Source organism: Leptosomus discolor, chromosome 11 (assembly GCF_034619465.1).
Source record: "Leptosomus discolor isolate bLepDis1 chromosome 11, bLepDis1.hap2, whole genome shotgun sequence".
Classification (NCBI taxonomy): Eukaryota; Metazoa; Chordata; class Aves; order Leptosomiformes; family Leptosomidae; genus Leptosomus; species Leptosomus discolor.
The window spans coordinates 1635421-1696368 of NC_141401.1; the positions used below are offsets into that span (position 1 = coordinate 1635421).

The following is a 60948-nucleotide window of genomic DNA, read 5'->3' on the forward strand; positions in this document are numbered from 1 at the left end:
GGAAACTTTGCTCCGCGCAGGCACCCGGCCCTCCCTCTCCTTCCCTCTCCTCTCCTCTCCTGGATCGTCCTCGCCTCCGTCTCCCGCTCCATCCCGCTCGGTCCCTGCCTTCTTGCCTCCCCGTCCCCCTCTCCATCGCCTTCTCCAGACCTCCACGCGTCCTCGAATCCTCGGTGCTTCTGTCCGATCTGCAGGCAGCTCGCCAACACAGCCCCACGTTACCACCGGCTCTCATCATCTTGGGAAACCAAGAGAAAATCCACCCGGAGCCGCCCTCAACGAGCCTTTTCGCAGCTCTGAACCAGCCTGTTCCTGTTGGCCCTTCGCAAACGGCTCCCGTGGGGTCTCAGCAGGAGGACAGGGGGTGATAGAGCACGTTTGGGCGATACAGCTGGAAACACGGCACAAACTTCTGCTCAGGTACAGGGCGGTGGCTCCCGAGCCCTCTCCTGCTCCACACCAGTTGTCATTTATCGTCTCTCCTGTCTTACCCTCACACCCGGTTTTGTCAGCAGGGCTGTGGCCGCAGATCGCTGCTTCTGCTGCCCCATCACATTTAAAACGCAGCTGATCCCAGCTGTTGCACGTTATTCTTTTAATTCCCTTTATTTTACGCTTCTCGCGCCATTAAGCGGCCTGACCTCGGGAAGCACGTGCCCTGCCAAACCCGATAAAAGAGCTCGTATTCACCCGGCGCTTCAGCCCTTATTTACCGGCCATCAGGAACACACGGGGAAGTGTCTTTTCCATACTGCAACCTTTATTCCTTTTCGAACAAATCCTACTTGTGCGGCACTGAACTGTGACTAAACCGGGGAGGAGGTTGCCATGGGGATGTCAGAACCAGAAACCAGGTTGTAAACCACTCCTGCTTTACTACTCCGGCTGCTGTCACGGGTGCTCCGGGCAGTAAACACGCAGGGAGATGCTTTGTACGCTAAGCGGCAGAGTTTCGCTTCATCACCTGCGCCGAGGGAGCCGATCCCAGCTGGAAAGCTCCCTTGCTCTACCTGCTTTCTTGGGGATTGGGAAGTTCGCCAGGGTTTGGATGAAAATCCCCCCGTTAGGGTTCCGGGGGAACTGGGAGGTTCGCCGGGGTTTGGATGAAAATCCCTCTGTTACGGCTCCGGGGGAACTGGGAAGTTCGCCGGGGTTTGGATGAAAATCCCTCTGTTACGGCTCCGGGGGAACTGGGAAGTTTGCCGGGGTTTGGATGAAAATGCCCCCGTTATAGCTCCGGGGGAACTGGGAAGTTCGCCGGGGTTTGGATGAGAATGGCTCTGGGGGAACCGCAGACACGGCTCAGGTCTTGGATGGAGACGTCGCCCAGGGACTAAGGCTCGTGCTGAACACGGACCCGGCGCCGGGAGCATCCCCAGCCTCGCCTCTCCCACCCGCCCATCCCCGTGAGGTGCGCCCCGCTGGTCGGCCCGCGCGGAGAAACGAGGGGGAAGGCAGCGACGCCCGGCCGAACGCCCAGGAAAGCCCCACAGTGGCCCTGCTGGCAGCCCCGCTCCCGCCGGGCTCAGCCTCACGCCGGAAAGTTATCAGGGAACGCAAAATGCATCACGCAAAAAGCATCTCCTCGGGTCTTTCCCCCACTTCTTACTTCCCTAACCCCCGTACGGCTTTAATCTGCAACGGTACCGCGGGAAGCCACTCTTCAGCCCACAAAACCAGACAGAACTATTTATCCCAAGAGCTGAGAAACAGGGGCTGCAGAGCCTGCGGGCTACTGAGCTCCACCGCACGGTAACACCATTTCTAGGGGGTTACTCTCCCCGTGTCCCAGCGCAGCAGTATTTCTCCTCAACCGTGTGTATTTTACACGACGTCGCGGCTTTCCCAGCCGGGAGCCAGCAGAAACCAAGCCCCAATTCTGAACCGAGCTAAAACTGCCAATTCACAACCCAGATAAATTTTAAACGGTGGCAATCCAAGGTCATGGAACTGTTTACTAGGGAAAGGGGGGAGTAAAATATAAATCATCTTCAAGTACGCGCTGGATCTCACAGACACAAGCCCCCTTTATGCTCAGAGCATTTCCATTACACAAACATACTCCACCTAAAATAAGAGAGACCTTAAATTTGCTAATATGACTTAATAAATCGTGGCCAGGCTGCTACAAAAAGAACACAATATATTCTATCCAGCCATCGGACACTGCACAGAGCAGGATCCTGGATTATTTACCCCCTCGGAGCCGGCGCAGGTACCAGCGCGTGAGTCTGTTTTATTGCAGTTCTTGTCTTAAATTCCTCACGCGAGCTCAGGAAAACGAGCCGGGCGAGTCAATCTCTCAAGAAAAGCACGTCTGTTCGCTCTGCCTGCAGAGATTCCCCTCTCAGGCTTTCAAAGCTGACCGCAACCCCAGAATTTTCCGTACCGCGCCAGCAGGACGAGGGCAGCCCAAGCCACGCGAGGAGCCCGAAGACGAGGCCGCAGCTCTGCGAAAACCTGAAGCAGGCTTCGAGAACACCTCGAGCCCAGCGCAGGCTCTTTCCAGTTCAATCCCCAACTAAAACGACTTTTTTAGTCCAACTACACCTCTGTAAAACTTCGCAGGACGGTGCCTCGACCGCCCGGCGCTGCGAGACCAACATCCAGGTACGAGCACGCCCCGCGCCCTCGGGATCGGCAAAGCGCCCACGGCACGAGCCGACGGGAGAAGCGCAGCCGCAGGCAGGGAGAGCGGAGCCGGCGTTTCTCGCGGCGTCACCCCAACACCACCGATATTTGGTATTTTTCTGAAAGCTTCAACACCTGGACTCGCACCACGACGTTGAAACCCACAACTCTCTTTGGATCGGGAGCAACGGGGCTCCCTCGCCTTCACGGCCCCAAACCAGCCGCTAGCTAAAAAGGGGCCAACTTCTATTCTTTACCTCAATTTCGAAGCTGTCCTGGTTTGGACAGGATCTGGCTCGTGATTTGGGAGTTTTTGATGCCGGGAACTCGGAGGTAACTCCCCTGTCGCGGTTTGGGGGCCTCTTGCTGCTCCCAAAGAGGCGGCGAGGGCGGCACCGCCGGCGGAGGAGCTGCCGTGTCCTGCCCTGGTGAGACCCGGCGGCTCCCGACAACCCCCTGCAGCAGCTCAAGCTCAGCACAACCGTTACCCGAACCTCGGCTGGGCGGCAAATTTTGGAAGGAGAACGGGGATCGCGGAGTGTATCCGTGAATCCGCTCAGCGCCGAGCTGAGACACTCACAAAGGAAACGGGCGCAGGAGAAAGAAAACGTTTACAGCTTCAAGGATTAGGTTTGAGAAATTAAATCGCCTTTAAATGGGGAGCAATTTCTACATCTTTAAGTACTATCCAAAAATTTCCGAGGAAATAAAAATCTAAGGAACTGCTCACCAGAATTTAGTTTTCTCTCCTGTCAAATATACGCACAAAAGCATCACGATTTAAGTGCTGTGCTCCACTGTTTTTTTCTTAGAACTAAGTTAAACTTACCTTATCCCTTTATAATTCCACAAACTGTAATCTACAATACTTTAAAAATACTTTAAAATACTCAAACTAAGCACAATTACAACAAAATCACAACTGGCCAATACGTATCAATCGAAAGAATCCTCCTCAAAAAAAAAATCTCAGTTCCTTTTCCTTTAAAAAAAATGAAGTTAATTTTTTATTTACCAACTATCAAAGTATTGGCATTAAGGCAAGAAATGATGTCTGTTTTCGCAAATTATGCAACTTAGAACTACAAACTTAGATCTACAAATATGCTCAGATATTACACAAACATTTCTACAAAGCAGAAAACTTAAAGATGTTTAAATTATATTAAAAATGACCAAAAAAAAATAAAATCTTTCTTTCAAGAACAGACTGCCGTAACATTCTTAACGCTTAAACTCACCTTAAATACTTGAACTCGCCTTAAAACCAGACACTGGAGACAGCTTTCATTTTGTTTATTCAAAAATCCAGTGCTCTCCAGCCAGCGGAGGACCCAGTCGGAACGATTTCGCCCCAAACCGCGGTGCCCCGGAGACACGCACCCTTTTAAAGCTTTAAGCTACGGCAGCCCCGGTAGAGCTTTTCTGGCAAAGAACGAAAGGATTTCAACCCAACCACCAGGGAGCAGCTGGTTGTGAGTTTCTGTAGTTACCTGGTTATTTCAGAATTACTTCGGAAGGGCCCACGGGCTCTGCCTGAACACTGAGGGGCAGAAGAGAGCGGGGGGCTCCTCAGAGGCACGTCCCCAGGTCCCCCACGGGCAAAGGCGAACCCTGGGCCGAGTGCCGGTGGGGGAACGCCCAGACAGGGGCTCCCCTGCGAGACACGGAACACGGCCGGGCGTGCAGCAGATCGCAGCTCACCTCAGCACTGTCTTTTGGAAGTAAGGAGGAGGTGTAAGTCATGGAATCACGGTCTGGGTGGGAAGGGACCTCAAAGACCATCCAGTTCCAACCCCTCACCATGGGCAGGGACACCAGGTCGCTCCCAGCCCCATCCAGCCTGGCCTTGGCACTGCCAGGGAGGGGGCAGCCCCGCCTGTGCCGGGGCCTCACCGCCCTCGCCGTAAATTTATATCAAGTCCATTCCCAGCCCATCATGTTTAACCCCGCAGCCAGACAGGGTTCAGGGGGCTCTGGCTACGAGCACCCCACCGACCACAAGCAGCCTGCGGTGCTGAGGGCTGCACCGCGGGAGGCACCGAGCTCCCGAACCTCCACCCAGCGTGCTCTAAAGCACAGGAAGGTTTTGGCAAATCAGGGTCTTCTGAAGCACCAAGCTACTGAAAAAAAAAAAACCCCAAACCACCAGACAAAGTGTTTTGAAACCAGACAAACCTGACCTACAGGCTGGGGAGGAAGGGCAGGCGGCACCCCCGGGTCAGCCGGGTATGACGCCGCCGTGATGCAGCTCGATTAGGATTCGGCTGCACCCGCAGGGACACGCGGCGGATGCGACGCCACCGTTCCCCGCCTCGGCGACCCAACGGGGCTCTCCCGGTGCGGCCACGCGTCACGCTCCCACGGAGAAGGTCACACGCCTCGCCGACGGTCGCTGATGTCGTGGGGGTTGGTTCCCGTTTCGCATCCAAGCTCCGCAAACCCAGAAGCGAATCCTTGCTCGGGCCTCGCGGAAAGTCTCGCAAGGTGCTCACGGCAACAGCCGCGAGCGCGTTACGGCCACGGACTGGTGCCACAAGAACGCTGTACGGCAGCGGACCGAGGGCAGTGGGGGTTTTTAACCACCTCTCTCTACCAACACACCCCTGCATCAGCCTGTAGCGATACAAGCACGTGAAAATAAGGCATCTGCTCCGAAAGCACCCGGCTCTCCAAAATTCTGCACCTAAAATTGTCTAAAGAGTCTTAATCTTTCCCAACGCTGCCTGCTCTCCCTTGGTAAGTGAAAACCTCGTACTCCACGTGAAGCAGCAAGGTCCCCTTGTGTGACCTGACTGTTACACAGACGGCGACACCTCCCGAGACCGCTGCCTCGAGCTGGTGAGAGTATTAGCAGAGCCAGAGAATTTTAAAGCTTCAAACTGATTCCATGCACAAACCCCCGTGGTTCAGAGCACTGCATTCACTACTCGGTATTTTTCTGCCTCAAAGTTCCAGTGACCCACTGAAGGAACATGAATTATTAACTTTGAACAAGCAACATCAATAATAATAAACAAAAAATCAAAGCTGTCAATAGTGCATAAACAAACTGCATACTGCCAATCCGCTAGTTTCTAAGTAAAAACTTTCACAACTACGCCCCGCAATCAGAAAGTCCGTTTGTTCATGTACATTCTAGGTGGAAAAGCAGAGAATTTCACTGCAATTGCTCCTTCAAGAGAAGGCAAATGAGATCTCGGATTCCTTATCCGGCCGATTCCAAAACTTTCCCACGACAGTTCAGTTCCGACCCCACCGACTTCAGTTTTCACCTTCACTACTAAGGTTGTCCACCCTTCGGAAGCCCCGTCACACAACAGTCGGGATCTACACTGCTGCTTTCTGCTATCTCCATGTCGCATTTTTACTTCTTCGCACCACTTCTGCACACCGGAAAGGTTTAAAGCCAACAGCCTGCTGCTTTTAATTTTCACCAGGCAGAAGAAGAAATGTTTTAAGACAACATTTTTAACTGATACGCCAAATTCATGAAATAATGACTATACTAGAAAGGTTAGGAATAGATTTTAAAATGAAATGTAAAATACTATTATTTTCTTTACTTGCTATTAAAATACCAAGAATGTGCACGTTGTACTGCTCGGAATATAAGCCTTGTATCATCACGGTACGAACCCATTTTTAATGGAAAGAGCAATGAAGAAGTACGTCATGGATACTGAACTAAAAGACACACAGGTGAACACGTTTAGTTTAAAAAACATCTTTGTGTAAAAAACCTGAAAGCTCCCATTTTCAGCTTTCAGCCCCTGCAGAAGACTACGTTTCAAGAAAGAACAATATTTGACAGAAGCCTTCTAAGAATTTCATTAAAACCGAAAGAAACTCCAAACAAACAGTAGGAAAACAGAAATAACATAGAGCTCCACAAATCTGGCAACCAGCAGCAGAAGATGTAAATACTGCACGGTTCTATTTTTGAGCAAGAACATATTTTCCGATGATGAACTGAAAATTGGAGCACGTCCACAAAACAAAAAAATTGAGAAACTGTCGGAGCCCATTTATTGTTGTGCCTTTAGTGTAGAACATCGTGCGACTTCCAAAAAGACGAGTGACTCGACTTGTCGTCCCTTCCCTGCACATATGAAACTCAGCAACATTTGGAAAAGCCCACTGAGCGTTACCCTGTATTTCACTACGGTCCAATTTATCATTGTCACGTAACAGATGTGAGTCAAAACATTTTAAAACGGCAACTTTTAACTACTGGATAAATACAGTTCTATCTGGTTTGGGTGGCTGACAAAACTGAGAATCGATCTGTTAAACCTCAAGGGAAGACCATGACAATATTCCACATATTAGTACTTAAGTATTTTTGAGTGTGTTTGCACCATTCTTAAAAGCTGGAATATTTTTCTCAACATAACTATCAACATACATATTTAATTGGCAACTAAAACCATAGAGCAGCTTATTTGCCAAAGATCTGATGTTCCTGGTTCCAGTGGAGGCCTCTCCTAGGCCTAGTGGACAGAGCAATGGAGACAGAGGAAGCGTTGCAAAAATTCTCCAGTTGTTCTTACAAATTCTCTGCTGCTTTTCCAGCGCTTGAGCACCTGCTGTCCAGATTCCAGGCAATTCAACGTGCCCACTGAGCTGCGGTTTGTTTAAGGCCCTCAGGAGCACTCCACTGCCGTCGGTAACGTCTCCCTCGCTCCCAGGATGACTTTGCCTAGAGCTTGATGTGCCACCTTAGACTCAGGCAACCTTTCCATCATTTTGCTGGTAGGTTCCGGGTTTTCAAACTTAACTGTGATATTTAACGTTCCTTTTTTTAAAACATCCTTCAAAGATCTCACTAAATCCATTTATTAACTGATCAAGAGTCTCATTTTTCTTCTTTGTAGCAGCAGTTTGAAGTATTAAGGCTAGCTCTTTCAGCGCTGCTGTCAGCTGAGTAGACTCATAAACACATAAACCAGAAATATCTGGGTCAGTTTGGAGCATCAGACCTGACGGCGTTGTAGATGGAGTAGGTTTTCTTGTCATTGCAACGGGTTTTTTTTACTTTTCAGCACGTTTCCTGTACGCTTTTAACCAAGGAGCATCAATGGTATCATTCAGAGGGGGTGTAACGTGGGCACGTGTCACGTTACTGGCTGCAGAACGTCCACGAGGCTCTTCAGGGTCTCCTCTCCTTCAGCTGCCTCTGTCCCAGAGGGAGGTGCTTCAGGTGCTGCAAAAGGGGATTAAACAGCTTGTCAGTTCACGTGAGAATCAGACGCCCCTTCGCTACGCTCACCTTTCGGTCAACGTCACAAATAGCACAAACTGGAGTACAAAGCAAAGCCAGAATAATTGTAATTTTCGTATTTACAGCAAATCCATTCGTTTTGCCACCCCCGATGGTAACCCTGCTTTCCCGAATGGATGAATAACGCAGCGAATTCTCCAGTTCACTCCGTCTCTGCAGTGAAATGGAGGAGTTTTTTCCATTTTTCCACTCTCGAGTGGAAGCCACAGCTTTCCTGCCCTAAGGAGCCCGGGAGATGGGCACGAGGTGCCTTCCCGAAGAGCTGCCCAGGTTGACAAAGGTGCCGTGGCTCGGCACACGGCTGAACCGGGGGTCGCTGCTGGGTGAGGGAGAAGTTCTCACCGCGGACGACGGCACCGACTGCGTCTCCAGCTGAAACCTCAGCAGACGAGGACGGAGGATGCACCCTCACCTGTCCAACACAAACCCAAACTTTAATCACATCAGGACTTCCAGCTCATTGAAGTGATAAGACTCATTGTCATATTACTGCACTGAATTTTTTTAGGTTCAAATTAAGACAAACTAAAAATCTGGGGTGGAAGGAGGCAACTTTAATCAAAACATTATGCCTAGAGAGGCCTGGAAACTCAAAGTTAAGGCTACTATTTTTAGTGAAGAAGCAACCAAACCAGGCCAAGAAACACACACACACACACGCACACACACAGTATATTCATGACTCTATCCTTTACAATACTCACAACTCATAAATTTGCTTCTCCTCCCTATGCACCACGTGGGGGAGAAGAGAGGCTTCTGCACGTTTAAAAATGCCAAAATGCAACTTGCGAATGAACGCTTTGAACCGAACGTTTTAATTTACGCCTTGCTTTCCTACTTTCTTTCTTGGAAAGAAATGACAGCAGGTAGATTCTGAGGAGCTCCCCGGTCTGCAGGCTGAAGTGCCAGCCACAGATGTACCAGCTTCCACACGCACAAACCTTTGAATACCAATTAATGTACGTTCGGGCCTAAAAGCCTCATAAGAGGCCAGTGGCCCTACAGGGACACAGCATATTCTGTGACCACGAGACTTGGCATTTCTGAGCAGTACAGCACAGCTAGGTACAACCTTTGAAGAGCACTGCAGCGCTATGAGAAAGCGCCCCACATTCTTTAAAATGACTTGCACCTCCAAAGCGAAGTTTCTCCACCCAGAGCTCTCCGAAACTACTGAACAAAGTTGGTCGTCACTAATAGCTACAATAAAATGCCATAAAATTTACAGCACAAACTTCTGATAAACACGAAGCCCCAAACCAACATGTTATTCCTGCGTCATCGTTAAAAACACTGGAACAGCGCGACACGTCAAAACTACGTGACGTATTACAGAAAGCGCCACTTGGCGAAATTAATCCTCTTCACTAGGAATAAATAAGCATCTTTAGGAAAGGTTCCACCTCGCAGATTTTAAAACTAAATTCATGCAAGTCTTTCCACATTGGGAAACTCTTAGGATTCCCCTTGGTCTCCCTTGACATCGCTCCCATAGAAATCACCAGGAAGGCTTCCTGATAGTTTTAAGAGCAGAAGAATTTGGCTTATCATATGCAGGTTAATTTTTAGTCATTAATGTTGTTCATCTGAATTATGAAATTGGAAAACTTCCTGCTCTTGAAAGCGGCGCACGGAAGGCTCTGTAAAACCTGGCTGGGTAGAGAACTGAGCCTGTGAGGAAAGCTCTTTGTCATCAAAAGTCAAATTTATTTCCTTTCGTGAAAGTAGCCCCAAAACAGCGAGTAATTAATGAGCAATAAATACACCCGTGTTCCAAAGTCCCCTCGTTAAAGTTACCTTCACACGTTCCGCATTCCTGAAGTTACGCTGCGACGCTAAAAGAAAGAAAAAAATGGCAGAAACCCCATCAGTCCCTCAGCACAACCACAAACAACGGGATCTCAATTTGATACATAGGCTCAAATTTGCTGTTCTCTGTCCTTTATAATCTTCTGCTTTGGATAGAAGTTGCCATGTCATAAGCAGCTCTGGTAGAGGAACGCTGCACAGCTCCGCGGGGAAAGAGCAGAAGGGAGAGGTCTCTCTTTCACAGCTCCGTTTCCTTTTTTTTTTTAGCAACGAGCCCTCTGAAACTTGTACAGATTTTTTTCCGGAGCACAGATTCCCTTGCAAAGCTGGAATTTGCTTCAGAGGATCAGAACCTCTAAAAACAGAGAGAAAATGCATTCTTTTCCCACCAGCATCTTAACGAAGGTATTTATCAAAGCAGCCTACAGAGCGACTCCGGACAGCCTGAGCACCCCCGCTGAAATGCCGCAGAGCCTCCTTACTGACCTCCTCGGGAGCACGACACATCTCCTTTCCCCTCGTGATCCCCCAGGTCCCTTCACAGAAGTTCAGAGGTTTATTTGGGGGGGGAGGATGGACTCCCACCTGACGCGATCAGTTCACCCGAACGATGTCGGAGCGAGTTCGCCGTAACGCCGGTCGCAATTTGCCCGTAGGGCGCTGCAGGAGCCCAGCAAATCTTACAGGTCCCTCCCGAGCAATACGAGAGAGCCGCTTTGGAAAGAATACACGAAAGGTAATAAAAAAATGAGATCTGATCTTCTACTGCCAGACAGAGGAGCTGTGCAAGTTTCCACCTCGGCTATTAACTAACTCGCCCAGCAGAACAGGACCAGGGAAACACCAGCAGGCGCTGGGACGGCCGCTTCTGTGGTGGGGCCGTTCCAGCGGCTACGTTACCATCAAGATCACTGAAAAACTGCGCTTCAGTAAGTCCCCAAAATTAAAAAGGCACACAAAGGGAAAAACGTCAAAGGCGACAGCGAGCCTTGAAGCTGCGTTGCAGGAATCGTTCAACCTAAAATACTTCAAATTGCTTCCTAATGCTACGTTTTTCTGAGAGACAGACAGTGTAAAATAATAAGGATTTCGCAGTCAAAGCCTTCACGGTTAATCAGGAACCAGAAGCTGGGAAACAGCTGCAAACAAACCCAACCGTTACAAAACCAAATTAAAATGTTACACAAACATTTACTTGCTAAAAAGGGAGTGGGATTTTTTTTTTTTTCCTGAAAGAATGCAAATAAACTTCTGGCCTTCTCCTGTCTTTCATGAGGCTTCACAACACCTCAACATGGACGTAATAAATAAGACCCTCTTAACTTTATCAGCTAAAACTTTATCTACAGAGCAGCATCCACACAAGAAATCACATTGGGAGCGAGGCCGAAATCACGAAAGGAAATAAATCTGACCTTTGATGACAAAGAGCTTTCCTCACAGGCTCAGTTCTCTACCCAGCCAGGTTTTACAGAGCCTTCCGTGCGCCGCTTTCAAGAGCGGGAAGTTTTCCAATTTCATAATTCAGATGAACAACCTTAATGACTAAAAATTAACCTGAGAACCCGGGGGGGGGGAGGGAAAATTACAGCTATGCTCCTACTCAAGCAATGGGAGAATTTGAAAATCTTAGTGATCTCAAAGGGTTTACAGCAGAGAAAGTATGCCGATTAATCCATTTTGCCTGTGGAATTACAAAAAAAAACCCCCATCCCCAAAGCCACACTGCAATCCAGAAGATGGAAAGCCTCTCTGGCTCCAACGCTGCGATTTGCCATCTCTGGAGGACAGATGTAAATTGGAAAGAGAGGAAGAGGACCCGGGCTGTCAAGAAAAATATTGATTTGTACTCAGTTGTCTTCGTTAAAATTTCCTCCAGGCCTCCCCAGAATAGCAAGTCGCGCAGGAGCAGAAGGCGCAGCGGCTGCGCCCTGACAGGGCGTCCTCCCGCCCGCCAGAAAAGGCCTCCACCCACGGGAAGGGCAGTCACCGTCCCACCACAGATGCTAACGGACTAAACGCTGCCGGCCGGGAGCTCCAAAGGCATCAGAGGGACTGATCTCTTAAGCGCGTAAAGAAAAAAGGTATTTCCCCTCCTCCCTATCAACAGAAAACACTCCTAAACGCTACAGTCGAGTAAACTGCCAGCAGAGTAGAAATATTATAAACTTTGGTGGCATCTGCAAGTACCTCCTGCTCTTTCCAAACGCTCCTTATGCCTCAGTTAGCAAGAGCCCCACAACTTCTACCACGCTGGGACCGGTATTTGTAAACAAGGAAGGATTTCAGGTAAGGGATGCCCTTTAACAGGTTTATCTTCCACTGCCTTCCAGCAGGAAGAGTGTTTTAACAGTTTATGCAGGTAGAATTTTGCGGAGGCAATTTGAAAGTTTTATTGCTATACAGGAGGCAAAGCCTAGTATTATTTTTATTTCTGTAAAATTTTCCTATAATGGCTAAAAGTTTAAAATATACATCCCACAAAAGGGACGCAGAAGACTGCGTGAAAAGGCCGTGGTTTATTCTAGTTCATTCACTCCGAGCAAGAACGTCAAGTTTTTTAGTCTTTTCTAACCAGCCATTGTTCAGCAAACAATCAAAGGGAAAAAGGTGGTTTATGCAGCGTGACAAACACGAGAGGACGAGTGCGGGGCCAGTGGCTCATCACTTCGGCTCTGCCTCGCTTGGTGGCAGGAAAGCTCAAGCATTCACAGCAGATTGCTACTTGGAGCGCTGCAGAAGAGCTATTTCGGCTTGCCTCTTCCCTACATCGGCGAACATTACGTTCCTTCAGGCCCCTCATGATGAGATGGAGCAACAACCCTTAACCTGTAACTGGCAGGACAGAAGTACCTTTTGATAAGCACAAGAAGCTACGTGGCTTCCAGGCACCTACAACCACCTTTGAAAAAGAAGTATTAGGAAACACTAAAATGAATATATTTAATGCCATTAGCTTCACCAGTGGAATGCTAATCCCTTAACTTTTTTTTTTTTGGTATTTATCATTTTAATTCGGTGAGGAATCGCACATGTAGCTGAGCAGGTCAGCACCCCGTTATGGATAACTCTAACCCTTCTGATCTGTTTTGACGTGCTCGGCACGACGAATAAAGCACGGCACAAACCACGGCGGATCCAGGGAAGTCAAACAGCCGCGCGAGCCCAGGGCCAGCTACGCAGCCCAGCAGCGGCCGCCCGCAGAAGGGCCCTCTGGAAAACCTCCAACCAGCAGGATTTTGGGTTAAAAAAAAAAAAAAGAGGAAACACACACTGCCCCCCCCCCCCCCCCCCCAGGTCAGGGCAGTTCGGTGCTGGGAAACACATCGGTCCCTCCCTGCCAGGCCCTGGCCCCAGTGCCACCAGCAGCACCAGCACTGCCCAGCGCACCCCCGCCACGGCAGCTGTGCCCGACGGCCCCGGTCCTGCTCCCACGGGGCCTCCCCTTCCCAACTCGGCCATCCCAGGCTGGGAACTGGGGAACAAACGGCCTCTCCCGGCGGCCGGCCTCCTGCAGGGTCCGTCGGGCCGGGGATGCAGGCGGGGGTCAGCCATACGCTGCAAAACCATGGAAGTGTTGGTGCTCTGGGGGTTCTCTGCTGTCACAAGCGACACACCATCAAACTGAGCTGTTTTTAGGATGCAGGGTCCAACTATGAGATTACTACAACCACAGTTTGCTGCAACGAGGGCAGAGGAACCCACGGCAGGCAGGCAGGGGGCACGGCCGGCAATAAACAACCGCTTCCACCCCACCATCGGTGCCTGCCGCCGCAGTGCCCTTCTGAAACACCCCAGGGCAACCACCTCCCAGCCACGAGGTACCTTTTACTGTGCTTTTGCAGGGCCTTTGGTCAAGGGGTCGAAATAACCCCGCTACCGACAGGTTGCCGTGTCCCGCAGGGTGTGCTCGGGGTGTGACGGGCGAGAAGGGGGGGACCCAGCGCCGCCCCTATCCTGCAGCCCCTGCCCTGGATGAAACCATCCAGGTCCCAGCTCTCCAAAGAAACCAGCTGAGCTGCGGAGCACAGGACTGAGGAGGGAGCGCAGATGCAGAAAAGGTCCCCGCGCGCACCCACGCCTGACCCCTCGCCCAGGGGACTGATGGTCACGTTAGGCGGTTACACCGTGATTTACTTCTCTCTTGACTGTATGTAAAAGAATCAAATGATATTGCTCGTCATTAGCCGCTGCTTTTAAAGTGATTGTTCTGGCTAACATTTCCTTTAGGAAATCAGAGGGTGAATTAGAGGTGGCTGCAACCTATATCAAATTGAGAATGATTTAAGGCAGCAATAATCCAGCTATTAGCCCTTATCCACAGCTGCTTGCTAAGGCAGATCCCGGAAGAATTTTGAACTAGAAAGGGGTAGTGAGAAGAGTCCAGGATTGCGTGATCCTGCTATTGCTAGCAATATTCCCCTGCTTAAACAAGGTAACGCATCTGAAATGGCTCAGTAAGACACCGGTACTGAATGGTTACACAAGAGAACCCATCTGAAATATGAGGAATAAATTCCTTCTCATTTAAACACGTCAGAGGAACAGGCTTCACACAGAGTGCCCTGGAGCATTTTTCCTTACAGACCACCGACACCACGTTACCACCTTTCTGGGAGGGACGGCGTCGGTACGCCCTGGTAAAAATGTCTCCGCTCTTCCCATGGTCTTTGCCAGGAAGCCACACCACTCTGTCCAACTTCACCGGCATTTTTCATCGCCTGTGGCACAGCACAAGGGACAGCAATAGGAAAGGGCAGAAATACAAGAAAATAGCGTGTAGCCCTTGATAGGAAGTGGAAATAAACACGCCGTCACGAAAACAAGTCGCTATTCACGACAGACATTAGAATTTCACTATGGCAATGGGAGAGAAGGCATCCAAAAGGTGTTAAAATTAAGCTTTCTACTTGATGAGTCCCACCAAGTCTGGTCCAGAGGAGCGAGAACAGCACAGGAACAGCCGTTCTCCGTGCAGCGACGACTGCAGTGGGGTCCTTCAGCAGAGAACGCCGGGCTTGCGCTGCCGGAGGAGAAATGGACTGCGAGCATTTATATTTAACGAACAGTGGGAATAAAATCTGGGAGACATTAGCAACAACTGACAGAAGCAAGCAGGCTGCGGGTACGGGAAAGGATGGAATCTGCACTGAAACCTGGCTGTGCAGTCGCAGTGACTGAACGCTCGGCTTCTCCCACTGTGGAGCTATTTCTGGGCTTGGAAAGAAATCCTCTAGAGGGAGTCAGAAAATTGTTTAAAGGATTTTTTTTTTTTTTCCCTTCCCTTTCAGTCTGATAGTATCAAAAGACCAAGGGACTGTGAGCCATTCCACAAAGAAAAATCGTAATTAAAGAACTTTGCTTCGCTAAATGAGGAATATTCAGAGCGCAGCAGAGGCAAAAGGCTGACAGAGCAAACGTCGACACCCAGAGAGACACGGGCGCTGGTGCAGCAAACCGCGGACCAAAGGGGAACCTGCCTCTCCAGGGAACTTCAAAGAAAGACATTTTCACCTGTCAAAGAGATTTTGGGAACTAAAATCCAGGCGAGCCAGAAGAGCTTTAGGGATGAAAGGCTGGCAGTGACAGCGCCAGGGTGAGAGCGGCCGGAGCAAAGCGAGGGTGCGGGAGGCGGAGGGTCGGCCCGCCAAGGTCGAGGGCTGTCAGCCGGAGCTGTGTGCATCAGCACTTCCCAGTTCCTGCTCCAGCCACCAGATACAGAAGGATCGTAAATATTTCATGAGATAGCAGTATGGCCAGCATAGCATCGCTGTTTGCTCAGGGAAGTATTTTAAATATTTTTAAATTGGAAAGTTGTTTTAGGCCCTTTACAAATTACAGCCGTTGTAAATCACTGGGGGGGAAATGCAGTTTTGGTGTGTTTTTTTTTCCCCAAAAGTTATGAACAATTTCATTATATCCAGAATTTATGATCCACAGTTTGACAGGATGCTTTTAACCCATTACAAAATTTATGGTTGTGATTTCAGTAACACTCTGTAGCTGTTTATCTATGTGAGCAGTCCCACAAAAATCAATGGAAATGCATGTGTGAAAACGGGATTTCTGTTCCAGGAAAACGCTAGATTTTTGGTTTGGTTTGGGAGAAAAAAAAAAAAAAAACAAATTGGATGAAAAGTTGATCTTGCAAAACTTAACAAAATGGAAAACACATGGGAAAAGGAAAGTTTACGTTTAGAGCTTCAGAACAAATTTACCAGAACATTTCTTTCACTTTGATGTCTGCACTTCCAAACAGAGGAGAAAACAGACGGGCCCAGCTACCCGTCTGCAGCACCCGAGGCACCAGGGTGGTCCTGTGCTGGGAGCAGGGGAAAGGGCTGGCACCAGCAGCCGTCACGTCCCCCCCGCGAGCACCCAAAGGGAAGGAAACACCTCGGAGCCGCTGGGAGCGAACAGCAATTCCCCACGGCCAGCAGATCCGTTCCAAAAGCGGCACCTGGCTGGAACAGCCGAAATAAGAACCACCTCAAAATACCGAAAATAGTAACACCTGAAGCCTGAAAGTCCAACAAGACCCTTTGTGCTATCAAATACAAAGCGAGGTGGGAAAGGCAAACCAAAACACACTTTCAATTTGTAAAGATTTTACATTTTTTCGCCCAAAACATTACTGAAACATCAAACACACTCATTTATTAAAAAAAAAAAAAAGAGGCTTTGATATGAAACTTCTATCCAAACGTTTCTGCCCATTCCAGTTTAGTCCCTGAACCAAATCAGCGAGAACCTGATCCCCAGAGGTTCCTCTACCAGCAAAGCAGTCAGGGTGAAGCCGGTACCCACACCAGCCAAAAGCCTGGATTTTTTACTGCATTCCTCTCAAAATAAGATTTCTTTTTGTTGAGCGAGTTGGCAGCTGGGGCTCTGGCCTACCCTTCAGCTCAGTTAAAATATAGCTAATTTGGAAATGTAGGCTCATCCCTTTACAACAAGCCTCACTCGGAGGTAAATCAGGGCTGACACCGCTGTCGGGCGGCAGCAGCAGACGGAGCGCAGCAGCACTCCCAAGGGCTGGAGATGGCAGCACTTACGCGGGGTTTATAGAAGGGGAAAACGGAAGGAAAAGGCAAACTTGGGATATTTAATGCTGGCGACGCCGCACCAGGGGCCGCAGGTTGTCACAGCCCTTCTGCCCGCAGGCAGAGGTAACCTGAGGGACCGCACCGTTGCGGCGGGACTCCCACCCTCTTGTTCCTCCCCGTAGGCGCCCGGAGAGCGCCCCAACTCCACGCAGCTGTCCCCCCTGCACCCCCCGAAGCCCCCGGCGGCAGAAGGGGAGCTTTCTTGGAGCGCATGGTTTGCAGGAGCAGAACCTGACTCAGAAACGACTTCCCAGGAACAATCTCTGCGTCTCCCTCCATGGCTTTTCGACCTCTACCTGGGGAATGCTCAGCCACCAGAAGCGATGAGCCAGACAAAGGAACCGCCGGGTCCTTCTCTGCCACAGCTCAGGACACACCGCGCTGGCAGCAGGGAGCTCCTCTGGGAAGAGCCAGGCTCCGAGCCCCCGCGCTCACCCACCAAAGGTGCCCTTCCCGGTCACGGCCAGTCAAGCCAGCCCCAGCAATACTGATTCTGCACATTATTCTGACTTCTTTGACCATGGTACACTTGACAACCTCTGGATTGCTGCCAAACATGCTTCTTCCTTGAAATCTATAGCCTCCTATGCCCTCAAACAAACAAACAGAAAACCCCCAACCAACCAAAAAACACCCCACCACCCCCACCAAAACACCAACAAAACCTACACCCACTTTTTGCTAAAGCGTCTTGTTCCGACTCCTCAGTTTCCTCTGGTTTAAGGACAAGGATATTCTGATGTATCTTACAAAGCACATCCCACCTTTGTGATACTGTATTGTCAGCAACAGCAGGGGTTTGTCTATGGACAGACTCTGTACCAACACAACCAACTGCACGTGTTTGGCAACACACACGGTTAATTCGTAAAACTTGCTAGTATCAGTGTAATTATATTAGTGTAAACTTACTGATATAGTTCATGAAATCACTTAACTACTATGCCTAAATGCATGCATAATTGTGCTTAAACCAGCTCTAATTTGACAAACATATGCCTGACATTTTTAAAGTGCTTGTAAAGAGTATGTTCAAATGAACCCCTTAGAGATCTCAAATCTAAATTAGGAATCTGAGATAACAGGAACACAGAGATGGCATTAAGTTCCAGAAGATATGTTCAGGCCTCAAGTCGAACAATTTGCCTATACTCAAAATTTCTTGCAGCTCCGCTTGCTATTTGGCCTTACGAAGTATTCCGTGTTGATAAACAGAAGAATGTGTTAGGGAACAACCGGCACGTAGAAGCTGTTAGGAAATGGGTTTACTGGGACATAGGGGGAGTTGACAGGCAGTCAGTCACCCCCAAGAGCTGTTGCACCTCTGCCAGACTCCCCCCTGGTCGTTCTACCCAACCATTAATTCTCTTTTCTCCCCTGGCTACGTGACCACGCTGGTGACTGCTCCTGACAAAGCCGCTCGTGTCTCTGAATCCCTCGCCAATCTACGCCAAAGGAACAACGGTACAAAATCCACTCTTGGCGAGCCTGCTTTGGCCAAGGCAGAGAAAGTGGAAGAATGGAGTAAGGGTTTCATTAAGTGGGACAGATGAGAGGACGGAGAAATGGCCGGTACCTGGCAGGGCTGACAAAGCCAAGGTTTTCCTGAATAACGTGCTTGTTCTACGCTCAAAAAGCGTGCTGTAGCCGACACGTATCTTGCAGCCCTTTTCTTCTCAAAAAAAACCAACCCTGACTTAACTTCCTGGAGTTAGGAACCCCCCCAGTCACCTCACGGTGGTCAGACAGGCTGGGAAAAACATTAGACAGAACACCCGCTCTTGAAAGTGAGCTTTGAACTCAGGAAAGCAAAAAGCCAGTGAGGTCCTGGGCTCGCTACCGGTGTGGGCCATTCCGGGCTGCCCAGAACTCCCCCAGGACTCGTCCTAGAGCAAGTCAAGCGCAGGGCCACAACGATGATTCAGGGACTGGGGCATCTTTCATACAAGGAGAGGCCAAGAGAGCTGGGACTCAAGCCTGGAGAAGGCTCAGGGAGATGTTCCCAGGTGTATGAACACCCGATGGGAGGGAACGGGGGCGAGGGAGCCAGACTGCTCTCAGCAGTGCCCCCCGACAAGAGGCAACGGGCAAAATTAAAAAAATAATGGAAGCGTCATCTCAACACAAGCGCTTCTTTTGTTCGTTCTGGTTTTCGCTGGGTGGGTGGTCAGACGCTGGAGCAGGTTGCTCAGAGAGGAGGTTCAGTCTCCAAACCTGACTTGACAGTCCCGGAAAACCTGCTTCAGCAGGGGGGTTGGACTAGTTGATCTCAAGAGGTCCCTTCCAACTGAAACAATTCGGTGATACGAGGCCCATCGGGGAGTTTCATGCAATTCAGAAACTCCACTGAGAAAAAAAAAAAACTAAAAAATAATTATAAAAAACCTCAAACCATTATGAAGTTCCTGGGCATCACTCGGGTAAAAATAACCCCAGGGGGGACAAACACCTTCGGGTCAGCAGTGCTGGCTCCGTTAGAGAAGCCCCAGTGGTTTATCCGTCAATACCGCATTGGCTAGCTATGGACTCGCAGCTGGAGAGGAGGCAGCAGCGAATGCACATAAAAGTTGTGGAGCCTCAAAACAAGATCTGCGACACAGAAAAGTCACCCTGGGCATCGTCAACTTCTCCTATTGCAGATCTACAGCACTTCTCGGGGGGGGGGCAGCTGGCTGATCCCCAAACTGGCAATTGTTGCATGAACTTAAAAAAAAAAAAAAAAAAAATCAAAAAGCAGCTCGTTCTTCTACATCCCTCCCTGTCTCAGTGCCACCAGGTGTAGGTCTGTCACCCGTCCTCACACGAGCCTGCAGCAGCCGGCGTGAGGAACGCAGGGCAGATGCACGTCTCCTCCCTCTTTGCTAGCGCCTGTCTCTGCTTCGGCGGGGGGAAGGTACCATCAAGGAAACTCACAGTGTAAACCAGGCGTTGGAGATGAAGCCCCAAATTTCAATCACCCCTGACAACTCGTACAACACCCAACACAGTAACTGCCAGACACGTGGCGCACACCACCACAGCGACCCACGAGGTGGCTTACCGGAATGGTGACTACCATCACCAGGCTCCTTGGCTCCACCACAATTCAGAAGAGCTTAACCAGAAGGTAGCTACACGCCACAAGCACTCTGCTCTCTCAACAGGGGCCGAAATGCAAAATGCTTCAAGCAAATACCGAGACCCTCAGATGGGTTTCAAACGTGGATGCACTCTGGGGAACTCCTGAACAGAGATTTTTTATTTTTTTTTTTTGGTACCCTCAGGAATGAGGATCGTAAATACCTGGAAGTCTTTGGACAACAAAGAACAGGCAAGCACAACTAAAGGGAAAGTCAGTCTGCTCAGAGAAAATATTCCAACTGGATTCATTTGGGGGAAATACTAAAAAAGGGTGTTTGGGGGTTGGTGGTTTTTTTTTCCAGGTTGTGAATTTTCTTTACATACCCTAAGAACAAAAGGAGAAGTGTAACTAGTCTCATTTTGTTTAAAAGGAAAAAAAAAAATGTTCCTGCCTGCTGCGATCTTACCTTGGATGCCGAGGTTTTCTCTCCCGTGGGGCACATAGTCAGAATCTGAGAGAGAGGGTAGCAAAATTTGCTCTGCAAAGGAAATTGCTTTACTACAGGTAGCTTAAAATTATCTGGTTTCTATTTATGTTCATTAACTCGAATACCTGGGGAGAAGTAATGTTGGCTGAGAGTTCAAATCCTTGCCTTTTCAAGCAAGGGTTTCCAGAGCCGGCAGTCCCCCATGCCTGGGTTATCCACAGTCTCCCAACAGAAAAAAAAAAAAAAAAGTAAGCCACATTTGTGAAAAGACAAAGAGGACTCCTTGCCACCCTGGTTTTTAGGCATCACAGAAAGTATTCTTTTTTAAAACGGCATTACAAACCACTTCTCCCCAGTCCGCTAAACAGCACAAGCCAGAACAGCAGCTTTTTGAGAAATATCCATAGAAATCACAGATCAAAAAGGAATGGGAGAACTGGAAATCATGAAGAAAAATATTTTAGAAGGAACAAACAAAATTCAAAAGTTTTCTACTTACCTGATTTCCCAGCCACAAGCTGTCGTCGCTCCCCAACCCCCCCACCCCCCCAATTCTAAGCTCTGCATCTTAACCAGCTAAAAGCTATTAAATAGTCAGAGAATTAGCTTTGGACCCATGTGTATATTAGAACATCTGAAGGGAAATTAGGCAAATAATCGCTTTTTATTCAGAAGCCTAACTCAATTTTAATATTAGAAGAGTACTACTTACTTCCAGTCCCACCAGTTTTCCCAGAATCTCCACCCCATTAAACTTGCTTGGCAAGATATTGACTGACAACACATCTCCCCAATGAAACGCAAGTTAGGAATCACTTGATCATCGGCATTCTTTGGCAGGCTGTTCCCCAGAGGGTGTCACAGCCTGCTGAGGAACTCAGGAGCTGATTAATGCTTCATTAGGTCTTACATACCCCTGATCTATCCCGGTAACCCCTTTTGGGGACACGAGGCCACAAAGTCACATCTGGAGAACCCTTGATGTTCCGCCTAGGTTGCTCCATCGCTCTGTTCCTTCTTTTTGCTCCTGTTTGAGAGCTATGGCGAGTCGCTCCTGTCGTTCTCAGATCTTTTGCATCTAGTACCTGCCAAAGGTCAGCAACAGGGGAATAGTAAACTTCGCAGAGGCGATTCTAAATACTGCTGCTTCTGGATTTTCTAACAATGATATTACAAAATAGCCAGGCCAGTTACTTCTGCTGAGGAACAACACATCTGCAAATCACAGGGCACTGGTAAAAAGACATTTCAGTACGAAAGCCTTAGGAACACATTTATATAAAATGATGTTAAATTTCGAGACAGCCAGGAACACCCTTCTTTGATGCAAATTTCACAGCATATAAATCCCTCCTGGTCCAAACTCATGACACTAAGGATTTTACCTTCTTAATTACTTCTACTTCTTAAAATCACAGCTAGCAAACTTACTCTGTGGTCTATACACGTAGCCCATAGACAAAAGACAAAATAAAGTCTGCTTTGGGATATATATTTACTAAATGTGTGAGAGATTAACAAACTCTGCTTCTAGAAATCAGAGATGCAGAATTCCAGAGCCAGAAACGTAAGATAAGACCCTGGAAACTGCAGTGGATATGGCCAGAAAAATGTTAATGCTAACAAAGCGCTGCTGTAACACATTTTTTGTTGGGCCACAAGTTAAAAGCACTTTAACACAGATGACATTCACCAGACAGTCACAGTCAGCCCCACAAAGAGAAGACTATTTTGTTGTTGTTTTTGGAATATCTGACTATGGACTTTAGGCAACGGTTTCATTTCAGTGCGAGGTTACGGCCACGCTGACAGCCAAGTCACGGATACTTACCTTGAAACAAAAATAAATGGGAAGGTTAAAAACATCGTGGCACTACATGGCTGCTGTCTGAAAGACAGGCTCTTGTCTAGATACACACTTAATGTCCATTCTTCTACCTTGAAAGAAAGGCTAAAATGGATTCACTGCTCTTGAGGAACAAATAAGAAGCAGGTCTGCTCATCACATCAAAAACAACTTCAGAAGGCAAGCTAGTGGTTAACCCCAAACCAGCCCTTTCCATCAGCTTCGCCAGAAAAGCAACTGGCTCCTGCTCTGCTACTCAGGGGGTATTCCCTGCAATTTCACCTACGGAACAAAAAGACAACTGGACCTCCCTAACCAGCAGGTAGTGGGATCCACCTCCCTCATGTGAGCGCTTTCCCAGTGTCAATCTCGCAACAGCAGCACCTTTTCCTTACCTCAAGGTTTGGTTCTGGTGAAGCCTGCCTGGCGGAGAGCAGGCGAGCAGGAGGGGCAACGGCAGGGCTGCCCACCTGCAGGCCCTTCTGAGCAGCGGGATTCCACGGGTTTGCACACCCACAACTCCATCCCGATGGTTTTACTTGGTCTGCCTCCCCCGTCAGCTGTTTACGGCTGTTTGAGGGGCTGAAGGGGGTGGCGGGGTTAATTCACAGCCTGGTTCCGAAGACTCCTCAATACGTTATTGTGCTCCCTGACCGTCACTTCTCACGAGCCTACTGCATCTGAAGATGGCATGGTCCAGGTTTGGTCGTGCTGATACCAAGGATACAGGCCCTGCTCCTTCTGCTCCACTTCCCCTCAGCGCAGCTCGTTCCTGTCCTTGTCAAGACCTGGAAATCCTCAAACGCAACTGGTCTCCTGCTGAAGTGATGGGACCTGTCAAAATGCAAACTTGGGCTTTTCCTCACCCTGTTGTCTTCTACTCTCCGTGCAGGATGGAAATCCCTAGAAGGTACTGGTAACGGCTAGCAACATTAGGATTACCCTACTGAAAAGAACTAAGCTGGACAGTAAACTACAACTCACTGAGAGGAGGGGCACCCTGGAAAATGACAGCATCCTGCAGGGATCCAGACTGGAGGTGATCAAAGAATCACCAAAGAAACTATAAAACCACGGAAGGGCAGGACAGATCCACCTAATCCCTGCGGTGAGGTGGACTTGCCTGTATCAAAACCTCAATAAAACGTGAAGGATCTGAACCCGACTAAACAGAGGGACTGCCACGGACATCAAAGAGGACAGCGACACTGAGGGTCTCGAGAGCGTTTCTTCTCCCATTTTAACCCTTCACCCAGCAATTAAAAGCGATGGCTTTCTGGAGGTGTGACCGACTGTGCGGTACATCTGCGGGTTTCCACCCTCAGCTAGGCCTCAAGTTGGCTGCAAGGTGATTCTGTCAAAACAGGATTAGGCCACGAGAAGACGTGGCCAGAACGGAATAAAGGAGATGGTTCTCGACAGAGAAAAATATATGTGTGCATCTAATTAAGAGTTAAGGGGAGTGCCTACACCTATTAATTAAAACACTTAATGAGCTTAATGTACAGGACTCAGTAATAGAACCTCTTGGCAGGAATCTAAAGGATAACCCTCTAAAGAAAAAAAAAGGGGGGGGGGGGGAGGGCAAAACATGCTCTCCATAGGTACTTCTACACTCCTGTCCCACCTTTGCTTTTTTTGGGCGGAGTTTAGCTATTTCTGGAGCGTACAACATTGCTCTATGATTATCAAGTGAATTTGTGATAGAAGCAGCCCTTTGTAGAAAAGAAATAAAAATTCAAGTAGTACCTCCCTTTGCCAAAATTAATTTCCTACCCCTAGCTTTAAGTCCCACCCATGCTTCCCTTGTTGTTCCCCTTGCACACAGTAAATACTGCAGAGTATTTACAGAAGGCAGGTGGAAAGCTGGAACAAGCTGAAGATTAAATCAAGGGGAAGGTATTTTGCTGGTGTCTGTGAAAACCAGAAGTTGGCGAGCGATTGACTTCGTTTTAGAGGAACAAAAAGCCACCTTCAGTACTCGCCCCTAGCTAGTGAATAACAGATCAGAATCCCTCCATTCTACCTCACAGAGTAAAAAACTACAGGTGACTCGTTCATATCATTGTACTGTGCTCGTACGAACACTCTTCCTGGTAGAAAAGGTAACTCGCCTTTAGTAACCTGTACACAGAGACGTCTCTTCAAACACACATGACCCTGTACATCAGAGTGGTTTGAAAGTTCACAAACACACTGCGGAACTCAAAACACTCAAGTCCTTCGACTTCTCATTTCTGTCATCCCTTGCCACGAACCTGGGTGCGAATTAGACACGGGCACCGGAGAACAGCTCAGCTGCACCCACAAAACCTCCATGAGCACGGTGGGTGCAAACCAGCAGAGACCTGCACGTGCTCCTTCAGCCCTTCCGGATTTTCCGAACCTGATCCTGTAAGTCCACCCAGTTCCTCACCCGCCTGCCTTTGCAAGCACACGCTCTCACCCACGGCAGCTGGCATTCCTGGTTTCGGATGCCTGTCGTAGGACACCCCACAACTGCCAAGGGAACGTTTTTCGTACCTGCTTTCACACACCTGAATCGGAGTTTCGAATGCCCGGCTGACCTGAGGAACTGCCTCGGGAAAAAAAACAAACTGAGGGTGGCCACGGGATTTCCAAACACAGAAACAAGATTTGAAAACGCTCCTCTACTCGTTTTGCCCATAGTGCAGTGATTTCTAGAACTCTCAACGACCAGGAGAGCTTCAAATGTTAATAAACCATAAGCATCTATTTCCTATGGTTTTCCACTCATGAGACTGAGATAGGAAAGCAAATATTTAAGGAACAATGACAGAAAAGAGTACATTTTTAAGACGACTGTAAAGCCAGCAGAAGTAGACATAAGGAAATAAACAAGGTTATATCATTTTGTATTTTCAAGAAAGAAGCTATTCATGAGGTATGGAGGAAAGAAGAATGTATTTTATTCCTCCCCTCATGGGGCTTTTAAACATACACAACGTATCGCAAGCTCTGGGAATTTTCAAAAAGAATAACGCAGCACATAAGCAGCAATAACATGCAGAGCCTCTGAATATTTCCCTCGCTCATCTCCAAGCACACATTCCAGCGTAAAGATCCGCGCTTTGAGCTTCATTCAGAAGACACACAGAATGCTGAGGCGCTTTGTACAGCTATTATCTGAAACGTCTGACCCCGCAACAAATGACACTAGAGAAGAAAGCCAAATTATCAAAACTTTATTTCAGCATTGTACGCTCAACAGGGTGTTTTGCATATCTGACTAAGCAGCCAATTTGCTGCTAGGTAAGCAAAGAATTTCTGAGCCTGTTTGTACAACGCTGAACTCTAGCACACAAGAGGGTGAACTGTGAATATTCTGTGGAGCTCATTTGATTAAATCATTGTTTTTGCAATAGCATTTCTGTAAAGGAAAAGCGTTTCCAGTTACCCAAACGTAAATGTTGCTTAAACAGAACTGGGAGTACATGATCCCTGCGAAGAAAAAAACAAATATAGGGCCCAGCCAGCCTGCTCCTTTTGGAAATGAAGTCTTTTTATGCTCAGCAGATGACAAATCCTCTCGGTCTATTCAATATTTAATATCCATCACTTCGTCCTAGGTTTTGCTTTTGTCATATTTAAAAGAAAAGAACACGTCATTTTCCAAGGTCTACAGCAGTACTACTGCACTCAATAGGGATAGTGATTAATAAAAAGAAACCCTTCCTCTTTTTTTCTCTTCAGATCTTCTCCGTCCTCTCTGACATTTTTTTTTAAATCTCTGAAAATCCTTGTAAGATTTTGCTGGGTCCAGCATTGGCAGAGTTTGCTCCTCACCCATGGCAGCCCTCTGGGACGGTGTGGATGGGAAGGATGGATTTCAGCCACTTGGCCCGTTGACTCACTCTCCACAGCACCTCCTGATGCACTTCTGCTTCCTCACGTTGTCTCTAAGGCTCAAGATTGAGACCTGGATCCCTCACGTTGTGACACCCAGGACGCAATGGATCAGAAAAGTTAGTAAAAATATAATCGCTCTTGTTAGCAAAGGATGAGTCCAGAGAAGAACAGCCAAGACTATCTCTGTAACAGATCTCAGCAAGTATATTGGCACTTCACAAAAATGAAGGCTGAAAAGGGATAAAATTCCTCCCTCTATGTATCTCAGGGACAGATGTTAGAGGAGCAACACGATTTGACCTGTTGTGACTGTATCGTGACTACAAGGGCACAGCAAACCACCATGAAAAAATTCGACGGCTTATATCCACCAGAGGCTTTTGAACAGCCTCAGCACCTGTTCCAGTTCGGTTTCCAGTTCAAGGCCACACAACCTCCTGGTGCTGATCACACTTCCCTCCAGGACAGTTCTTCATTGACATATTGACCATACAGACAGAGACCCTTGTTGAGGGAAAAAACAGCAGCTTCTTACTCTCACTGCCACTTCAATCACCTAAGTGCTGGACAGAAAGAACAAGCTAACTAACTACAGAAAAGACCCTAATGGCTGCAGAGGAATTACAAGGGGAACACCAACCAACAGCGTGTGTTTATTTTGACAGCAGCGCTGCACTTTATGGGGATTAAAGACAACTATAAGCCAGGCCTCAGCTGGAGCCCAGGACCCAGCTCTGGAATGCTGTGCCGTGAGGAGGAGGTGTCCCTCATCCAGGCAACCTACAGAAAGCCAGGAAGAACGACCAGTGCTCAGCAAACAACCTACAAGGAAGGGCTGAAGAAACAGAGGAGGCTGGCCTGACAAAACGACCACAGAGTCTGTAAGTACGTTATTTAAATGTTTTAAACTAATTAAAAAAAAAAAGGAAAGAAAGGGAAAGAGAAAGGCATTTTTTCCTGTTCATGGCCTGTACAAGAAGAAACGGGCTTACACTGCAGGAAGGAAGATTCATGTTAGACGTTATGACTAGCACAGATGGCAAGGTACTGGAGCAAATTATTGGGGAGCAGAAAGGTCAGTATTACTTACCCCCAAGAGCAGCCCACGTAAACATCTGTTAGGAAGAGAGTTCTGTGTAGCTGACCCTGCCCTGGAAGAAAGTATGGACGACATGGCCTTCCGTCCTCATGAGTCAATGTTTGATCATTTCATATTGTATCATTATTTATTTGTTTTACTATAATGGCTATGAAGTCTAGCCACTGACTCATACAAAGTCCTGGGATAGGGTAAACATGTGACAGAAATTCCACAGCGGGCACAAAAAAGAAATCTAAGAGGCAACAGCAGAGTAAGACAGGTAGGGAGGCCCAAAGAAACAGCAAGACAGCACAGTCCCAACGGTCTGTCAATGAATAAATCTGAGGACTTTCGCAGTCATCATAGTAAAGCAAATTTAAGGGTTCTTTAGGAGAAGGGATTGTTTATGGGATACTCCTCCTTGTGTGAAAATAATGGTTTTAAAGGCAACAGACAGACAATGCAGGCTGGCACACCGCATCACGCAGAAAACGGTTGACAAAGGCGAGGTGATGAGAAGCAAGGCAGTGCAGGATGTGAGATAAGGCAAACCCCGTCCCAGAGAGAGCAAGAGAGCAGAGCAGAAAGGGAGGAAATCTCCAACCACTATCCTGTACAACGCCCTCCGCAGCATCGCTTTGGATGTAACACAGGCAGAAACCTGTCAAGTTAGAGACGATGATACTGGAAGGAGCGACTGGTCAGGCGGCGAGATGTTGCCTACGTTTTCCGTGTGCAGATGGCCAAGGACCTCATCACTCAGGGTTTCACGTATGCAGGAATATGGAAGTTTAGACAACACTACTCAGAATTAGAGAAAAAACTTATTTCGAAGATGATGCCTGATTTGAATTTGCATGCTAAGCAAATCAGACTGCTTCATCTGCCATGACTAAGGCGGTGAAGAAGGAGGACTGGCAGAGGAAGAGAATCTCGTTTAACTGTGTGATGCGTAAGCTGATGCCTCATTCACACAGGCACTTTCAGAAAGACAAAATAAGATTTTAACTTGTGACAGAAAACAGAACTAGGTGACACCAGAACTGCTGGTTTGACCACTAGTTTCAAGCTTATGCAAAGCGAGGGACAGAGGAAGCAAGATGACAACTGTGGTCTTTGATGACATGCAGAAAAACAAACACGACGTGGTCAGGAGGCATCTAGGAAGGACAGAAAAGACCTGGTGGCAGCCAGCCACAGCTGCCATGGGAGAACAGAAGTCCAAGAGCACGGCTGCTAGTGGCAGAAGCCAAAGGAAATTTCTGCTTCCAGCTAGTGGAGAAACTCGGTCCTCTTACTAGGGAATAAACAAGTTTACATTGGCTTTGCACCCCGTTGGGTGTTGTAGGCTGACCAGACCTAAGAAAAGCAGACATCGCCACCTCTGCTGCTCCCAAAGTTCCGTTTTGACTCGAACGTCACCTCAGCCGAGCCGTGAATCACCCCCTCAAAGGGTTTCCCATCTGCGAATGGATGTTACAGGATCATCTGTCTCACGGCACAACGGGTGACTGAGCCATTTACCACACTTAGTTGTAACGTTACTAGTTGACCCCCAGCGCTCGCCCATGAATAACTTTGTTTTCCAGGGACCTGCTTTCACCTGCAGGTTTACGAAAGGCTGAGGCACCGCACAACCTCCAGCTGTAAAGCGGGGTGTAGGCCAGTCAACTTTAAAACACATGACATCTATCTGGAGGGCTGGGAACAAGACAACCCCATCATCCCTTATATATCCCTACACAATTAAAGCAAAATCTTTTGTTCAGATCGCCGAACTCAGCTGTGTCAATTGAATTGCTCTGATTTGAACTAATTGAATTTCAATTGCTCCAGCCTGGTTTTGAACAGTTTTGTATGACATTCAAAAGCCTCAAGACTTTCTTTATAAATGGAAGTGCGTGTGTGTGGGGGACACACAACAAATGATTTAGCTGTTACCCAGAAAATAACAAACGTGTGATGTGTTTCGCTGGAGCAGCAGACCCGGTTTTATCTCTTAGTAGAGGCCTCCACCGACTAGAGTGGCGCACGAAGCACTTCTTATGTTTTAGGGTCTCCTTTCCACGAGGAAGGAGGTAGGGACCCTCACTCTGCAGAGAAGTAAACCTGAACTGTACTTGTCCAAGCCCTCCTTCACCCCTGCAGCTACTACCGTGCTAGCAGACACGGAAGGTACTCGAAGCACAGCTTTCCCGGGCAGAACGCACGGACTGCTTGGAAAACTCCTGCTTTTGCCGCCCAGCAACTCCATACCCACCTAGGAGGGAAAACAACGTGGCCACAAGAGGATTAGGAGTCTCAATTATTTCCAGAAGAACATTTATTTAATTAAATTTCAATTAAATGCCAGGCTAAACCTCATGGCTGATGTCTACCAGCAGCTTCTGTACAAACTTGCTGATTGTCCTTTATTCTCGCTGCAGCAGTGGAACTGTAAGCGGCTTCCGAGCCAAACCCAAAGCGCTCACGAAGCCAATGGCAACAATTCCACTAACTCTACGAGCCAGGCCACCCCATCCAGCGTGTGCCCAACCTCCTGCCCAGCACCAATTCGCACTTATCCAGCGCATCACTTCTGCTTTAAAGGCACCGACGGCGCAGGCGCGCAAGAACCTGCTCTGTAACTTCCTAAAAAGGCCCGTTTACCTCATCTTTAAAATTAATTTGGTTTTAATAATAACTTCTATGCTACAGAATTTGCTTCCTTCCCCCTTCATTCTGTCTCTGAATAAAGTATCCAGGTATTCTAGCCCAAGTCAGGTCTTCAATTTGTTAAAGTTTTCCTTTTCTTCCTCTGTGTCTTAAAAGTAGCTGCATTTATTTTTATAACTGGGCATAAAAACTGGTAGGAGACACCAGACCCTCGAAGCCTGGCCTGCACGCCAAGGAGCACCAAGTCCTTCTGGGTGGGCAGGAAGGGTAACTACCGTCAGTCAGGACTTACAAGTTCTGATCCATCCAGGCTGCCCACACGATGTACACCTCGCCAGCCTCAGCTCAGCTCACCCACCTGCAAAATCGACCCGAGTCTTCCCCCTCGTCCGTACCCCTCACGGGTGTTATGGGCAGTTATGAACGATTCTGTGGTTGTTCACAGCTCTCAGTCCACGGGCTGGCTCCGGCTCTGGCTCCGTGAGTTTTTGAACCATCACAGGAATTGCAAAATCCTCTTTCAGAGCGCTGGCTAGAAGAGGAGTTTCACATCCGAGCCCCACCCGTGACTGACCTCAGAATTTAACAGTGGAATTATTTATGTAATTGGGGAAAAAAAAAAAGTGATGGACACACATACAATGCGCCATACCTTTACAACAGGCAGAAGTATTAACAAGAAAGGCACAGAAATGAAAGGATTATTAAATTATTAAACTCTATTTGTTAACCTACTTTGGAGACTGTGAAGACCTAATTGTTGAGGAAAACCACCCTGGGATGAGCTGATCTCCTTTTACACCAGCCAAAACCGTAGCGTGCATTTTAGAACTAGAACTACTTTCATTTCATTTGTGGAGATTATTTACATTTTTTTTTAAATAATCAGTTTTCACCCTGCTTGCTGTTTTGGAAAGAGGTTCGAAGACGGCACAGAAAAAGCTTTAAACTACAATTTTCAGGCTTGGATTGTTTGAAAAAAAAAAAATAAAATAACCACAACCTTCAGCAAAAATAAATTTTGTACAGAAGCTTAATTTCTAATGGCATTTTCAAAAGTTTGAGGTGACTCTCATTTCATCAACTGATAGCCATCTATGACAAAGAAAGTACATGACATAACCGCCACAAACCAGCCGCTCCATGAGGGCTGTGCCCCAGTGCACACACGGCAGAGGGAAGCCCCAGCCCCACACACCTCCTGTCGCCCTGCAGGTGCTCGGGAGGAGCACAGGGAGTCTCTCACCCCCCAGCAGAGCTCCACCGCACAGCAGGGCTGCTGCAGGCCTCAGCCTGTGCCCGAGCTGAAGTCTGCAGGAACGGCACCAGAGCAGGGGACGGGAGCCACAGTCAGGGCTGCTTCCACCACGCTTCCATGAAATACCTGACAATCCCACGAGAACTTTGTATACTGGACTTCTGAGTCCCTTTTTACCTCTTTCCTGAAATCAATCCACAAAAGCCTTCGCTCAAGAATGCCAAAGAAGCTGAGGGAGGAATTTTTAAAGAAACAGGAGGTGGAAATAACCAAAGAGAAGCAACAGGCAGGGAGGCTGAGAAGAGCAAACCCAGCAGTTCTCTGAAGAGGACGAGGAAGACTGAAATTAGGGAGGTTGCGTGTATGTACGTGTGATCATCAGAACAGCTAGGGAGGAAGCTAAGTGTTCTCTTAAATAGAGCAGAGCCATTATTTCTACTGCACAGATGAAATTTTATTATCTGCTAATGCAGATGTTGGGGCTAGGCAGTAAAATACACCGCTCTGACTATAAAAATCAGAGTTGCTGAATTCCAGAAGACCCTACTTCCCAGTAAAAGATTTTTCTTATTTGAACTAGAAATTTATAGTAAAAGGAAGCCTGAGTCTAGCAGAATGTTCCTTATCCCTCAGTCCCCCCCCAATTTTTCAAGAGCTACCCACTCCAAATTCCCCTTTGGATCAAATCTGTAACGTTCCAATTCAACTTTATTGGAAACAAATTAATAAATGAAAAGCCTGACCTACACTTCAAGCACTGACAAACAGAAAGTATTATCACAGAGAGAAGCTGAAAAATTCTATTTAGTACAACGACAAAACAAATTACTTTGTGACTGAAATAAAACCTTGTGTTTACAGCACAAAAATAGAAGGTATTTATGTTTAAGGGTTGGGCTATTTTCCTTGTCTGAATTCAACAGGTTTTGCCCATTACTAGAGTAATTCGGTCCTGCTGAATCCTTGCCCTTTCACTATTATTTACAGAAAACACAACCCAAAATCTTACCACCTCCACTTCCAAAATTTTAGCCCAGCCTAAACACTTTAGGAAATCCTGTGAGGCGCTGGTGTCCGTCTGAAAGCCAGCAGAGCCAGCTCCACCCGCGGCCGCCGGGCTGAAGCTGGCAAGCGGAACACGGTGCTGCACTTCTGCCGCTCCCATCTTTATCCCCTACACTAGGACCAACAGAGCGCTGGACGTGACAGATTATTTCCGTACTGGCAGAAGTTACCCCAGCAGCTGCACCGGTAGTTACCCCAGCAGCTACGTCCCGTGAATCACATTCCTCTTCAAGTCCCCTGCCCAAGAGCTGTCCTCGCTTTCATCTTGGCTACTTAAACTGTCAGACTTGAAAGCTCCCACATTCACCGCAGAGAGTTTTGGACAATACACTCTTTCGACAGCCGGCCCTTCTTATTGTGTCAGAGCTCGCTTCTTCCGAAGCACTTCTGCTAAGTCAAAACCTCATCAGGCGCTACAGGATAAAAACTGCAACTCCATTCCCCCACCCTGCAAAGAGCAGAACTGATCAAATACTCCCCAAAGTTTTCTTGAAGTCCTAGAGGGGCAGCGAGGCTGCTGTTCCTTCAGCTGCCCTCCCACTGCCGGCGTGCAGGCCTTGTAAAAACCTGACACCGTGTGCTTGTTGCTTTCAGTTACTCAGCCAAACTGCTAGTAAAAAAAAAAAAACCAACACAACAACCAAGCAACAAACCACCTTTCTCTTTATCCCAACACACACAGATCTGACAAGAATCTTTGAATTTTCTGTTTTAATTAGTCCAATGTCTCTTGTCATCTTGAGGAACAGCCAAATCAGTCCTGCAAACTCTTTTCAATAAACTTCATTTTACACAGTTTCATTTTGACATCATCATTCACTGTATTTTCCACCTTAGTTACAAAACATGTTAACACATATTTTTAGCCTTGAATTCTGGTACGGAACCTTCTTAAACATTTTGTTCTGAAAATTGTCATTTTTATTTCCTACGTCTGATTTCATGTTTAATTTGCCATACCACAGCTGACTATCAGCTTTTTTAAAGGAATTTTATCAGGAGTTTTGCAAGAATCTCTGAAGTTCTTTTCCTACTTCTCTCTGTTGACCCACTCACAGACTTATGACAGGATAAAAAAAAACCCAAATAATGCTGATTTCCCACCCTCCCTCCTATCACACGTGTTACAAGTTACTGTATTTCGATCCTCTACAATCCACCCAGGAAAGCTGCGCTGCCTGCTCATTTCACTTCCAAGCTATGCTATTGCCGCAACTTAGGATTTTTTCCCTTTCACGCATTTTCTCCCCAAATTATCCCGAAAGTCTATCTAGCAATTAAGCTAACCTGCAGTATTTTGGGCTTACAATCTCTAATTATGAGATTTTTACAAAAGTTCTGAAGCTGGACAGGACAGCTTGCAAAAGGAAGACCAACAGCAGGAAGAATGGCTGAATATTTAGTCACAAAGTAAGTCGTGTATTACAAGGCAGCGGAACTAACTGAACGATTATTTTTCATTTGTTAAGCCCTGTACAGTAACATGAAGTATCAAAGCCATAAAAAAGCACTTACTTGTAACAATGTCCTATGTAACCTTCATAATAAAATGATTAATGCCTCAGAAAAGAAACACAAAGAAATTTGCTAGTTTACAGGAGGAATTGCCTGGTTATCTAAACACCACCAAAGAATAAACTTAAAGAATATTCTCAAGCAATCTTTTCACAAAACCAGATGATACACAAGTCATCTGCTGGTTAAAAAAAACCAAACAAACCCCACAAACCCCAAAAATCCACCAAAACTCATCTAACCTGTGTCCTAAAAGCACACCAATTAAGACATCCAGTTTCGGTAGGAAATAAAAACACGTTTGACAAACAGTAACTGGGGTGGCATACGGCAAGAGATCTGCAGAAAACTATTTAAACTACTTTAAAAACTGGAGTACGAGTTCCAGAAGCTTTACAGGTGTATATATTGATCAGTCTATTCCCAGGGACCAGCAAAAACACATGAAGCAATTTCATCCCTTGTTTTGTTAATTATGAATTTCTAGACTTGACCGGCATGCCTGATACTGTGCAAGTAAAACAAGAAATGACATCCTACACTCAACTCTGGGGGAAAAAAAAAAAGCCCATTTTGAGACATACTAGAAGTATTCACCTCTTCTAGTTTGCTAACTTAAAGCAGCTGCTTCCCATTCTCTACACGGCTTTAAATAACCTTTCTTCACTTCTTGCCTGAGCTTCCTAGTTGAGCATCAACCTCTTACTTGGCACGTTGCTAGAAAACAGAATATTGGGACACAAATGTGAAGTATTTGCAAGCAGTGAATGCAGAAACCAATGGGAGCCAGTCATGCGCCAGAGCAGTCACACACAGTCCCAGGAGCAAACATACTGTTTTGAACTTGCCCAGCTCCCTCCGAGGGCCGATTACGTTAAAAAAACCCCAAGCAAATACCAGCAGACAAGAACCCTTCTGGGTTTAGGCTTGACCACTCGGTGCACATCTCGCTAACCACTGCTGGGAGAGATTTAAACAACCCAACAACAGACAGAAGGCGTGGCACCGACATCCAAGCCTCTTAGAACGGTAGTAAGCTCCAGAGCTTATTCCTCCAACGTCTTGAGCTCTTCTTTCTTTTTTTATTCTGCCTGGAGCACTCCCCTGTTGATTTTCAGGGTCTCAAAGTGTAATTTTTATATTGTCCAAAAATGGATATAGTTTCTCCAATACTCATTTTTGTCCCTTTTCCCTAGAATTCCTGGATACCAGCAATCAATACTCAATTCCCCTTAATAACCACTATTCCAGCTCTGCTGGGGAAGGGGGGGGGTGCCGAAGTTAAGGGTGGGAAGAGGGACAGTTTAAGAACAACTTTTTCTCTTTCCACTTCGCGCATCTACATAGACAGAGACGCCTGAAGAAGATGTTACACAAAACATGAAGGAGCACATTGTCTAGACGCGGCAGGGACAAACGAGGTACCAGCAGATCCACAAAGGAGCATTATAAGCCACAAAAAACAATCATCAGCTCGTTTCAGCAAACGCTCGGCTACCCGGCACTTTTACAGACCCAGAACCCAGCAGGATTTCACACACGATGCATATGCTTAACGTACAGGACAGGAAACTTGTGTTGATGTAAGGCTGCAGCACTCACGTTAAAAAATAAAACAAAACAAAGAAATGTAACCACCCAGAACAAAATACAAACTGCGGATGAAATCACCGAATTGGCCAAACTGCACTTACATTCAATATTTTTAAAGGTAGATCAGAAAACACCTGAAAGATAATCACATAGCAGCGCACGAAAACCGAACTCAGGCTCAGCCACAACTGCAGAGCTCCTACAGCCAGTGTTTTCAGTATTCTACATTTTGGCCCAGGATTCTGACACATGATCAGCTTCAACATGCAAACCAGTGCTTAGAATTTCCTTTTCACACAGTTACCAACAGATTACTTTGAGCAATGAAGAAATTGGGATGAATACGTGAACTATGTACAACAGCCAAACGCTAACTGTAGCGATTACGGTGATGACTCACAATATTAACTCCTTTGTACCTGAGCTTTAAAACCCAGAACACCCAGGTATGAACAGAAAATACGTTGATCTTCCAAGGCAGACTGACCAGGGATCCTAGAGAGCAGTTTCCCGCACCGTAAGCGGGGCTCAGCTCACTTCTGCTGCTCTGCTCTGTTAGGGACAGGATTCCACGCACTGTGGCAGTACACAGCATTTCTAATCAATGACATCTGTAACGCTGACAGCTTTATTCACAGAAACACATCATCAGAAGTCCTCAACTAAGACCTAGAATTGCTTCATCAAAACATAACAGTTTCTTCCTCTATTACAAAGAGAACAAAACCGGATCCTTACTTCAAATGGCATAATCACACCCATTTTTAAAGCAGATTTACTTTTTTTTTTTTTCCATATACTATGAGTATTAGTCAGTCCAGTAACCAGGGCTTTTTTGTTGCAGTTTAAGAAAAGCTGTACTCTGCAAAGATGTTACTTAAAATTTATTTACCCTTGTGATAGGACACTTAGTTATTCTGCCTGGGGAACATTTCCATTCACTTTTAGTCCCCCAAACAGTTCTCGAGACTCCTCAAACCCTTGCAATACAAGCAGCGTGCACATGAGTGGAGCAGAGGCGAAACCCACAGGTTTAAACATTTCCATTTGTTTTTGAACTTGGAATAAGCTCCCCCCAATAGTTTGGAGGGGGGCATTTTATACAGCTTTATAGAACCAGAACACACAACATATTCTTTCTTCTGAGAAAACAAAGGAAAAAGAAAATGTACCTCTCTATTCTCAGAAACTTCTTTTTTTTAATATTATGTTGGTTTAGTTAATACTTATAGACATTTTGTTTCCACAATAAAAGTTCTTTTCCAAAGGTCTTCACCTGTGCCACGAAAACAAACTCCAGGCCAAACCTTCCTTTGTGAAGCCTCAGCCCAGGGGCCACCTGTGTTCACACCTGTAAAGGAGAATTTAAAACAGAGCTAAAATAAAATTCACCCTGATCCTGAAGACCCAAATGCTTTGTAAAGTTGATACTCTAAAACTACTGCAGTAACTTCGACTATGTTGAAACCAGAACCACAGAACAATAAATAAAATGACTGGTCCATGTCACAGACAAAACTGAAATCCAATGGGTACAACAGCGAAATCACAACAAGGCCCTAAACCATCACAAAAATATGTACCTGCCGCAGAATACTAGTGGTACTGTGCTGCAAGTTACACTTTTTTACCTTAAACTGGATCCAGCTTGAAACTCCTGGCTCACACGCTCTCAACAGAACTTGTGCTTAGCTGTCAACCGCATTCGTTAACGTTTATCCACAGACGACGCAGGTAAAGGAAGTATCTCCATCCTGCGCTGCAAAATATTTTGACAAGACAAGACAGTTTTCTAGCAATTCTCATCTTTTCCTTGATACTGAGCATCAAATGTCTCAAACAACTCCTCGGGATTTTTTCAGCCCTGTCTTTTTCAGCCACCCAAAGCGAAGGCAAGGTTAACATGTTCAACGAAACTCCGTTGACTCTGCACAAAGGGACAAGCAGGAACCTCGCCGAGCGAACAAAGCACGTTTTACCTATCGTCCGCTACACCTCATGAAAATGGGCCCATGTGTCTGGTAAAACCAGCCACGGGTAGATGGAGACAAGCAACTGTGGGGTTTCACCACCGTCAAAGACGCCAGCGGATCCGATACCTGACGCAGGTCACAAGCCCTCCCGGGACACACCTGGTACCTCCTCTCAGAAGTCTGCCCAGCAAAAAGAGACAGGAGAACGTACCTCCTACTGTCACCACAGGCCCTGCCCCACCACTTCATCCAACACCCGGCCCTGCCCAACACCAAGAGCCGGCTGCAAGGTGGCACATTCCGAGCAGCTACAAGCACCTCCAAAGAAGCTTTCCAGACAGAGAACCGACCGACCCGGGATTTCTCTGCACCAACAACGCCTCCCCATCCTCCCTCTCCCTGCCCAGAGCCCTCAGCAGCCCCTTCACCCCAAAGACAGGGGTACGCTGAGCGCTAACACTGACCAAGCGCCCCCCACGCCAAGCCTCCAGCCCGCCAGCTGCGCCGCCACCCTCCGCGCTTTACACACCCCACACCCCCCCCCCACCGCGGAGACCCCGCTAAGGGCGGGCAGGGCCCGGCGGAGCGCCCCGGCAGAGTAGGGCGGCCTCGCCTCCCCTCACGGCTGCCGCCGCCGCCGCCGCCGCCGCTGAGGAGATCCGTGCCCCTCCCCCGCGCGCCGGTCCGCCTCCCTCCCGCTCTCCCCGCCTCTCCGCGCCGCCGGCGGCCCGCGCGCCATTCCTCGCGCTCCGCCGCCCCTCAGCCGCCCCGCTCCGCACCTTTCCCTCCCTCCTGGCTGCGCGCCCCTGCCCGGGCGGCTCCGGCTTTAGGGCCGCCCCGCGCCTCGGCACCTCCCCTAGGATCCGGCAGGCGGGGGGGGGGGGAGCGGAGCGGAGAAGCGGGAGGGGTGTGTGTGTTGGGGGCGGGGGGGGGGGGGGTGGTGGGATGGGGGGGGGGGGGGGGAAGAAGGCAGAGCGCGCCCCATCCCCACCGCGGAGCCGCCGCCGCTCCTTCCCCATCAGCCACCAGCACGGAATGATCCTCCGCTCCCAGCCGGGCTGTCCCCCTGGCCGGCTTCACCGCTCCCCCATTGGCTTCCACCGCCCCTCGCCCACCCCATTGGTTCCGGCTTGGCGTTGGTGCGCCGCGGTTGGTGGAGAAGGACGTCAATCAGGCCGGAGCCCCCGGGAGCGCCCGCCTCCGCAGTTATCAGGTTAGTGTTCGCCGCGGTGCTGGGGCTCGGGATTCCGAGCGGAGCTGGTTGAGCCCTCAAAGTCCCTCACCGCGCTGGCTTTGGGGGGGGTCTCCATCGGTGTCACTGCACGAGCGGAGCCGGGGACAGCGAGCGACTCCCGCCAGCCACGGACATGGACATGAAGAAAAGGATCCACTTAGAGCTGCGGAACAGGACGCCCTCAGATGTAAGCAATGCAAAAAAAAAAAAAAAATAAAAAACCATCCTACATTTTTTTAATTTTTTTTTTTTTTTTTTTGGGGTGGAGGGGAGCGGAGTGCATCCCAACCCCGCGGGGCTCGGGGTAGGGGGGTTGGGGGGTGGCGGGGGAGCGGCGGCGGCGGCGGTGGTGGCGGCGGCGGTGGCGGGGCCGCTGCTGCCCTTGAGGTGCCTACCTGTGTGTGTGTGTGTGCGTGTGGCGGTGCCCCCCCAATTTGGGGGGGTGCCCCAAGGCGCCCGCCTGACGGTCTAGGGGGGGAAACTAGAGGCTGCTCCTGACTCTTGCCGGTGTGTGCGATGCCTTGGAGGGGGGGGGCTCGCCGTGCGTTAAATAAAAATAAGTTGGTGTGCTCCTCTCTTGGCGTGTTTAGTTGGCAAATATTTGTACTGGGTGCTGGGCAGGGAGAGGCAGACAGGGACTGCGAGTGAGTTGCAAACGGTTTAGTTTAAAGTGCGTCTTCATTTCTTTGCAGTGATCAGGCAAGAGAGACTGGGGAGCCATATTTGTAACTTTGTAGTCCTCATGAACGCGCCCTTTCTCTCTCTCTCCCTCTCTCCAGATGCTGAGAAGATAAAAGAAAAGAATTTTAAACCAATGCTTAGCGTTTTTTTTTTGGCGATCGGGTATCGCCGCCGGTAGCGCGAGGGTTGAATAATAATAAAAAAAAAAATATTGCAAGAAATAAACGCACTCTCCACCCCCTCCATCCCCACATACGCACAAAAAGGCTGGATGTGTGCGTGTTTTTCTACCCCCCCCTCCCCTTTTCCCCCGGGGCCGGACTTCAGGTTGTTGTTCCGCGTCTCGGGGAATAAACGAGGGAGAGAGAGAAAAACTTTGTCAGGACAAAAAAAAAAAACCAAAAAAAAAACCAAACAAAACAACAACAACAACAACAACCAAAAAAAGCCCACCCCAAAAAGAGTCGGCATGGGGTGGTGGTGAGGGGTGCCCGGAGGCAGGCGGGGCCCCCGGGCTGCTCCGGTGGGGGCGCGAACTCGGGGCGCGGGGGAGGCTGAGGGCAGCGGCGGGGAAGCCCCCTCCCCGCCCCGCCATCCCCCGCCGCCGCCGGGCCCTTGCATAATGGCCGGGGAAGGCGAGGTGTGCCCCGGCCCCGCTGCCGCGGAAGGGGAAGAAGGGGGGGAACGTACCTCTTTGGGGGGGAGGGCGGAGGCAAGGCGGCGGGACGCGGCCCCGCGGCTTTTTCGGTGGCCCGAGCGCGGTGTCCGAGGGACAAAGGCGGGCAGGTCGATGTAACCTGCTCTTTAAAGTTTAAAAACTCCTGGGCGAGGAGGAGGAGGAGGAGGATGGCGGGCGGAGGGGGGGGGAGGGTGGGGGGGAGAGGGAGGGAAGGGAGGGAGGAGGGCTCCCGCCACCGCCGCGGCACACGCTGCCGTCCCCGGCGGGCGGTGAGGCGCGGCCCGGCCCTGCGAGGCCCGCGGGGGGCTCGTTGTTGGGGCGCGGGGGAGGGGGGGGGGGCACAGTGAGGCGAGCGGGACCGGTCGCCAAACGCCCCCCGCCCCGCCGAGCCGCTCCCGGCCCCGCGCTGGCAGCGCCACACCGCAAGTAGGACGCGGCGCCATGTTTTTCCTCTCCCCCCCTCCCTCCTTTCCTCCCCCCCTCCCCAACCCCCCTCCTCCTCCTCCTTCTCCCTCTCCTCCTCTTCCTCAGCTGCGGCGGAGGGAACGGTCGGGAGCGGGCGGTGGCCCTGCCCGCCCCGCCGGGCCCTCAGCACCGGGCCGTGAGGGGAGCCCCGGTGCGCCCGCCCGCCGTCGGTTCCCGCTCTGGCAGGCCAGGGGTAGCGGCGGTGTGTGGAAGTGCGACATGAGGCGTTGGCGGAGGGGGGCCTTCCCGCCGCCACTGCGGCTGCGGGGCCGGGCGGCGGCGGAGGGGCGCCCGGGCGCCCTCTCCGACATGACTGCCAGCCGCCGGGGCTGCCATTTTGTCACCGAGCGCGGGGCGGGAGGAGGCTCGTGACGACCGCAGCGGGACGAGCCAGGAGGGTAAAAAGGCGCCGTCGCGCCCCCCCCCCCCCCCTTTTATTATGGTTTTTCATTATTTTTATTTAACCCCGCGGGTGCCGCTGTGGGGCAGGGGGAGGCCGCCTTCGCGCCCCTGGCCTGCCAGAGCCGGGACCGGGCCGGCAGCGCCCGCCGCACCTGCCCGCCCCGCCCGGGCGGGAGCGGGGACGGGGGTGCCCTGCGGCGGGTTGGGGTGTCCCTGCAGCCCCCCCCGGGCGGGGAGCGGGGCGAGGGGGAATACGCCTTCTTCCTGGGCAGGGCCCTGCGAGTAGGTAGGTCTCTGCTTTTGGGTCTCCATTCATTTTATTTTTTAAAAAAAAATTTTTTTTTGGCCCTTTTTTCCCCTAGTTTCGGTCGATTTGTCCATCGCTCCTATTGCTGGAGGCTTGCTCACCGTTTTAAACACAGGCCTGCGGTATAAAGACTCGATCCAAAGTGTGTTAGGTATAAACTGGACTTTCTTTTTTTTTTGCCACGCTTGGGTTTTATTCAGATTTTTCTCTGTTCTGGCTTATGCCAGAGGAAGTTGAGAGAGCTCTGATGTGGTGGGGTTCACTGTTCCTCAGTAACTCAGAAACCTACAGCAGTTAGTTGTAAAATAAGGCTTATTTAACCTGTCACTTTTTTTTTTTTTACCTGCTAGCCTTTAACTCTGTCAGTGAGTTATGTGTATCAGCCCTCCCAAGGTAGCGAAGGTGATTACCTCTGTTAGAATGCCAAATCTTTCTGGTTTTGTGCAAAGGGGGATAGCAATGCCATTTGGGAATGCTGTTCTGCTGGAGTCGGCTTTGCAAAGCTCTTGATTACAGATGTGTGCACGCGCTTTTGTGTCGTGGAGAATTAAGTGTATGGTTTGAAGTCTAAAATATGTATTAAAATAAAATTCAGCTAAATCTAGCTAGTGCTTTAGCTAAAGTAGTTGGAACTGGGGGTTAGAAGCGATTCTAATGCCAATGTCATTTATTTATGGATTTTAGTAAGTCTTTGGGCATGAGCACGATGATTCTGTGAATTGTTTTTGTTAGTTTCTGCCTTGATGAATAGGCAATATTTCTCCTTCTGTGGGGGACCATTATTTTCAAACTCTTTACCTGTAACATAAAAAAGTCTTGGTGAAACTAACCCTGAATATGCTTGTTTTGGAGCTGCTGCCCAGTATGTGCTTGAGTTCTGTAGTACATCTATATTCAATGTATCCTGTTGTCAGAGCATACAGGATCAAAACTTTTTGTAGATCAAAGTTAGGATGTTGATCAGGCGTTGTGGTTCCTTCTGAGCCTGTGCTCATACAGTTTGATCTGGCTAATACGGATCTTCTGTGGAACGCTGGGTGCTCCTGTGCAGCTGAGCTGGCTGCTTCGAGCTCTTCAGTCATACAATCCTGTAAGATACCGTGTTGGCTGATAAAACATGATATAATGCCCTGAAGTGGATTGTATAGGAGCTATTTCTTCCTTTTCTTCCTCAGCCTCTCTTTTGTTGTTTATTTTTCCTTAATTCTCCCTCCATCTTTATGTGAATTCAGTGTTGGTGAGAGGTCTGGCGTTTTGGTGCTTGAAATACGTTGCTTCTGTGTGTTGTACAGCCAGGGGTGAGTTTGATCATTTATTTTTTGCCCAGATATTTCAATTTTTTATCCTGTTACATTTAATGGTCACTTAGGGGCGTAGCCTTTCTCACTTTGCTTATCTTATCAATGTGGGTTTCTGTTATAATGAACTGCCGGCTAGAAACGGGTCAGGGACGATTCTTTCACACAGGTTTCCTCCAGAACTGTCAGCTGGTCCTGGTCTAACTGCTGCCCTCGCTGCGGGGGTGCTCCCCTGGGCGTGTTGGCGGGCATTCTCGTTCGTTCCCATCGTAAACTCCTTAGTAAAGTGCAAGGACTGTGAAACGGGTTCAGTCCTAAGGCTCTTAGCCGTGGGACATGTCTGCACAAAACTCATCGCTGGCTTACAGCTACCACGCTGGTTCGTTTAGTCTGAGGATTTAGTGCTTTATCAGCTCAAAATTGTGACTGATAAAACACTGATGGTAACACTGAGTCTTTCTTACAGTTCTTCTGACCCTCTGTTGCACTTTAAAACTTCTGTGGCAGTCTGATTTCACTCTGGTTTTCTATAGATTTTAACATTGAAGGGAAATACAGTGCGAGCATCTGTACAGTGTTCTTTCAGATGATGAATAGAAATAAAAGGCTCTTTTTCCCTAAGTTAGCTCCTTGCTCTGATGCTTGCCGGAACAGTAAAGAGTTCAATGTGACACACATTGCTTCAGAGCTGCATTTAAAAAAAGTATTTTAGTCTTGCCTATGGGTGCAGATGCATACTTTCTTACTTTCCCCAGGCTGAACGACCTCGAAATGGGAAGGGGATGTTTGAAGCAAAGTGGGATGTGGTTGTGCCTGGGGAGGCATGAGATCAGCACGTACAGACTCGGTGCGGCGTGTGCAGATTATCATGGATTTTTGCAGGCTTGTATCACTTAACCACTGACATAGCTGACAGCAGGGTGTAAATGTACAAAGAAGTAGCTGTCTTTTTTTGCAGACTTCCCACGTTTGGGTAACAGCTGGTTTTCATGGCTCTGAATTTCCAGGACAAACCTCTCAAATGAGTGTTGGATGGATGGATGGATGGACGGACGGACGGATGCTCCTCTTGGAGGGGCTGCAGCCCACAAAAATCAGGCTGGAGAACGAGTGTGATACATGAACTGTTCTCACTGACATTTAGACTAGTTTCACAGCTGGCTACTGGGCTGACCAGCATTTGGCAAATTCTTAAAATTTGGACCAAATTTTAAGCATATGAAAGGAGCTAGGAACGTAGAATCGAAAAACACCAGTATATGGATCTGAAACTGATTGCCTGATTTTCCCATTTCTCTATGATGCTGCTGGACAGTAGCAACGGTAGATTTTTATGGTTTTCTTAACCCTTAGCTCTTGAGAATTCCCTTTTGACCAGCAATACATAAAGTGCAGTTACAGTTACAAAATTTTCTGTACAATCCAGGTGTGTGTCCAAATAGTGGCTTGATAAAAATGCATTAAGAGAAATAGCTGGGGTTTAGTTGAGGTAATTGTGTTGTAGTCTGTCGAGAAACACATCTCCTGGAGAAACAAGGGTTGTTGTCCTGCCCACCAGATAAAACAAGTTGTTGAAACAAGGAGGGGGGGGGAGGAAAAAAAAGCTCCTTAGTGCAAACCTTCTGGGGTTAAGCCTAGGTATTACAATCCGTCCTTACAGCAGGATTTGTGTGTTATATATCAGTAAATAGAATATATCTTTCTGCTGTAGATGTACCCCAAAACCCCCTGAATGTTTCAAGGTACCACTGATCGCCTGCAGGGATTTAGAACTTTTAAATGCAGTAAAAGATAAAATATTTTGAAAGAGCGTGTTACCTGTGTCTTTGAATGTGCGTCGAGTGGTGGCACAAGTCTCAGCGGCTGGTGTTTGGAATGTATACATCCTGTAAGGCTGATGTTGACCGATTTCTCCCCATTTCATTCATTCTATGGATTACTTCCCCCATCCTTCCTGCCATTAAGTGCAGGTACTGGTAAGCTGCAGAAGCCTGAAAATGAAGAACCGAACCTATGAGATGTGCACGGGTGCTGTGTCCTGAACTTTTTTTGAGTGAATTGAAAGGAAAGGAAGGTTATGGGAGTAGTTTTGGTCTGCACACCAGGACCCTGGGTGCCTCTGGGATCCTGTGGGCGCAGGACTCGCCTGGGGTGCCCTGAAGGGAGGGAGGGAGCTCCCCTCCTTGCCCCCTGCCCGGGCGGGCTTGCCGTTTGGGCACGCACGATGGCTTTCAGTAGTCTTGATTGACAAAACAGCTCGGCTCGCTGAACCAAACCCTCTGTGTCTGCAGCGAGGTACAAGTCTCAAGTGGGACTAGAGAGCAGGGATGGTTTTGTTGTGCTTTGGAGTGATGGACACTTCTCGGCTATTTATGTGACACTACTGGACTTGTGCTGCATGTAATTTTTTCCCTGTCTCCTCTCTGCTCGGCTATCCTTCAGCCAGAACAGCTAGTAAACACATAGACTGTGTTTTCTGACTAGGTTGCTAAAATCAGCCCTGAAGCCCTTGCATATGTAAGCATGACCTTTGAAATACTTCCAAATAGGAAAAAAAAAACAAACCCTGAGTGGTTTCCCTCTACGCCCCTGTGTAAAAGTTGTGCTCTCTATCGCAGCGCTCGTTTGTCCATCGACTTGGTCTATCGAACACTTTCCCCTTCAAAGCCATAAAAAAGAAGCTGGGGAAAGCTTATCTTCTGCAAGTATGATTTGCCGATGCATTCTGTAGCAGCTGACATCTTCAGAGACTGCTTTCCATATTAAATATGCAGCTCTTAAAATTAGTCTTCATTTAAATGCAGTGTTTCTTTTTTATGTGTCTCTCTGCATCAGTCCTTTGTTGCTGAGGGCAATCCGGAGTACGTGCGACCCCACAGCCTCAGCGCTTCAGCTAAACGCTTAAAATTTCAAACTGAAGAATTCTCAAAGGCAAGGTGCGATGCAGTCGTCTGTTTGGCTTCTGGTTTATTCAAGAATAGCTGGCGGGGAATGAAAAGCCCTTTGGAGGTGCCCGACACAGACGTGGAGCTGAAGTGACCCGTGCGGAGTCACCCGCCCCAGCCGGGAGCGGAGCGCAGAGCTCTACTGGTCGGCGATACCGTCCGTAGGAAGGAGGGAAGCGAGCCGCGTTCGTGTGAGGATGAAAAAGCAATTAATGCAAAGATCAAACCATTTAACCGCATATTTCAAACAGTCTGTCTAAAGAAATATTTGGATTTTTTACCCAGTTACGCTGCTATCAGTAGAAACAAACCCGAAAACCAACTATATGCTTTTGAACGGAACAGCTTTCCGTGTCGCTGGAGTGTGTTCTCGATTTATTAATTAGTGTGTTGCTTACGCATATGGCTATCCTGACCCTTGTAAATGTGTGAAAGTGTATTTATGTGACTCACGGGCTTTCTTGGTTTGGGGGGGGGGATGTTTTTTGAGACAGACAATGGTAGATTATTCTTTCTGGAAGTTTTTTGGCACTGGAGATGCCTCGTAATTAGGTATAGTCAGAATTCCCGAGGCTCTTCACCCTTTTGCCACTCGTGTATTTCTCTTGGACCTTTAGTTTCTCATAGAACAGAGCAAAGGGATGTAAAATTAGTTGGAGCCATATGTGTTGCTCTCAGGGTTTATAGCTACGCTGTGTAAAATATTAGAGGGTGAAAAAAGTAAATGTATTGATACTGAGCCAGATTTTTTTCTGAGCTGTGCAAGCAGCCCTAAGCTGTCTCTGAACACAGAGCAGCTTTGATGTAAAAAAAAAAAAAAAAAAGAAAAAAAAAAAAGAAAAAAAGCCCACAACAACCAAACAAACCAACAAAAATTTCCTGTCCTCCCCCCCTGCTCCTTTCCCTTTGCCGGGGTAGGGGTGATGCCGTGGCCCCCCCCAAAAAGAGGACACTAACTGTGCTCGTCTTGGGGGAGTTAGCGTGGACAGAGCCCACCTTGAGGGGAGTTGAAAGGGGGGCTTTAACCTGCTGCTTCACTGCATCGCCGTAAACTTGGGGACAGCGATTTAACAAGCTGCATCGGTCCGGACTGTGACAGCTGTCCCCAGAGATGCCCGGGCTGTCGCTGGATCGCTCTTGGTTGCTCAGCAGGTGTTTTCATGCGATTCCTTGGTTGCAGCCTCGTCCAAAGTAAATCATCACGTGATTGCTGGAGCGACTAAATTAAATACAAAGCGCTTGCTGGGGTATAGGTTACAAACAGAGAGTAAACCTGCAGGAGGACTGTGGCATTCTAGTTCAAAGACAGCAGTGTTGGGGTCCGTGCATGTCTCTGTGTGTTGACGCTCGTAGTGAAAAATCAGAGGCTCAAAACCGGTATCAGCATGATGCTGGAAGTTCAGTTTGGGGCTTCTAAAACCTTCTGATGAAGCGTTTAACAGTATTGGTGGGAGTTTCCGAGAAAGAGATGCAGAAGAGGAATTCAGATATGAAAGTTTGATGGGGTTGCATCATTTGGAGAAACCCTGCATGAATTGTAAGGTCCGGTAGTAGTTTCACATGACCTTGTTACAAGAATTTGGAGTTCCAGCTCGGATGAATGGGTATAAAATAGGCAAAAGAGCTAGAAGTGGAGCGGGTTGCCGTTGAACCAGGCTGTGCTGGAAGCTGTTTTGTTCAGCACTTGTGGATTGCTCGGTGGGGAAGGGGCCAGTTGCCGAGTGCTGGTGGAAAGGACGCCTTTGTTGGGGTGTGGGGAGCAAGCCTGGGGGAAATCCTGTAACCTTCAGCCTGGGGGAAATGCTGTAAACTTGAGCCTGAACTGCTTTGAAGTCCCGACAGGCGCCTGGCGTTGAGCTGCAGCGAGGCTCTGCACCTGTACCCAGTGTCTGTCGTAGCGGTGGTAATGGAGCACTGCTCCAAATTACAAGGTATCTGCATTAATCCCCGCCAGCCCCTTCCCAGCTGCCAGTCACTGCTGATACGATTCTCAAGTACTCTGTCTGCTGGAGATCTTGCCCATGTCTCGAGGGATGTAGTTGGTATTACGTGGCCTTTTTTTGTGCAGCGTTTCTCCCTGCCTGGCGTTTGCAGATGCTTTGCCCAACACAGTAACGACCAGAGCCTGTGCAAGGCGGATGGTCGTTGGCTAACGAGTTTAAGACACGTACTACAAGTGAGTTAAATCCATTTATCTCGTCTCGGGTGCTCACAATAAAGCCTTGAAACGATGGATCAGAATCCAAAATCACACGTTGGTTTGGTAAGGAAAAAAAAAACTTCACTGCTGTCACCTGCGGTTGGTGCCTTTATTCTGGTTTGCTTTTTACTTGTGTACCTTGGGGGAGGAAGACTGCTGGAATTTTCCCTTCCCTGTTCAATTTAATTCCGTTTATGGCTAGATCCTCATCCCCAAGCATCTCCACAGGGTGATGCTGAGCTGCTCAGAAGGAGCAGCTGAGGATTGCCCCGCTGAAGGGGAATCCCCCGTGGCAGCAAGCCAGCGCAGTCGGTGCCACGGCACCTGCCTCCCTCCCCTGCCTGCCTGCGGGCGGCTCACCACGGGGAGGAGGGGGCACAGCCCAAACGGGCAGCGCTCTGGCAGGCCTAGAAAGGCCAAACAGCTCTTGAGGTGTGTCTGAATTGATGTACGGCAGCCCAGTAGCTGCTCTAATTTGGGCCAAAGATGATTCTGCTCTCCTCTCTCTCTTGCCGTTTCCCACCAGGAGCTGAGCTTTGCGTAGCCTGGCTCTGCTGTGTGTTTATATCATGGGGGCCCTAACGGGCCTGGAGGTCTGTCTTGAATGCAGGTGGCAAATGGCACCTTTAGTTTTTAAAAAAATTCGGTTCTTCGGGTTGGTTACGTTTTGGTGATTGTCTTAGAGCAGAAATTGCATCATGTCTTTGAGCCTCCAGAGCAGCTTTGTTAGCCCAAGGTATTAAGTAGGCTGCTCGTTCAGGCATTTTCTTGGCCTAGTCGCGTTCCAGATAGCATCTGAAATGGAAATTGGTGCAACGTTTATCCCCTCTGGTAGTAACTTCGGGGGAAGCTTGTAACATGAGCGTGGAGAACATCGTATCCTTACCATCGCTGTGGAGCTAAGCATGAGCAATGGGCTCCTGAAAGACTTGGGCGTTAGCTCGAGCCTTGTTGGACCCGTGCCTTCCCCAACAAAGGAGGACATCGTGGCTCGGCAGGGCTGGCTTCTCAAACTTTGCTGCACAAACCGAGCAGATAGAAACCTAAGCAGTCCGTTTCTGCTCAAGGATCCCCAGATCTGCGTGAGTCCAGATCTCGAGTGCAGTACAAGAACTAGGAGGACACAACTCTTGGCAGTCTGGTTCGTGTGGGCAGCAATGGTCGTTCTCTACTGTGGCGCGATGCAAGGCTTTGCATGGACTCCGCAGGCTTTTGAGACCACAACACTCCCAAAGACAGAAACCCAAGTGACTTGAAGAACGGTTTGTGCATCTGGGAGAGAATAAAACTGTCTCTGCTTTTAAAAGTAATTTGGACTTTGCTTCCACTTACCACAGTAGGCGTCCCTTGCTCTCAACTCCCTTCTTTCCACAGCCCTGCCCTCTTCCAAGTAGGGAGGAGGACTTCTCTCAATGCTCCCCTCGACCATTTGGTTGGGGGCAGTGCAAGGCAGAGTTAACACCCTCACCTTTACCTGCTTTATTTGATAAAAATGCCACATAGCGGGATCTTGCGTTCCTAGGGGTACCGTATGCAACGTGCGCTTCAGAAGCATCTGGTCCCTTGTGCTGAAAATGAGATGTTACAGCCTTTGCTGTTCCTGCTTGTACAGCCAGCAGAATGCTGTTTGCACTTGTAAATTTGCCTTTTATCTTTTAAAATTATAGTCACAGCTGTGTCCCTCTGTCACATGCGATTGAAGCTACGTTCCTTCAATTACAGACCAGGATTCGGGAACTTAGTCCCGAGTTCCTGGATCTCCCTGCCTGTGTAGGCTTTCTGAAGTAGAGACTGGGCCTTTTTGCCTGTTACAGTGGAAATGCAGATTAAAGGTGGTAACGTGTGCAGCTCGACAGTTGTCCGTGTGTAATTACATTCTGTTGGTTGTGCATGTGTGGATAACTTGAGAGCGTGGTCCCTTCCAGCGAGGCAGCCTGCGCTGGGCTGGGGAGACAGGGGAAGGTCTGCCCGGTACGTGCACAGCGAGTGAGTCCCGGGCGTCACTTGGGACGGCTCCCGTTAAATCCAGAGGCTGCCTGCATGTGGTTGTCCCTCCTTCCCCTAGGAATAGGTCGGAGTCTCGCAGCAGACCCTATGGCTCTGTTAAGGATGTCATCTGTGCATCTGGGAGCACAGCTTCATGCGGTAACCGTACTGGGAAACGGGTAAGAGTCCCTGGTTATCAAGCAGGCAGCGATGTAGAGTGTGATGTCATGAAAGTCGTGAAGAGAGGGAGGGGATGCTGTAACCCACAGTGACCAGTGCAGCGTGCGTTAACAGCGGTGTGATGTCATGTGCTGACAGCGTCTGGGACAACCACAAATAGAAACTGGGATGACCACAGGAGAACAAGCCCAAGGCGCGTGGCCTGAAGGGTTTGCTGGAGGTGCTGCAGTTTGCTTACGTGTGACTGCTGCAAACCGGGGCCCGATACCGGCAAACCCCAGAGCAGTGCTCAGGCAGCAGCACGCGGATGACCAGGAGGCACCTGCTCGAGCAGGAGGCACCCGCCGAACGAGGAGAGGGGCAGCAGAGCCCCGAGCCACCCCAGGAATGCGGGGACAAGGCAGGGCGACAGGCTGGGCGAGAAAGGCTCGGCAGCTGAAGCTGGGCGCTGGGCAATATCCCTGCCCCAGCGCCTGCCGCTGTCGGAGACGTGGTGGTGGGCTGCGGGAGCCGACCTGGCCACCGGCATGTTGGGTGTTTTCTGCTGGGCGTTCATCTGCGGGGGCCTTCCGAGCTGCACAGGTCTGGATTGTGGGGTTACATGTGGTGGTTGGGTACGGGTGGCATGTTGCTCTTCCACTGTTTCTCACTAGGTAGCAGGTTTTTGGGAAGATAAGTACGGGTCGTGGGGTTTGTCTTGGCCTTCTATTAGTACTTACTCCAGTTAGCGCTTTGATTTGCTTGTGCATTGTGGCATAGACAGTGATGAGGTTAATGATACACAACGTCTGCAAGTCGTATCTTCTTGTCTTTGATGCAGCTAAACCGCAATTAGCCGAGGACACTTACTCCCTTAGCCTTCTCTGTCCAGACGTGTTCAGATTGTCCTCCCCGTGTCTGAGTGCTCATCTGCGTGTCTGTGGTGTTGCGGGGACTGCAGTGGGATACGGCTGCGTTGGTTCAGGCCAGCTGCGGCCCACTCATCTCGTGCAGGTGTGTAACAAGACTCAGAAAGGGCGCTCGCCCTGATGGCTTGCATCGGGCAAAGGTTTGTTCTGTGTTTTGGGGACAGAAGATGAGGAAAGAGACGTAAAAATGGTAGTGTCACCGTGCATTTTCAGGGAAGTTCAGTAGGTGTTTGGGGAGTGATTCAGGAGCTGGAATTTTCCTAAAGATTACAAAGACTTCTGAAAAAACAAATGAGGAATAGCTGCTTAGTCCTTCTGTCATTCCTCTGTGGTACTGAGCTGGTTTAGATGGAATGTAGCTTTACTAAGGTCACCTTTCCACTTCTCCCTCTCAGTATACTGACACAGTTATGTGCTCACTAACTGTCACGGCTGTAGCACGCCTGGATGAGGCCCAGCATCCTCACAAGGGGGCTAAGGATTGAGAGGAGACCTCTGTGCAGCAGCCAGCGCGTTGGACAAGTGCCCCGTTAATAACTTGGAGGGGCCTCAGAGAGCAATGCCCTCTCCTGGGGGGATGGCGCTGCCTCTCCAGTTAACCCAGCGAGTTCCTAAGGAGGAGATGGCGAGTCAGAGTGGAGGGGGGACGGTGGGGTACGCCAGACTGCAGGCTGAGAGGCTGTGGGCAAATAGTGATTTTAATACGTAGAAAAACTGTATGAGCTGCTGGTGGTTTCTACCACTTGTCCTGTGTGCGAGAGAATTGGGTGCGGGGCAGCCGTGAGCGTGCACGTGGCAGTGAAGCTGGGAGAAGCCCCACAAGCCCAGTTCATCCTCCTTTTGCAGGTGTGTATTTTCTTGCGGGTTCTTCAACCTCTTAAAAACACAAAGCCGTCTTAATTTCAACTTGAATTTTATTTTGTGGAGTCCCATTCTTCCAGAAGCGATTCGGTGTGTTAATATACCTCTGACCACATAAGCACCGAAATTGCATCGCTGCGGTCAGGCTGGTGGAGCGTCAGGAGCCTGCGCTCTGCTGTTTCCTAACCGAGCTCTTCGGTTCAACCAGGCTTTCCACCACTCGCAAACCTGACAGGTTTTATTCCGTGATAGCTTCCCCCTGGAGTGGGTTTGACTGTGCCTTTGCCCTGTGTCTTGATACCGGGCGCAGCGAAGAATTGAGCACTGCAGTGGTGTGTCACAGCAAAGCAGAGAGGAAATGGCAGTCTTGCCCTGAAAAGAGCAAACTAGAAGGAGAAGCCAGTTGGCTCCTCTGCCACCATATTAAAGGGGTTTTCTTCTGCATCCATTGCTATTTCCAGCTCCCTCTCGAATCTCTTCTCTAGCCCCGGGGAAGCTCTGTCCCATTCCCTGTTTGCCTCTTCTCCATCCTGCCCTGGGGGAGGATGAAGGGGTGGATGTCCCACCTCCCGGGGGGAGGGCAGATGCCATTTTCTTGCTCAGGGTGAGGTTCAGGCGCTGCTTCCCTCCGTGCCTTCGCTCTGCTGCGTCGCTCAGCGCCAGAGCTGACTGGAAACTCTGCTGGCTGCTGCGGCTGCGAGCATTTTCCCTCCCTGAACTCCCTCCGGCCTTGCTTCATCTTCCTGTACGCGCTCTCGCAAACTTCCTTTGCGAAGAGGGCGAGGCAAAAAACGCCCTCTGACAAGCCCCAGCTTCCCAGCGCGGGGGTCAGCCCCGTTCTGCAGAGAAGCTCTCCTCCTGCGGCACGGTGCCGCCGGGCTCCTTGGCCCTCCTTGCTCCCAAACGTGTCCCTCGGTGGGTGCTCGGACGAGCCACCTCACTGGCCGGGGGAGATAAGGGGGCAGGCAGGGCCCTCCTGTGCTGGTGGTGAGCAGGGACACAGATAGGGAGGAATGTAGCTGCTGTACGGGTTTGGGGTGGAGCTTCTTTTATTTTACTTCTTTTTTTCTTCCTTTTTTTTTTTTTTTTTTTTTTTTTGGCGGGCGCTCTGTGTGTGTGTGAAGCAGATGACTGAGAAAACTCTGTGTCGGTCCACAAATGGAGCTCACTGGAGGATCCTGATACTTAAATAATGTTACAGTAAGAAGATACATGTATTTGCCTCTAAAATGGCTTTCTTGCTCTCTAAATTTCAAAACAAAGAGGGTTTTTTTGTAGTTTCTTTTGGGGGTTTTGGTTTTGGTTTTTTCCTCCCAGTGGGATAGATGTATGTAGGATCAGGAGCATTTGACTTGATCTTTGGCTTCTCCTGACCAGCCAAAAATTCTTCTGGAAGACTTTTGTGTAGTCATTCCCTATCATAATTCTTCTAGGAAAATTGTAGAGTCTTGGAAAATGTATTTCCTGTCTAACGCTGATCCTCCTACTCTCAATGAATCACTTGTACTCTCGTGTTGCTTTGGGCTGACTTCCCTATTGACTTCACTGCCTGGGATTTAATTAGAAATCTAGGGATGTTGTTTGGAGCTATAAAACTACATAGGATTCTTCTCTGTGCAGCGGGATTACAGTAATAAAAAAAAAATAAGAAAATTAAATATTTGCATATTAACTGTCCTTGGTGTGAAGCGTTGCTTCATGTTTCTGCACACACCGCTCTTGCAGACTTCTTTGTACCCCATCCTCAGCGTACAGCAGCACACCCCCCCTTCCCAAACCTGTGAACGAACCCCTTGCACAGGACGGGGGCTGCGGTGCCTGCAGAAGGGCGGGTTTCCCTCGGTGTTGCGTAGGGGAGAAATAACCCCCGGAAATTCTCCGTCGCTGTGACAATGGCGGGATGTCCCCCAAAACGGGTGGTCCTGTGGAATTGCAGTCCTCCCCAGAGCCCAGGAAAGCTCCTGTTGGCTGCTGAGGGACTTGAGTCCCGTAAGGCTGAGCTGCCTTTAGGGTGAAAAGGAGCAGTTTTATTCAGGGCAGGGTGGATTTAAGGGCTCCTTTGCCTTGATGCTGTTGGTTTGTGTCCGTTGGAGATAGCACCTGCAGGAAGAGCGGTGCTCGGTTCAACAACAACAACAGCAAAACCCCCGCGGGCTGTAACTTGCCGTACACACCCGTGGGGCTGCCCAGCATGGGCTGCCAGGCAGGTCCTGTGCTGCTCAGCCCCACGGGAACTTTATCTTCACCTCTCCCTTTGAGCCTCCCTGCTGCAGCGGGGTGGGGGAGATAAGGGGTGCCGCGGCCGTGCTCACTGAACCTCCCCTGCCAGCATCATCCCACGCATCCCCTCTAACTCCCCAAGAAAGGAGATGATCTTCCCGTAAAGTACCATCATGGAGCTCCCCCGATGAGGAGGGCTGAGGCTGGAGGACTCCAGCGTGACCTGGGTTAGGATCGCCAGGACCTGCTCTAGATTTCAGGGGGGTCTGAGCAGACAGTGATCTCTCCACGCTTGAAAAGCTCGAATAATTTTAGCATGCAGAGAAGCTGTTGCAACAACCCATGGTATGTTGTAATAGCACGCGAGTTGTAGCCTAGTTTAAGAATAAATAGGTTAGTTTAATGTTTTTTAGAGTGCTTGTTGCTTACATTTACCAAAGACAATGCTACTTGGAACAACCGAACCGGTTAAGCCAGGATTAATGGGTTTGAACTGTTGACATTGTTTGTAGAACAGCACAAAGGTGGGCAGCTGCAGCAAAGCCAGATACCTGCGTTTCTGAAACCCAGCGAAAGTAGGGATCAGGCACTGAAAATAACCCTTCGCATACTTGCCAGTTTACTGGAATGCTTCTCATTTTTGCCTGATCATCCTTTGCTTGCGAGTGAAGCCTTTCTGGTCTTACACCCGTTTTGCATTGTTCTCATTCCAGGTTAAAGAACTCGTTCTTGACAACTGTAGGTCGTACGAAGGCAAAATCGAAGGCCTCACAGATGAGTTTGAGGAGCTGGAATTCTTAAGTACAATCAACGTAGGCTTAACCTCAGTTGCAAACTTACCAAAGTTAAACAAACTTAAGAAGGTAAATAAAATGTCCTATGCCATATCCCTCCCTCTTTGCGCTATACCAAATGTGAGATAGCTGCTTGTATAATAAAAATGTGATTTAGCTGACCTGACTGCTTTGTGGTACGTGTTTGCACTAAAAACTCAAGATGTTTGATGTGCCTTTTAGCTCGAGCTAAGCGACAACAGAATCTCAGGAGGACTGGAAGTGTTGGCAGAAAAGTGTCCGAACCTCACGCATCTAAATCTCAGCGGCAACAAAATAAAAGATCTCGGTACAATAGAACCTCTGGTAAGTGGATGTGGTACGGCGTGAGCTCAAACCCCGTTCTGTGATGAGGAGAGGCGTTGTGGACTCAGGAGATCCAAAGCAGCTTTTGGTGGAGTGTCTTCGGGGCTTATCTCGCCGGCCAGGCTGCCGTGGGGCTCAGCCCTGCCCCGGGGCTCTGCCGGCAGCGTGAGCGGCTGCTTCCCTCTAGCGGCTGCTGCTCCGGGGAGCACCGTGGCTTTCCGCGGTGGCCTGGGCCGCAGGTCTGTCTCCCAGATGCTCTGCTTGAGCTCGGGGGGGGTTTCCCTGAAGCTTTGGGTCTAAAATCCCCAGCCGCCGCTTCTGCCCCGCGGTGCGGCACGTGCCGGTGGTGGCAGGGGCCGGCTGCGGCACCGTGTGCCTCGGTACCGGGCTTGGTGGCTGCAGCTTGGCGGAGGTCACTGAGCTTCCAACTTCCTCCTGCTGGTTTCCATTCCCTCTCCTGCTCACGGCCTTTATGCTTCTTATGTCAAGTGCTGAGGCCGAGTTTGTCGGGTTGCGGGTCCAAAAAACATCCGAGGGTTAATTCTGGTAGTGCTGGTTTCTAGTTTTTGCTTTGTTCTGCCCTCTGCTCTCCAGAAGCAAAGAGTTTTGGCTCACTCTTTTTTTTTTTTTTTTTTTTTTTTTTTTTTCCCCAAATACTTGCTCTGAAAATGTCCCAAGGAGCAGTTCTCACATGAGTCTGTCTTGGATCTCCTTTCCCCCAGCAGAAGGGGAGAGTAGAGCAGTTAAAACTCACGTAGCAAACAGATGAGAGGCAGGATTGTAACTGCTCCCAGTCTCGGGCTTACTGTTTTCTCGATGTCACCGTTGCCCTACGCGCTAAGCTCCAGCAGGGAGATATTTCGTGAGACTTCATACAAATCCTCAGCTGCTTGTGCTTTTATTGTTAGTACTTCAGAGTGCTGTGGGCAGTGCAGAGCACCTCCTCCTCAAAAAAAAAAACCCCAAATAATATTAAAACCAGGAATTGAATTAGATTGCTGAGCCTTTTTTTTTTTTTTTTTTTTTTTTTCCCAAAGGCTAAGGTACAATCATGGAAATTTTTTAGATCTCTCGTAGCAAAATTCTTGTGTCTAAAGAACAGTCTTCTTCCGTTGAATGTGGTAGTTTAAATATGCCTGTCTGCTGGCTCCAGTGCCTTGCCTCGTGCTTTTGGGTTCACAGACTGGACTATCGTCTATTCTGAGCTCTTGGCTCCTCGCAGCACGTGTGATTTTGCACCATTACCTCTTTCCAAACTTCAGTCTGCTACTTGTGAGATGCTGAACTTGAGAGAGCGCGTTTTCCACTCTGGGGTACCAAAGCAGCCGTGGGCAGGCGCTGCGGATTGCTGTTCTGCTAGGCAGAGAGCAAAGTGACCCTTCTGTCGTGGGAAGCTCTCGAGCACGTTAACTCTGGCTGCTAGTGCCTTCTCTGCTCTGTGGAGAACTATTGTCACCCTGAAACTTCAGAGGCTTTTCTTTCCTTGCAGAAAAAGTTAGAAAACCTGAAGAGTCTAGATCTTTTCAATTGCGAGGTAACCAACTTGAACGATTATAGAGAAAACGTATTCAAGCTCCTCCCGCAACTCACATACCTCGATGGCTACGATCGGGACGACAAAGAAGCACCGGACTCTGATGCAGAGGGCTACGTGGAGGGCTTAGACGACGAGGAGGAAGATGAAGATGGTATGTGAATTGTGCTACTTAGTGTACGTAAGTTAAACGATCGATATGCTGCCTAGTACATTTTGCTTCCAGCTCTGACTTGTTGGCAAGAGAAGGGTGTTCTCAGCAGCTCCTTCCTGACTGATGTAAAGGAGAAGTACCTCAGTGTCCTCTGAAGGAACGAGGGGAAAGGAGATGGGCAGGGCCTGAAAGAGCTACTTTCTCAGTCTTATCTCTAGTGAAAGATCGGGACGACAAAGAAGCGCCGGACTCTGATGCAGAGGGCTACGTGGAGGGCTTAGACGACGAGGAGGAAGATGAAGATGGTATGTGAATTTGTGCTGCTTTGGTGTACGTAAGTGGAAAGATGGAGATGCTGCGTGGTGCGTTTTGCTTCCAGCTCTGCCTCGCTGGCAGGAGAAGGGTGTTCTCAGCAGCTCCTTCCAGCTGATGTGAAGCAGAAATATCTCTGTGCCCTCTGAAGAAGTGAGGGGAGAGGAGAAGGGCAGGGCCTGGAAGAGCTGCTTTCTCCGCCTTCCCTCTAGTGAAAGGGTGGTAGAAGAAACTCCTGGGAGGAGGAGTAAGACACTGCAAGAGTTCAGGGAGCAGCGAACCCCAGGGGATGAGGACGTGAGGGAGAAATGGGTGAGAAAGGGTGGCGTGCACACGCTGCGGTTTTCCAGGAACAGTACAATCGGGGAAGTGTGAGCAGTTGCGGAGAGCCTGATGGGGAAGGGCAGGGTGGAGAACCGGATTGGGCATCGGGAAAATTATCTGAGTCAAGGAAGTCAGTAAAGGGCAGCCGAGGCACTAACAGGAGTTTGTAGCTTCTCCGTGAGGACAGAATGAACTAGTTGAGATCAGGCAGGAGAGAGGAGAGTGTGTGTATTGCAGTCAGCCCGGGGCAAGCTCTGTGAAAGGCGCTAGTAAAGCAGCAGGCGAGTTTTTTACGCGAGGAAAATGCACGGCGGGCCCCGCTGTGCTGTAGGTGCCGTTCTGCCTCCCCAGCAGACTGCACTCGGAGGCATCAGTGTCCCAGTCGGATGAGTATCCGGCTGAGCGTGGGGAATTTGCTAGACTCTTCAAACCCAGCTGCACAGCAAAAGCAGAATAGCTGGACTTGCACTTTTCCCTCGAGCGCTGAATGCGAGCTCTGGGCGAGAGGGGCGAGCGCTGCAGCCGGGCCTGGCGGCGCGGCGCGTTCAGCCGGCAGCACCCAGGTTCGGCGGGGACGGGTTCTCCTCAGCAGAGCCCAAGTCTGGGCCTGCCTTCATGAAAAAGCTCCGAAACCCCATTCCTGCAGCGTGGAAAAACAATTTCTGGTTTGTGGCTTGGACTAGTGGCATTGAATCTCTTTCCTCTTGAAAAGAGATTGCAAACCCGTGAGGTGGATTGTGCGTGAGCCTCTCGTGTTGCTCTGGCAGCCTAAAGGCAAGGGGGTGTCCCTTGGGGGGAGGGTTCCCAGTGCACAATTGGCTTGTAAAGTTTGCTCTGTCCCTGGTGGGAGCAGATGGACACTTGCAGATGTGTCCCGTGGGCTCCAAAATGCATATTAATAGTGGGAACTGGAGCAGCTGAAGCTACAGCGGTCCCGAGGCTGCTCTGACTCGCTGTCAAGGCCCCTAGAGCAGCTCAGACCATGGGTGCAGCTGCCACGCTACCCTGTCACCAGGCTCAGGAGGCACAGGGCTACATCCAGCCCCGTTGGAGCTGCCTTGAGTTCTGTGCTGCCCTTCAGCCATGCTTTCGGTTCGCTCCTCGTGGGGGTGGGAGGTCACATCTCGGGTGGCAGTGTTGGAAAGAAAGTAAAATTCAAATGTCTGAGTGGTTAATCTTGTTTGACTGTGTAGAAGAGGAGTATGATGATGATGCTCAGGTAGTAGAAGACGAAGAAGACGAGGAGGAAGAGGAGGAAGGAGAAGAGGAGGATGTGAGCGGGGAAGAGGAGGTAAGGATTTATGCGGTTAATAATGGCTGTGGAGTGAACGTGCTCTAACTGGGGATAGTTGGGCAAGAAACGGACCAAATGTTGGAGGCTTTTGGAACTCGAAGCGTGTTGTTGCTTTTTTACTTCGCAGCGGGGTGGGGGTGGCTTTGAGGCGTGCCTGTCTATGAGCCAGCTGCCATCTAGTGACCACTGACATGAAATCGTCCTGGTGATTGGGCTGGCGTCAAAAATACTGTCAGGAGCGTCGGCAGACCTGGTTTGTGGGGCCTTTGAAGGGCTGGGGGTTTCCAGCCCCCGTACAGACGAGAGGGTGGTACGTGGATTGCTGACTCTGAGCTCTCAGAGCGAGGTTCCTCCTTGGGCAGGTACCTGGTGATTCCTCAGGATGCTTCAGTCTTAGCGTAGTCCAGCTCCTGCGTGGGGGGTGTGCTGAGCCAGTCGCAGCCTGCTGAGGCTTTGCTGTTAGCGCAGCCCCTGGGAATGGGGCTCAGACGTGCCTGTAGGAGGTCGTGTTATCTGTCCAGACAATCTTAGGTACTTCACCGCCACTCCTGAAGGGTTGGTCACCCTCTTCTCGAAACCAACAGCAGCTCCTCAGGCTCTGGAGGTGTCTCTTCGTGTTTTAACTCTCTCTGCCCCTAGAACAGGCGCCTTCTCCTCCCAAACTCAGGACGTCATAACAAAGTGTGCAGCCACGCGTCGCTGTGAAACATAAAACCATTTTCTCGCTGAAGGCTCGGAGCGAGAAGTGGCTGCTCTGGTGGCTTGTGATTTCCTGCAATAAACTTGGGCCAGAGTCCAGTTCTGCTGTGGGAAGGAGCTGCACTTACATAAGTGTGTGGGAAGCGGCTGCCTTTTGGTTTGGTTTTTGTTTAAGATGCTTCAAGGACTTTTCTCTGTAAAACGCTGCGGGATGTTGACAAAGGATGAGAGGTCCTGCACTGAAACCGGCTTTTGTAATCCTGCCTTTTTTTTTTTTTTTTTTAAATCCAGGAGGATGAAGAAGGCTACAATGATGGTGAGGTAGATGACGATGAAGATGAAGAAGAGCCCGGTATGGCATCAATCCCATTTTTGCTAGAGATGAAATAATTTTTAAAAAGAAAACAAAAGTAAAATACCGTTTTCTAAAAAGCAGGCTCGTGTTTGTGTTCCTGCTCCTTTGGTAACAAGCCAGTTGCCAGAGTAGAAGCTTGTTGAACTTGTTCAGCTTCTCAGCAGCGTGAGGGAGCACTCCTGTAATTCAAGTTGTGTTTTATTTTCTAGATGAAGAACGGGGACAGAAGAGAAAACGAGAACCTGAAGATGAAGGGGATGAAGATGACTAAACTGAATAACCTATTTTGAAAATTTCCTATTGTGATTTGACTGTTTTTACCCTGTATTTCCCCTCCCCACACCCCCAACCTTTTTTTTTTCTTTTTTTTTTTTCTTTTTTTTTTTTTTTTTTTTCTTTTTCCTGATTGTAATGTTGCTGTGGGAACGAGAGGGAGAAGCAGACTGGGTGGGCAAGGGAATAAAATACTATTTTTACTGCCACTCCTCCTCCTATTCATTTTAAATTTTTTCTTTTTGTCCCTCTCTTAGTCCCTGTAACTGCAATAGTAAGTATAAACCAAGTGGTAATTTGTTTCTTATTATTGGAGTGGATAGTTTGACATCTTTTAAAAAAAAAAAAAAACAAAACAAAACCCAAAACAAACAAACAAACAAAAGACAAAAAAGTTTTAAGACCCGTGGACGATACCCCAAATACACGTACTCTGTTCCGAGACAGCTGCATCGCGTTGGTTGTTGGGATTTTTCCACCGCTGCCAGTCGCTGAATACGTCGGATGCATTTTTTTCGGGGGATGCTGCAAATTTGGGCGCAGCACCCCTCCACAGCAACGGGGGTGAGAATGGCATCTTGATCCAGTGATTTCTTTGTTGCCTGTCCGTGAATGACTGCCATTTTCAGCCGATGCTTTCCCTGCTTTTGTAGGTACCGTTTATTTCGCTGTTTGTAAATAGTGACCAAATGTTTTTGTTGGGGGTTTTTTGGGGTTGGTTTTTTTTTTTTTTTTGGGGTGTTCCTTTGGATCTGGTTTGTGGGGTGAATTTGCAATCCCCGCCCCCCCCCTGCCTCGCCCTGCCCTGTGTGTTGTGTGTTTTCCTTTCTGTTTGTTTTTGGGGTTGGTTGGTTGGGTTTTTTTGGCTAGGGTATAGCCAATACACTGAAAATGGCAGGCATTTAAATATATATATAAATATATATAAAAAGTGTTCCTAATTCCTGAGTTACTAGTGAAATGAATTTGACAATTGTAATAAAAAAAATGTTTCAACCCTTTTAAATAAGGTGTGTACTATTTTGGTCTGTAATATATAACACCTAGTCAATTTTAAGTGATGAGAAACTACTTCCACTTGTGCTATATACTTTGAAAATTTTTACAAACCTAAATACAGGAGGCAGTTCAGCATGTAGGGTAGCAGGTTTCTTTTCATACACTCAAGCACGAGATACTAATACAAAATTGTATTTTCTTACCTAGTGGAAGTCAGTAAAATGACTGAAAATACCTAGTGAATGTACAGTTTTACTTTCAT

At 48.9% G+C, this 60948-nt stretch overlaps 1 protein-coding gene and 1 long non-coding RNA gene across 4 annotated transcripts; one reads left to right on the forward strand and one right to left on the reverse strand.

Moving 5' to 3' along the window:
* Window positions 1-36431: 36431 nt before the first annotated feature.
* LOC147414681 (uncharacterized) lies at window positions 36432-38050 on the reverse strand. 2 transcript variants are annotated; one of them, XR_015183829.1, is made up of 3 exons: window positions 38017-38050; window positions 36896-37018; window positions 36432-36615 (listed from the first exon to the last, which is right to left on the reverse strand). It is a non-coding gene; the product is annotated as an uncharacterized LOC147414681 (long non-coding RNA). The 2 variants fall into 2 exon arrangements; XR_015183828.1 differs by lacking the exon at window positions 38017-38050 and having other exon boundaries at window positions 36896-37610.
* A 420-nt stretch (window positions 38051-38470) lies between these two features.
* ANP32A (acidic nuclear phosphoprotein 32 family member A) lies at window positions 38471-59768 on the forward strand. 2 transcript variants are annotated; one of them, XM_086471304.1, is made up of 8 exons: window positions 38471-38658; window positions 54317-54466; window positions 54620-54742; window positions 56232-56430; window positions 56637-56735; window positions 58260-58357; window positions 59351-59411; window positions 59624-59768. In XM_086471304.1, the coding sequence occupies exons 1-8, from the start codon at window positions 38605-38607 to the stop codon at window positions 59683-59685; spliced, it is 846 nt and encodes a 281-aa protein (XP_086327430.1). In that variant the 5' UTR covers window positions 38471-38604; the 3' UTR covers window positions 59686-59768. The 2 variants fall into 2 exon arrangements, with proteins under 2 accessions (XP_086327430.1, XP_086327431.1); XM_086471305.1 differs by having other exon boundaries at window positions 56649-56735.
* Window positions 59769-60948: the final 1180 nt, after the last annotated feature.

Bases quoted from the DNA above. Each gene is read 5' to 3' on its own strand.
- ANP32A (XM_086471304.1), top strand. From the start codon at position 38,605: ATGGACATGAAGAAAAGGATCCACTTAGAGCTGCGGAACAGGACGCCC. The intron at 54,743-56,231 runs GTAAGTGGATGT...CTTTCCTTGCAG, and splicing joins TCGGTACAATAGAACCTCTG to AAAAAGTTAGAAAACCTGAA. The intron at 58,358-59,350 runs GTAAGGATTTAT...TTTTAAATCCAG, and splicing joins ATGTGAGCGGGGAAGAGGAG to GAGGATGAAGAAGGCTACAA.